At 51.0% G+C, this 64683-nt stretch overlaps 3 protein-coding genes across 3 annotated transcripts; 2 read left to right on the top strand and 1 right to left on the bottom strand.

Annotated features, from left to right (window-relative positions):
- The first annotated feature begins 4309 nt into the window (after positions 1-4309).
- AGRP (agouti related protein homolog (mouse)) lies at positions 4310-5054 on the top strand. Its single transcript, XM_006863613.1, has 3 exons — positions 4310-4436; positions 4592-4677; positions 4872-5054. Exons 1-3 carry the CDS (start codon positions 4310-4312, stop codon positions 5052-5054), a joined length of 396 nt encoding a protein of 131 aa, XP_006863675.1.
- A 745-nt stretch (positions 5055-5799) lies between these two features.
- Positions 5800-43369, top strand: ATP6V0D1 (ATPase, H+ transporting, lysosomal 38kDa, V0 subunit d1). The gene is made up of 8 exons (XM_006863612.1): positions 5800-6025; positions 30018-30189; positions 38148-38326; positions 39684-39763; positions 42507-42584; positions 42704-42880; positions 42995-43072; positions 43164-43369. The coding sequence occupies exons 1-8, from the start codon at positions 5896-5898 to the stop codon at positions 43323-43325; spliced, it is 1056 nt and encodes a 351-aa protein (XP_006863674.1). The 5' UTR covers positions 5800-5895; the 3' UTR covers positions 43326-43369.
- Positions 43370-44671: 1302 nt separating this feature from the next.
- HSD11B2 (hydroxysteroid (11-beta) dehydrogenase 2) lies at positions 44672-50279 on the bottom strand. Its single transcript, XM_006863646.1, has 5 exons — positions 49979-50279; positions 46486-46698; positions 46207-46392; positions 45951-46088; positions 44672-45051 (listed from the first exon to the last, which is right to left on the bottom strand). Exons 1-5 carry the CDS (start codon positions 50241-50243, stop codon positions 44672-44674), a joined length of 1182 nt encoding a protein of 393 aa, XP_006863708.1. The 5' UTR covers positions 50244-50279.
- Positions 50280-64683: the final 14404 nt, after the last annotated feature.

Raw genomic sequence — 64683 nt, 5'->3', positions numbered from 1 at the left:
GGGGGAGAAAAGTGCACAGAACCTTCATTTGCTGATGGGCCACAACTCAAAATGAAGAGAAACAGCTGTAAACATCCATTGAAAATCGGAACATGGAATGCATGTGTGAAGTATGAATCTGGGAAAATTGGAAGAACTTGACTAGAGGAAGATAAAGAAGTTTGATACAGGAAGCAGGTGTAAATTGCTATGATTTGATGAACTTGACCTTTGCTTATGGATGATGTAGTTGCTCAAAATACCAACCAAGAGGGAGGGAGTCTTCACATCAAGGATCAAACCAACCCATTCAATATAATTCAGGTAACTTAGACACTGGCTACCTAAAATGGGGGGGAGGGGCTATAAAGGCACAATGGTTGGCTTACAAGTTTTCAAGAGTGTGCTTAGTTTCAGAGGGATGGGGAGTGGAAGGGGGCATAGAATCCCCACAGAATAGTTTTCATCTTGTCTAGATGGGTCTGGTGAAAGGGGATGGGGGAGGATGGGGGGAGGATTCTTTTGATTCAATAGTAATTGTTATCACAACTAATTGTGATTATCACAACTGTAAAGGTAGAAGATGTATAACAAAAAGTAATCATTCCCACCCCCTCAATACACAGAGTAGACAGGGATGGGCAACTTGAACACTAGCTACCCAAAAAAGGGGGGGGGAGGCTACAAAGGCAAGAAGTCACCGGCTAACAAGTTTTCAAGAGGGAGCCTTAAAAAAAAAAAAAAAGAGAGAGGAGTAATTAATCTTTCATTCCAGGAACAGAGGACCCTAGCTAGGACCATCAAGAGGGAAGAGCATAAGCGCTTGACTGCTAACTGAAAAAAATGGTGATTTGAACCAATACAGCAACTCTGTGTGAGAAGACAGGAAATACATTCCCATAAAGATTGCAGTCTAGGAAATCCTATGGGATAGCTATACTCTGTCCTACAGGCAGAGATGGATTACCATTAAGCAAAGTAAACACATGTTTAGGGCAACAACAAAACAGGGGCACCATTGTCTAAAGTAAATACCCTCCAAGCAGACAGGACAAAAGAAGAGCGAGTACTACAGTAGAAGGAACCGATACCATTTTATAAATTTTGTATAAGACGATAGTATTTTCTTCTTCATTTTGGACCGATTGGGTATAACCTCACATTAATTTCTCTCATGAATCATGTGCCACACCTGTGGCACTATAATCACATGACTCATGATGTAAGTGATCAAAATGTGTCTTCGTATTGAGCATACACTTGCATTTGTCTCACACTCTTTGCGATCTCTCTTGGCCCTGTCATGTATCAGTGTTAGTCTAATGAACTGTGAAGACACAGCATCAAAGGGCAGAAAGTGAGTGTACACGTTTTTAAGTATTATTTCAAGACAGAGATCTGTGAAGGGCCCTGCAACAAATATCATACAACAAATTAATGAAATTACTTCCCATTGTCTCAGAAGGATTATTTCTTCTGACTGTCTCAGGCCTGAAGAATAAAATGACATGCATGTTCCAAATCAAAAAAAAAAAAGAGGGAAGAGCATGAGCGGAGCATGGGATCCTAACCAGAGAAGCAGCAACACCAGAGATGGAGACAGAAGTGATGGCATGGAAAGAGAGTGCAGCTGAGGACTCCAGACTCACGGAAAGAGGGTATGTGCCGGCAGCCAGGAAACAGGCTTGCAAAATGTGCTCTTTGGTTGTTCAGATGAATATATATTTCTGTGTGTTTCGTGTACATTAAAAAAAAAGGGGGGGAACAGGGGGGGAACAGAGGCAAATGCTGTTAAGCGGTGGTGCATAGAGGGGATTGTAATCATTAATGTAAACTCAATGACTCCTAAGCAAACACTCCTCCTTTCCTCCCTCCTACCCACATCTGGTAATCACTGTTTATCTTTGTTTCTATATATTTACTTATTTCAAATAAGTAAAATCATATGGCATTTGTGCCTTTGAAATTCTCTTTTTTCATTCAGCATACTGTTCATCCATATTGTGGCATGTATCAGGACTCCATTTCTCTTATGTCTGAGTAATAGTCCATTGTATTTCATCTATTCATTTGTTGATCGACATTCTGGTTAGTTTGAACCTTTGACTATTGTGAAAATTGCTGCAATGAACATCGGTGTTCAGTTTCTGCTTGTATTCCTGCTTTCAATTTTTGGGGGTATATGCCTAAGATTAGGATTGTTGGGACATATGGTAGTTCTGGACTTAAATTGTTGAGGAACTGCCAAACTGTTTTGACTCCATAGTGTTTTGGTGGTTTGTTTTCTTGACCATCTCCCTCAGAGACATGGAAGGTCCCTGTGAGTGCCTCAGGTCCTGTCTGCCGCAGGCTACGATGCTGATATACCTGTGTGCACACATCCCTGTAAAGACAGTCACTGTCCTGTAGTGAACAAAGACACTGATGCCTAGGTGTGATGATGTCCCACCCTAGAGCTGTCCTTAGTCTGGGTATTAACAGATCCCCAGAATCCCCATGCCCACCTTACCTGGGCACGTTTCCAAAATCTATATGCAGTCGATGTTCCCCATGCCCATCTGTTAAGCCAGAATCTCTAAGGATGGGGCCAGGGCACACGGTATATTTGATATATTACCCTTCCTGAACTCTAAGTGGACCAACCAGGAGGGTTACACACCCGTGTACCTAATATTTGCACCACTCTGAGAAGAGAAAGCTCTCAGTGGGCCACTAAGCTGGGCTACAGTTTTTGAGAGAGGAAGAGAGAAAGGTCAAGGCCGACTGCTAGAGAGGCTTTGATACTTCATCTACTTTGTGACAATGTCACCAAAATAGCCAGTACCATTCTCAGAAGAGGAAAAGGCACTGGCCCCTCTGCTAGATCATTTTGCAGGTTCAGCTCAGGGATCAGGTCCTCAGATTTTCCTTGACTCCCCTGCTTCCTTCTCTGGGGAGCAGAAACTTGTAGGAATGTTAACCTGAGCCAACCATAGGAGAGTCGTTGTCTACCTGAGTCTGAAGCAGACATCAACAACCATCTATGGGAGACACCTGCCTCTGGCCACTGGCCAGAACTCCTCTGATTGTTGGTGCTGACCCCAGGCACATCAAAGGTTTTCCTTTGGTTTCTACTCACTGAAAACCAATGACAGTATTTGGTTTTCATTTGTTGTCAGGAGGACCTCCTCAGGTCTCCTCCTGGTCGGAATGGCCCATGTGAACCTGGACAACCATCCCCAATGACCCTCATCCTCTTGCTACTGCTTGGGTCCAGTTTATACACTGAAGCCTCAAAGCTGATTTAGCTTGCATCCCCTCCGCAGATAGGCTGAACAGATGGGGGCCTGTGTGTCATGCCATCTCCATGAAGAGTCAGGCTTCCCCTAAACCTGGCATGGGCAGAGGCATGACAATACTAGGCGGAAGGAAGGAAGCGGAGATTAGCACTAATGAGGCAGGCGGCCTGAAAGCTTTTTACTCCAAAGCTGTCCGCCCACTCAGAGAACAATGCCAACCTGGAGAACAGTTCGTTCAGTTCCTTGGCTTCCAGGAACCTCAGGTGGAAAGGGGCTGAGGGTGGGGGACAGAAGCAGGGGTAGGGGTCTTGGTGGAGCCTGGAAGGAAAAAGGTGAGGGGAAGTAGAGCCCAAGGTGCAGGCAGGAGGACCTGATTTTGACTAAGTGGGCATTTTTCCCTCACATCCCCCCAAAAAGCCCAGAGTCAGGGTCTGCACCCTCCTCCACCTGGCTCCAGTCACTGTTCCATCTCCCACTTTGATGCCCTTGACCAAGTTCCTGGAAGCAAATGAAACAGAACACAGTGCGTAGGGGCTGAGTGAACATCATAAATTAAGTTAAACCTCTCAGGGCCGCCTGCCTTGTTATTGCTAATAGCTCCAGACTGGCTCACCTCTCTAGGCCCCTGTCCAACAGAAATTTGGGGGTTCTGGGCACCCTATCATGTTCCCAAACTTTGATTGGTTCCTGAAGACCTCATCCCAAATTGGAGATGGGCACTTTGCATGTAGAGCACTCAAAAACTCAGGGCCCAGGGAAAGAAACCCAGTGTCCCCACCCTCTAGGGAGGGCCCCTCACCTCAGCTGTAAGGAACAGTCACGTGTGACCCCTTCATTAGGTCCTGCCATATAAGCTGAGGAGACAGAGTGACTGGAAACTCGAGGGGCAAGGACCCAGCAAGCACAGGTAAGTGCTCGAGTTGGGCAGGAACTCTAGTCTCTAGGGGTGGAGGTGGGGATAGGGATGAGGGGGTGGTTCTTTGGGGTGGGCACTAGATGGGCTCCAAGGATAAGGAGGGACTAAGTGGTGGCTCTCCTTGCTGACCCAGGTCATGCTGATTGCAGTGCTGCTGAGCTGTGCCCTATTGCAGGCATTGCCCATCATGCAGGCGGCCCAGATGGGCCTGCCCACTCTGGAGGGCATCAGGCCTGACCAGGCCCTTTTCCCAGAGTTCCCAGGTCAGTATGGGTAGGCGTGGGCTGGGTGGGGCCTGGACACCTTTGCCCACACACTGTCCCACCCAGTATGAGCCCTCCTTCCCTCTTCACATTCCCAGCTTTAGGAGGTGGGTGACTGTTGGTGGGGAATACTGCCCTCACCTCTTCTATCCCAGGCCTGGGCCTGCAGCCGGCGCTAAAGAATACAGCTGCAGAACAGGCAAAAGAGGACCTGCTGCAGGAGGCTGAAGCTTTGGCAGAGGTAACTGTGTAAGGAAAGGGGTGAGGTGACATGGCAGGCCTTGGGGGTGGTTATCAGGCACCATCCCCACTTCCCATCCCCAGATCCCTCTACTTGTGGCAGGACCCTTCTGCACACTCCACTGCTGTCCAGTATTCCGTCTGGTCCTGCTCTCAAAAGCCAACGCTTACGTTCCTGCTCCCCCATGCCTGCAGGCGCTAGACCCTCAGGGCCGAGAGACTCGCTCCCCTCGTCGTTGCGTGCGGCTGCACGAGTCCTGTCTAGGACACCAGGTGCCCTGCTGCGACCCATGTGCCACCTGCTACTGCCGCTTCTTCAATGCCTTCTGCTACTGCCGCAAACTGGGTACTGCCACGCATCCCTGCAGCCGCACTTAACTGGCTGACGTCAGGGTGGGGGCCAGAAACAGTGGCGGGAATAAAGACTGAGACTAATCCCAACCGAGGCTGTTGCGTTATTTCGAATGTGCCGTCGGAGCGGGTTTGGGGCCCCGTGTTACTGCACTGAGGGTGCTGCCAAGTCAAGAAATCCCACGCACACACCCTTGCCCCAAGGCGTATACTAACCCTTCTTCTGAGTCACACAAGAGCGTTTTTAGGGCTCCTGTTGCTTTGAGGGTCCAGAGAACAGCCGCTCTGGCCCTCCAGAATCTTGTACAAAACACGCAGAGAAAAGCGGCGGACGAGGCATAGGGGCTCTAATTCTCGACTGGCAAATTTAGCAACCAACTCAACGTATAAAACCTGGCAGGCCGACCCATCAGTGGACCTCAGTCCCTCGTGAGGAAAGCGGACTCAAAGATTTCCAGGCTTACTTCCAAGTTTAAGAAGCACCGCCCCCTAGGGGATTAGACATACCAGACCCGCGAAAGCTACAGGGAGGGCCCAATGGCACTCCTGCGGTCATGAACGCCCCCACGCGGCGAGCCTGTGGCAATCCAAGCAGCTCCCTCTCCAGGGCGCAAGAGGCCCGCCTTCCCTTAGTGCGCAGGCGCTAGGGGACTAGTTCCAGACCACGCTTGCGCAATGTTTCCGCAAGAAACCACCCGGAAGCTGGGCACCGCTCAGGGCCCTGCCTCGTTGTGGTCACGTGAGGCGTTTGGCGTCACCTGACGCTCTTGACAGCCCGCTGCGGGCGCCGGGTCAGCTGATCCTGAGTTGCGTTGTGTGCTGGCTGGCTGGCGGGGGGTTCTACGGTCCTGCCGCCCACTCTGCAGCCATGTCGTCCTTCCCCGAGCTTTACTTCAACGTGGATAATGGCTACTTGGAGGGGCTGGTGCGCGGCTTGAAGGCTGGGGTACTCAGTCAAGCGGACTACCTCAACCTGGTGCAGTGCGAGACGCTTGAGGGTGAGCCGCGGGGCTGGCTTGCGGGGCCTTGGAAGGCGGGGATGGAGGTCTGGTCAGGAAGCCGGAAGCGGGAGCTCTCGAAGGGCCCGAAGGGTAGGGGAATCTGGTCTCAGGGCCCTCGCTGAAAATAGCGGGGGCTGATAGGGTGTGCCATGGAAGGAGATCTACCTCCAGCTGCGGCTCCGCGCGGGCCTAAACGCAAACAAGGCCGCAGTGGTCTTCCTCGACTGGGGCCGCCTCTACCCGAGTTGTGCCGGCTGCGTAGAGGGTGTCTGTCGGCCTGATGTGGGGGTATACCCATATAAGCTTCGTCACCCTGATGTAGCCAGAGAGCTATCCCGTGGCATCATTTAGGGAAGCTGAGCAGAAAATGTCTCCCACCGTGCCTGGCATGTACAGGGATCGTTGAGGGGTGGGAATTGCTAATTTACTTTAGAGAGATTCCCCACCCCTCCACCCGGAACTCTGAGTCACTAGCCGGACAATGTCTCCTGACGGCAGTGTTTGGGAAATCAAGAGGTAGCCCTGCAATTCTGGAAGTTCATACATGCGTATTTGACCAATAAATCCAGCTCGCATAGCAAGGGGGGCGGCATTGTCTGTTGGGCTTCTTAGCTCAGTGGTGAGAAACTGAGTTCCCCTTTCTTCTCAGCACATACCATCCCGAAGTAGGGTTGACTCTTCAAGACACAGACGCATCAGATACACTGATTTTCCCCGATTACAGCCTCGGTCTTCTCCCTATACCGGGGTAGTAGTTAAGGGCAGGGCGGCTGGATTGTGAATTGCTATCCTTACCTCATCCCCAAGTGATACCTTTGAGTAAAGGTACTGATAGTCTCGTGTTTGGTAGTTGGGGGCGGGGTTAAAAGCCAGATGATTCACCTTTTGAAGAAAAGTTTCTTGTCAAAAGCTTATTGAAGTTAAAAAGTGATCTCAAAGGGGGGGGAGAACTCCATTATTGCATGTGAACTAAACCAGTAAAGTAAAAATGAATACCTTTAAAATAGAAAACTTAACTGAATTTGAAATATAATAATTGTGCATTTTATCATTTTAAGTCAAATGTGTAACAATAGTTGTTGAGGTTGTCTTTGAGAGTGGAGTGGGGGAAGAAAGAAGAGCACGTGAGGGTGCTGGGTTTAGGATCCTCCTCGCAGCCAGATTGTGCATTTGTTGGCACTTAATTTGGGTTTTGTGCACTGACTGGAGGAGTATTTTTGTTTAAATCTGGAGGTGAGCATCTTGCTCATCAACTAGCCTTTGGTTGGCCTGTTTCTCTTCTTGGCTTTCTTCATGCCCACTGCTACCTGCCCCTCTCTAGTGTTTCCCAGGCATGGAGTTCCCTGTGGGTTCTCCACCATCCTCCATAAACATCCTACAACACTGCTCAGCTAACGGTCCCCTTGTGGGACATCATCTATACCTTTGACCTGGCATTCCTCTCCCTCACACAAGCTATCCCCCTCAGCACTTCATCCTTGTAGTGTGGTGGATTTTAGAGTTGGATAAATCTGAGTTGGAACCCCAGTCTTGCCAATTACTGTATAATTTTAGGAAGATTATCCAACGCCAATGAGTCTTGGGTTCTGCATCTGTTATATTAGGACACCTACCAATCTACCTCATAAGGTCATTGTGAGACGTCACTTAACCCATCACCTAGGACAGAGTAAGAAGTCAGGCATTATTTGTACCCGCTGTTCCCCGAATTTCTCTCTCATTCTCCAGAAACCCAGTGGTTCCCACCTTCAAGGCTCATTCCAAGTGCCATCTCATCCTAGAACCTCTCTGTGGTTATGCCAGGCCAGACTGTTGTCCTCTCCACTCACTTACAGCTCCTGTGGCCTTTATCTATACTGTTTGGGATTCTTGGAACTTCTTATGCCGAGATGCTTAGGACTTATGAGGGCTGTAGAGATAAGCAGAAGAAAGGAGTGACCAGGAGCCTCTACAAAAAGGCCTCTGCTTCTGAAGGCGTTTTCAGAGACCTGGCCTACAGGCCCTTTTGTTTGGTGACCTTGCCACCTCATCTCCAGGAAAAGGAGGATGTGAGAAGGAAAACCTAAAGAAGCCTATAGTCCTCAGTGGGATCTAGTGGTATGTCCTAAGCCTCGGAAACCCTATACAAGGTCACTATGGGTTGGAACCAACTCGACGGCACTTAACAACAAAGCTTCTAATCTTTCTAAGGAGTCCTGGCGTGGCATTGCGGGCTAATGTGCTGGACTGCAGAGTCGGTTTGAACCACAAGGTTGACAGTTCAAGTTCACCAGCCACTCTTCAGAAACCCTATACAGGGTTGCTATGAGTTGGAACTGACTTGACGGCACTTGGCAACAACAACAAAGGCTTCTAAGGAGCATAGTTCAACTGTTGGACAGTTCACAGGTAGCTCAGGGGATTGGTGTAAAGGTGTTTGTCTGCAAGGTAGGGCAGGAGTAGCCCCTCCACTACACTCTAGACTCCACCTCCCATCCCACCCCAGCAGGACACTAACCTCGCTCTTCTGCTAGACCTTGGTCTCTTAGGACCACCCATGTGTCCTTTGTTGTCCATTTTGCCCTGATCATCTCTTTCTGGAGAAAAGGAAAACCTGGAAAGGTCGCTCTTCATTAGTGAACTACGGGGACAGAACTGGGTGTTCACAGGAACTTTTTCAAGCTGTGAGTGTTTCTGGATGCTTTGAGTACCTTCTGGGAGCTGGACCCTGTGTTAGGGACGTATGGGAAAGAAGAGATGGGTCAGAGATGTAAAAAGAGAAATTGTCAGTGTTCTTTTTAATATTTTCATTCTTTCAACATACACTTATGGAGCACCAGTTTTATATCAGGCTTTGTAATTAGGGTCAGGAATGCTTTGTTGAATAATGTGCTCTTGACCCTCACCGTCTTGGGGTTTAAATCAGCAGGGTAGGGGAAGATGTGAATAGATGTGTATGGTATAATGATAAAAGGCTTGGCTCAATGACCCTAGGCTAGGTTTGAAACCCCTCTATCCTGAGTTTCATGATCTGTAGAATGGTAATAATAATAGAACCCAATTTATGGAGTAAAGAGCTCTGGAAGCATAGTGATTACGAATCTGAGTCAGGCTGTGAACCACAAGGTCAGCAGTTCAAAACTACCAGCTGTTATGCGAGAGAAAGATAAGACTTTCTGCTCCCGTAAAGATTTACAGCCTCAGAAACCCTGTACAGGGTCACTGTGAGTCGGAACCAACTCTACAGCACATAATCACCATCACCACCTTAGGGAGTGGTTATGAGAGTTAAATAAAAAGAGAGTCCATGAGTTTGGCACATGGTAAGTGGAAGTCAGTGTGCTGTTGTTGTTATTAAGTAAAATAAATATATCATTATTTATTACGAGTGGTATTTGTGAAAAGGACAGCAGAGAAGTGTTGGGGAATCACAGGGAAGGCTTCTTTAGAGAGCAGGACTGCATAAGAGCTGGGAGAAGAGAATTCCAGGCAGCACGTGAAGGCAGAAATAGTTGGACCGGTTGGAGGAACCGAAAGTAACCTAAGGGATGCGGGAGGTAGGGGATGAGAGTACAAATCTTCTGCGAACCCAGAACGTCAGGTGTAAAGCAAAGTCAGGCTGAGCTCAAGGGTGGAGACCCTTTAGCCCTGGGTATGGGGCAAAGATAACGATGGTTCAGAGCACCTTCTTTCATAGTTGTTAGGTGCCATCGAGTTGGTTCCAACTCACAGCAACCCTGTGTGGAGTCTAGAGTGTAGTGGAGGGGCTACCTCACATCAATCTCCTGAGCTACCTGTGAACTATCCAGTACTTGAACTATGTTCCTTAGAAGTCTTTGTTGTTGCTGCCCCATGGGCTTTTCTAGGCTGTAATCTTTACTAGAGCAGATTGCTGTTATTATTGAGTCGGTTCCGACCCATGGTGACCCTGTACAGGGTTTCCGAGGCTGTAACTCTTTACGGGAGCAGAAAGCCTCATCTTTCTCCCGCGGAACAGCTGGTAGTTTCGAACTACTGACCTTGCGGTTCACAGCCCAATTCGTAACCACTACGCTACCAGAGCTAGCAGAGCAGATTACCAGGTCTTTTTCTCATGGAACCACTGAGTGGTTTCAAACTGCCCACCTTTTGGTTAGTAGCCTATCACTTAATCATTGCACCACCAAGACTCTTTTGGGCCGCCTGCCAAATTTGGGCTAGCTGGATGTGACTGAGTCGGTGTATTTCAGACCATGAGGGACATACAGGTAATGCTACTTTCATCCTCATTTGCTCACTTAAGAAATACTTCCTGAAGGCCTGTAAATGTTTCATTCTGTTTGTACATAGAATTGCTATGAGTCAGAATCAACTAAGTGGTACCCAACAATTGTTTTTCCTTCAAATTGATCATTAGGTCTAAATGTTTGATTAGATTCTGGTTTGGTTTAAAAAAAAACAAAAACTTAATAGATGATGTCATGTGTACTGACATGGGGAAATATGTCACATCTGATGATTTTTCCTTTTGAGACAGAAGGAATCATTAATATGTATTGCCTAGAATCATCTCATTAGGCATTATAAAGATATATTATTCTGTCCTTCTGCAGTGACTAGTTTGAATACTTTCTATGCCAGCAAATATCGAGTAATCGGTTACTTTGTTACTCTAAGATGCCCTTTGTATAGGAAAGGCAGGCTAATGCTTGATTCTTTCCCATTATTTACCAGCTTTCAAAATAATGGGTTGGTTTTCCAAAATCTTCCCAAGATGACTAATTAGGCTTGGTTTTATTTGCTTATTTAGTATCATAATGTACTAATAGAATTTAATTTATTTGTTGTGCTTTAGCTATTGCAGTTATTAACCTGATTGCTGCTCAAATTGTCCTTGGTCAGTGGGAACTTATTCAATTGACTATTCAGTCTTTTTATACAATCATTAGCCTTTGAGAACTTCCTTACTCTTCCTGACCCAAACCTAGAGTTACCATTTCTCCTGGGACACCTGGTGTTTTTTTAATTGGAAAATGATATTTAAAGAGCATCATGTGATGTAGTACATCTTATTGCTACTGGGTTGGTCGTTATTTCAAGGATTTTTCTGTGGGTAAATCTTCTTACTCTAGAACAATAGAAAAGCAAAGATTCGTTGCATCATGAGATGCACCTCAGCTGATGGGTCAGAATGCCAGTTTCCTGATTCCGAATGGAGGCTCTTCCTAACCCTTGGGCCAGTCTGGACATCACCTTCCTGTTGCAAAAAAAAAAAAAGATCTAATTAACATTCTGAAGGAAGAGCACCGAGATCTCAATTTCCATGTGACTAGCCTGGTGTGGTTCTGTAGGATCAGCATTGCACTACCAACCAAGGTCATTAGTTCAAACCCACCCGCTGCTCCTTGGAAACCCTATAAAGGTTCCCTATGGGACACACTCAATGGCACTTAACAGCAACAAGGATTGTATTTCTTAATCATTGAATTAAGACACTGCAGGGACATGTTGAAAAGCTCTCCTGTATGCTATGCTGGCTGTGTTCTACAACAATTTAATCCCTCTTGCCCTTATTCGTTTCTTTTCAAATTGGCCGTGACAACATCTGCTTCTGCATTTCAATATTATTTCACAAGAGACAATCTCATATGGTAAGAAAGGAGTGAGAAACTCCAAACTGGACCTGGCCAATCACCAGTCACATGAAACAGCAGACGCAAATGTTGATGGTGGCTTCTGGGAGTGGCACATCATTCAGCCCATGTGGTGTGGTAGCAGTGTGACTGGAAAAGTAAGCAGACGTATGGGAAGCCATTGTTGTTGTTAGGTGCCGTCAAGTCAGTTCTCACTCATAGGGACCCTGTGCACAACAGAACGAAACACTGCTCAGTCCTACACCAACCTCAAATTCTTGCTACATTTGAGCCCATTTCTACTGCCACTGTGTCAGTCCATCTCATTGGGGGACTTTCTCTTTGTGCCAACCCTCCACTTTACCAAACTTGATATCCTTCTCTAGGGACTAGTTCCCTCACCCTGCCTCCCAGTGTTGTTGTTATTAAGTGCCATAGAGTCGATTCCAACTCACAGCGACCCGGTAAAGGGTTTCTGAGGAGCAGCTGGTGAGTTTGAACCATTGACCTTATGGTTCAAACCAATCCTGTGATCCAGTACATTATCCTGCAGCACCACACCAGGACTCCTGCCCTCCAATAATATGTCCAAAGTATGAGAGATGAAATCTCACCATCCTGACTTCTAATGAGTGTTCTGGATGTACTTCTTCCAACACAGATTTTTTTTGTTCTTCTGGCAGCCCATGGTATTTTTAATATCTTTCTCCAATACCACAATTAAATGCATCAGTTCTACTGTCTTCCTTATTTGTTGTCCAACTTTCATATGCATATGAGGCTATTGAAAATACCATAGCTTGGTCTGGTGCACTTTAGTCCACAAACTGACAGCTTTGCTCTTCACACTTCAAGGAGGTCTTGTGCAGCAGATTTGCTTAATGTAGTACATCTTTTGAATTCGTGACTGCTACTTCCATGAGTCTTGATTGTGGATCCAAGCAAAATGAAGTCTTTGACAACGTGAATCTTTGCTCCATTTCTCATGTTATTTACTGTTATAATTGTGAGGATTTTTGTTTTCTTTACACTGAGGTACAGTCCATACTGATGGCTATAGTCTTTGATCTTCATCAGTAAGTTTTTAAGTTCTCTTTACTTTCAGCAGGCAAGGTCATATCATCTGCATATCACAGGTTGTCAATGAGTTTTCCTCTAATCCTGATGCCGTGTTCTTGTTCTTCTTCATATAGACCAGTTTCTCAGATTATTTGCTGAACATACAGATTGAATAAATATGGTCAAAGGATATAACTCTGATTTTAAAACATTCAGAATTCCCTTGTTCTGTTCTAATAACTGCCACTTGGTCTATGTACAGGTTCCTTATGAGCACGATTGAAGTGTTCTTGAATACCTATTCTTTGTAATGTTATCCATAGTTTGTTATGATCTGCACACAGGAGTCCTGGTGTGGTGCTGTAGGATAATCAGTGGACTTCTAACCACAAGGTTGGCAGTTCAAACCCATCAGCCACTCCTTGGAAACCCTATTCAAGGTCACTATGAGTTGAAACTGATTCAGTGACATTTAACCAACAGAACAGTTGAAAGCCTTTGCTTAGTCAAAAAAGCAGCCATAAACATCTATGTGGTATTCTGTGTTTTCAGAAGATTCATCTGACATCAGCAATGATATCCCTAGTTCCACATCCTCTTTTGAATCTGGCTTGAATTTCTGACAGTTCCCTGTCAATGTTCTGTTGGAACTGTTGTTGTTGTTGTTGTTTTTTAATTATCTTCAGCAAAATTTTACTTGCATGTGATATATGGTATTGCTCAAGGATTTCCACATTTTGTTGGGTCACTTCTCTTTGGAATGGGCACAGATGTGGATCTCTTTCAATTGGTTGACCAAGTAGCTCTCTTCCAAATTTCTTGGCATAAATGAGTGCCTCCAGTGCTACATCAGTTTGTTGAAAGATTTCAATTTGTATTCCCTTAATTACTGGAAGCGTGTTTTTCACCAAAAGCCATAAGCAAAGGGAAAGGAAAAAGAAACCAGAGGCACCATTTTAGACTTTGTCCTGAGGGTAGGAGGGAGAAACTCAAATTATTGGGCCTATAGTTTAGAAAATACCTGCGGTTCGAAACGTAAATTGGAGGTGAGAAGCCACACTGGAGGTGGAAAGAAAGTTTGTAGGTTCTTGAACTAAACCAGGCCAGAGTAGATGGCCTGTCCCCAGACACTGGAAGGGGGCACTGTGGAGAACGGTAGGGAAAGAAATTGATAGGACTTAGGGGTTGGATGAGCAAGCTAAGGAAGAATAAAGAATCAAGGTTGATGTCCTATTTCTGGCTTAGGCACCTGTGTAGGTGTCAGTGTGAAATGATGGTAGTTTATAGGAGAAGGAAACAGTTGGGGAAAGGTTGATAAGATGGGACTCAGCAGCATTGTGGAGCCTGTTTTTGGTGCTTAGGACTGAGGTCTGAGCTGGAGAGAAAGCTTTAGGGCAGAGTGTGACCAAAGAATCCAAAGGAAAGCATAGACTGCATAAAGTAAACCAGAATGGGACCATTCCTCCCAGGAAGGGCTTAACTGAGGAAGTGGGAACAAGGTAATATTACCAAAGGGGCCTAAGCTGTCCCCTGTGAGAGTATCCCTAGTGGAGAGTCTGAAAAGCAAGGGAGTAGTAACTGCCAAATGTGGCCAAGAGACTGAAATGAAGTCAGACAGCTTTCCATTTGGTTTTACCATTCACAGGTCATTGGTGACCTTGATGAGAACAGAGGATGGTGGGGTTATATAAAAATGGCATAGGGACACCCAGACTTACAGATAGTGTCCATTTGACCTAGCCTCGATGGCTTGATAATCAGAACTTGACTAGAGGAAGATTAAAAAAATAAAAAGCAATTTTTGATAAAGGTAATGAGGGTAAATTGCTGCAGTTTGATGAACTTGACCTATACTCATGAATGTAGTAGCCCAAAATACCAACAGCAAGGGAAGGAGTCTTAACATCAAGTATCAATCCTGTCCCCTTTGTATACAGGGTAGATAGGGACGGGCCACTTAGACATTGGCTACCTAAATTGAGGGAGCTATAAAAGCATGCAAGTGGACTGGCTTACAAGTTTTCAAGAGGGAGTTTAGTTTAAGAGTGTGCGGGGGGAGGTAGAGTCCCCACTGAATAGTTTTCATCAATAGTCCCCACTGAATAGACGGATCTGGTGAAAAGAGATGGGGATAAAATTCTTATGATTCAGTAGTGAGTAATTGTTAATGACTAATTGCGAGTGTCACAACTGTAAAGGTAGAAGTTTTGTAACAAAAATAGGGGAGTAGTTAATCTTACAGTCCAGAAACAGACGACCGTAGGACCATCAAGGGAGAAGAGCACAAGCAGAATGCAGGAACCCATCCAGAGAAGCAGTGACACCAGAGATAGAGAGGCAGAGATGGGGACATGGAGAGTGGGAGCAGCTGAGGACTCTAGACTCGTGGAAAGAAAGGTACTGAGTGCTGGCAGCCAGGAGGCAGGCTTGCAGAATGTGCCCTTTGGTTGTTTAAATTATTATATATTCCTGAGTTTTCTGTGTACATCTCCCCACCCCCCCCAAAAAAAGAAAAACGGGAATGGAAGCAAGTATTGTATGATATGATAATGCATGGTTGTTGTTGTTGTTGTTAGGTGCCATCGAGTCGGTACTGACTCATAGTGACCCCATGCACAGTAGAATGAAACAATGTCTGATCCTGGGCCAACCTCACTACCGCTGCCACACTTAAGTCCATCAGTGCTGCCACCTGGCCAATCCATCTTGTTGGGGTCTTCCTCTTTTTCTCTGATCCTCCATCTTACCCAGCATGATATCCTTTTCCAGCGACTGTACCTTCCTGACAACATGTCCAAAGTATGAGAGACGAAGTTTGGCCATCTTGGCCTCTAAGGAGCACTGTGGCTGCACTTCTTCCAAAACAGATCTATTGGTTCTTTTAGCAGTCCATGGCACTTTTAGTATTCTCCTTCAACACCATAATTCAAAGGCATCGATTCTTCTACAAGCTTCCTTATTCACTGTCCAACTTTCACATTCATATGAGGTTATTGAAAATACCATGGCTTGGGTCAGGCTCACCTTAGTCCTCAAGCTGACATCCTTGCTCTTCAACACTTTAAAAAAAGTTCCTGTGCAGCAGATTTGCCTAATGCAATACGTCATCTGATCTCTTGACTGCTGCTTCCCTGAGTGTTGATAGTTGATCCAAGAAGAATGAAATCCTTAACAACTTCAATTGTTTCTCCGTTAATAAGAATGTTGTTTATTGGTCCAGTGGTGAGGATTTTTGTTTTCTTGACATTGAGATGTAATCCATGTGCCTTCGGTATGGATAATGCACAAAGGAGATTGTAATCATTGCAATGAAACGATGGTGTAAAGCCAGTGTTCTCCCATGTAAACTTTCACTCAGTTCAAAATTAAACACACACACACAAATGGCATAGGGGCAGTGTCTGAACTCCTCTGACTTCATAAGGGGGAAGGAGGATCAAGCCCAACATCAACCCAAGGCTGATTCCTATGAGGTAGAGTTCAGACATGCTTCCACTGTCTTTATACCACCAATTACCATCCCTTCCCCTGGCACTCTCTATTTCTCTGCTGAATTTGATAGTTCATTGCAATGGCCACACAGAACTCATGATGATGGAGTTTATTAGGGACGTTAACAGGATCGTAAATGCTCGGGATACAGTTCTTCAGTCAGCACTGCTGCTTTTCACCCATACCCATAGGCATGCCTCTCTCCGGCCCTCAGCCTCTCATGGAGAAGGTTTGGAGCAGGAGATGGGTGGTGGATGTGGAAGTAGTCTGTGTCTAACATGCCAAATCTTAGCATTGGAGGGAAGAGTCCAGCAAGCAGGTGGCTGTGTGTGGGTCTGGTGCTCAGGGGAAGTAGCTTGAAAGATCCCAATCTGGAAGTCATCAGTATGCTGGCTGGCAGCAGTCAGAGCCCACACCCGGCCATCTGTTGGCTTGTGGCCAGGACAAGCCTGCCTTGGAAGCCTGGTCCTGCCCATGAGGTCCTGCCAGGAGGCTGGAGAGCAGCCGTAATGACAGGCCAAGAAGACACAAAGATGGTCTGACAAGGACACCTGGCCTGGAGCCTAGAGCCTAATCTGAAGCAAGAGTAGCAACCAGGGATTCCCCTTGGAGGCCTGCTGCGCCACTGCCTCCAGGGCCTTGGGGTTTGAGGGTTTTTGTATTTAAGGTTTTTTGTTTTATTTTTAACTGGGTGTAATAATTGTTTTTAATTCCCAAAATAAAGTTGGTGGAATGGCAACTTGGTAGCTCCTTTGGAGGACAAACTTTTTCACCATTTGTCAACAGAAAGCGCTGTATATACTCTGGGATTCTGCAGTCCCATCAGTTAGCCCAGGATAGCTGGAGGTGTTCCCGCCAGACTACTAGTATCAGCAGACTAGCTGACCTGCAGAGTATCTACTGATACGAGCATGGGTAAATAAACCACGGCCTGTCCTCACAAAGGCAAACTATCCAAGTACTCCACAGCATAAATTAAATTATCATCAAGACTGATTGAAACATCTGTTGAGAGGTGAAATGAGTCCCTGGGTGGTACAAACCATTAACATACTTGGCTCCTAAACCAAAGGTTGGAGGTTCATGTCCACCTGGAGATGTTTTGAAAGAAAGACCTGACAGTTTGCTTCTGAAAAATCAGTCATTGGAAACCCTATGGAGCGCAGTTGTACTCTGACACACGTGGGGTTGCCATGAGTCAGAATTGATTCCACAGCAACTGATGTTTTTTGTTGTTTTGGTAGGTGAAAAGTTGCAACAAATTATTGTATTAGTAGAAAACCAGATGGTAGGCACATGGAAAAGTGGTTGAAAGCAAGGACTCCAAATTGTCCAAAGTGGTAGCCTCTGGGGAGAGAATTGGAGAGACTGGGAGGGGAAACGTTTCTTCCAAATGTTGGATGTCAGCATTGTAGGGCTGAGCCAAGTCTTAGGAAGCCCCCATGTAGACTTTCTCTTTATACCTGAAGACTTGGGGCCTGTTAGTGATTCTTCCAGGACCCAGGTCAGAGCCTGACTAGTCTCTTGTCATCCAGGCCAGAACCTCAGGGCTTTTACCCAGATATAACACACCTGCATACCATCTGCCCCCCTCCCCGCCTCCATTTCTTGCTTTTTTGTCACTGATTACACCTTACCTTGGTATATACTTTCACCTGGTTATATCTAAGGAGCTGTTTATGATCAAGTCAGTCGCAGGTACTGATAACCCTGTTTCATAAGCCCTGTCCCCAGAGGTCCTGTCAGAACTTGCTTTGGTGAGTAATACCATATGCTTTCTCTTAAATTTATTCTGTCATTTCTTAGGCAGGACTTCTGAGAAAGAACCAGTGCCTGAAATGGTGCCTAAACAGCCATTTGAGGTGGTCTCAGTTAAGCCACATGGTAGTCATCCAGGACCCTTGAAGAATAAAGTTTTCTGGGTGGTCAGGGTTTCTGAAGGCCAGAGAGGAAAAAGCCCCCAACACGTTATTTTCAGCATTTTGCATAGAACCCTTCTAGGATATATTAGGGTCACTTCTTAAAGCAGCCCACACTGCACATAATCGAGCCTCACCTGTGTTAGGACTATGAGTCTTGAAAAGAAATGGCCCAGAGTCACTGTCCCTGAGGGTCCAGGTCTCTCTCCAATAATTTTGTCACTGTCCAGCTCCCAGGCCACCACTCACCCTTCCTGTTGTGGTCAGGGTGCCTGCTATTGCACCCCTGGCCCCTCCTCTCACTGGTAACTATTGTTGTGATTTGGGCTCAGAAGTCAGACACACTCCATCTTGTTGGAAGGATTTACATCAAGAATAAGCAGGGACAAGGTCATGAGGCATATCATCCCATACTCTTGTTGTCATTAATGTGTCAAGCTGATTAGGTGCCGTTGAGTTCATTCTAACTCCTAAGGACTCTGTAGAACTGCTCCACAAGGTTCCCTAGGCTGAAATCATTATGCGAGCAGATTGCTATATCTTTTCTCCCATGGGGCAAAAGCCAGCTGGGCGTTTCAAACACCAGCTTTTCAGTTAACAGGCGAGCACCCCCATTGTACCACCAGGGTTCTATATAGGCAACAAAGCATTTGCCATTTCAATAATCTTCGCATGTATGAGGGAGTCTTCCAAAAGTTTGTCTAAAATGGTATTAAAAGATCATGGACTTTACCTTCAGGAATCTTTTGAACCGCCCTCGTGGTGTTCCATGACATTTACAAATGTTTATGATATTGTTCCAGTGTAGTCTTTTAAAGTCTCCTGAGCCTTGAACTTCTCTGGGTATCCAGGATATTTGTGAGTTCTGTGCAGGGCCAGGCATCAGGTCAACCATAGCTCCCTTTCTGACTGGCGGTGTGACTCTGAGCACGTGACTTAAAGCCTCAAGCTGTAAAATCACAAATTCTCAGGTGGTTAGGATTGAGCGGCACAGCACCCAATCAGAATGATGCTCAACAGACTCGTGAGGTTCAATGAATGAATGATGTCTCTTTCTTAGTGTGCAGCGTGCTGGGCTCTGGTGAATGCATTGGAAAAGCTGGGACGCCTGGCCTGGAGAGATGCACCATACCACAGATTGCCTGCTACTACTAGGCACTTTATTTTAGCCTAGACACAGCACTAGGCAGTAGAGACAGGAGGTGGAGGGAGCTGTCGAGAAGTGGATGAAGGGATTTGGAGACTCAGGGTCTGGCTAAGCTGGAGAATAGGAGTGCAGATTAAGGATTCTCACGCTTCCCTCACACCTCTTCAGCCTTGTCCCTCAGGAAGGCTCTGCCTTCACTGATGCAAGACAGACCAGTCTTCATAACTGGCCTCAGGCCCATCTTTTCTCTGCTTTGGCTTTCCTGGGCTTATGTCCACATCAGGCCTATTTCCTGTCATTCCTGTATGACTCTGTGGGTGTCTGGAGCCCCATTGCCCCAGAAACTGATGGTTGTGGGAGATGCAGATGGGAAGTCTGAGTCAGTGAATAAATTGGATGAAGCCAACCTTTTCCCACCACCAGAGCTGGGCTCTGTCAACCTTGCCATCCTCCCTTTGAACAGAAGGGGGCGAGCCAGGACCACTTCACTGCCAGAGAGCCAGGTGGCAGGAATGTGGCTAGACCAGTGTCTCTACCAAATGCTGCCTCACTGTGCAGCACCTGCCTGTGGCCTTACACTTGGGGCTCTGTCCTAAGCCACCTTCCCCACCCACATCCCAGTTAGCATTTTCAGATAAGGTCTCTGGCTTGGATCTTTCTGTCTGTCCATCTCTTCCTGCCCCACCTCCTGATACCCCAGCTTCCTGGATTAGGAAGGAAAAGGTAAGGGGATTTTTCCTAATAACCTCCACCCTAGTGCCCAGTGCAGGCCACTGCAGCCTTGACCACCAAGCTATCCTTATTTACCTCCTCCTGCTCATGCCAACAGCTCTCAGCGTGGGAGCTCAGCGATGGCAGTGTGCTAGCTGTGAACCCAAGCATCTTGAGCTGCCTTAGGGTCAGGGCTACACTTCCCAGGCACCTGGAAGCACTGCCCATCCCTAGGTAGCCAACTCTCATCCTGCCATCCTGTTCCCTCTGAAAGGTGGAAGATCTTTCCTAGGTGGATGCCTCTTCTTGAGTATTTGGGGAGAGACAGGTACAGGTACAGGTACTTGTATGCCAAGTGACACTGGGAAAGACCCAGACCAGACACCTTGAATTCCATGTAATGCACATAATCATCTTGGGAATGGGGTGATTATCAAGTAGTTGATCACTCTTCTCCACCCTGTACCCCAACTTGGGAGCTTTCTCATTGGCCTCCTTGGCCTCTGCCTCATCCACTCTCTACTGCTTAGTTGCTTTGTTTAAAATCTCCCTGATCCTGGAATGCTGGCCTTTCCTCTCTTTTAGAGACGGGAAAGCCAAGGCCCTAGAGGGCCACTTAGTCACCCAGGCTGCTAGTGCACAGCTTGGGCAGGACTGCAGATGGCCAATCTGGAGCCTGCTCTGCTGTCTGCTGCGTGCAGTTGCTCCCAGGGACCTTGGAATCCAGCTCTAGGAGTTTGGCTGGGCCGCCCCCAGGTACATGTGGGTAGAGGAACAGCCCTGGCTGATGCTGGGCACTGTTTCTGGCCAGTGTTGGCCTGGCACTTGCCTAGGTCTTGTTCTCCTTGACACTCGCAGCATGGTTTTCAGGTCATGACCTCAGCTGAGGCTTTATGCTTGGTTGGCAGATGGGGTTTTCCCTCCAAGGAGTCATCGGTGATATCTTTGCTGCTACAGCTCAGCCTCTCCTGTCTGCTCTCCTGCCACCACCACTCTCTGCTCTGGGAACATCAGTGTCTGAACTGGACAGGCCCCTGGAGATAAAACGATCCAGCCCTCTTATTGTATGAGTACATGGGAATTTGGGTCACAGGTGAGGCCAGGATTTGCTTTGTTGTTGTTAAGTGCCATTAAGTTGGTCCTGACTCATAGCAACTCTGTATAGTGTTTCTGAGGAGCAGCTGGTGGATTTGAACTGCCGACCTTGCATCTCAAACTGACCTTGTAGTCCAGCACATTATACTGCAGCACCACATCAGGACTCAAAAGATTTCCTTATGATCTGTCAAATCACTGTACATTTGTCGATTCTTTCCTTCATTTACTCCTTCAAAATACCCAAACTATGGCTCAGTATGTCCAGCTGCCAACTCAGGAGGGAGTGACCAGGTGAAGGAGGCCCTGTTGCCCCAGGCCTACTCCCTGGCATCTAGCTTGGAGATGAAAGGGTTAGGAGTGGGGAATATGGTGAGCTGCAACCCCTGACCAGGCTAATAGAGCTCTAAGGTGCAGCTCATGGCTTCAGCTTACTGAATCCACCTCTCCCCCCCGCCCCTCCCAAACCTTTCAGCTCCAAGATAGATGATGACAAGTGGCAGACCTGGGGGAACAGAGGGCCTGGCCCACACTCCCATGTCCACCAACACCCATGACTTCCATCATTTAAGTCTAGCCAATCTCTAAAAGGAGCCCTGGTAGCTCAGTGGTTAAGCTTGATTGCTAACAGAAAGTTCAGTGGTTCGAACCCACCAGCTTCTCCCATCAGTGAAAGATGAAACCATCTGTTTCCAGCCTTGGAAACCATCTGGGGCACATCTTCTCTGTCCTGTAGGATCACTTGGTCAGAACTGACTTGGCAGAAATAGGTAAATAGGTTTAGCTTGTTGGGTTTTACTGAGTTTCCCTGAGCAGGTGACAGCCTCTCTTGAGCGGGTAGAGGGGGTGTCCATGACTTTGATCATACACAGTCTGACTTGTCATCACTTTCTCAGCAGACATCCCACCAGACTCCACGATTGGGAGTGGGGAGGTAGCTGAAAAATGAGTCCAGGAGCCGGGGGCTATACAAGACCAATCTGCATGGTTACTGCTCCTGACTCCTTCCTGCTTGGCCCAAGCCCCTGGCTCTGCAGGGCATGAGTGTGGGGTGGGTCATCTCTGCTCCTGGTGCTCTGTCCAGTTTCCGTGTGCTGCAGAGAATGGGACTTCATTCAGAGGCTGGTGGCCTCACAGCCCAAATTAGGCTGGTCCCGTGGGGTCTATGCCCAGGGTCCCAGTCTACACAGACTGAGTCTTTCCATAGCTTTGACCGTACTTCCCTCCTTTGGACCGCTTCTGGGTACTGGGGAGCCTGGGGACTGCTCCAGCCAGGGGCCAGGCTGACCTGCCTTAAGTTTTTTGAGAACCACAGTTTCTCACAGCCCTAGAGCTGCCCTCCCAAGCCATCACCAGCTTTCCTTAGGGCCCCAGAGGTTTGCTCTTGTAGAACAGGAATATAGCCTCTAAGGTGGACAGAATCACTCAAGCAGGGTGGGCCCAGGTAGCCCAGGAGGCCAGCTTCTGAACACAGTTCACTGCCACAGCTGGCCTTCCCTGGGTGGCCTGGCACCTTGCCAGACCAGACCACTTTACCTCTCTCTGGCTCACATCCAGGTAAATGCAGCCCCAACCCCACTCCAGCCTTCAGGTTTTACAGCTATGCTGGCGAGGAGCTTGCTCAAGGTCAAAGTGCAGGGCAGCAGGAGAAAAGGTATTGTCATGCCACCCAGGGTGAGGCTGGGTTACCTGATTTTCAGACTGGGCTGTGGCCGAGGAACACAGGAAAGTTGCTTCTGAAGTCCCTTCGAGCCTTAAAGCCTGGGTGGGGGTGACCTGCGGAGGGGCTGTCCAGGCAGATCTCCGCTCAGTCAGAGGAGAGCTTTTTGGAACTTGCCCTGGGTGCAGCAGTAACTGGTTTTTTGCCCCTCCCTTTGGCACACAGACCATCGCCTGCTTGGCAGCCTCCTGACTGGTGGATGGATTGACTTCCTCATGGGTTGTGAGAGATGCTTTCACTCTTCCAGCGGAGGGTACGAGGTGTTCCTGAGAGCACAGGGGTAATTAAATAGGGCTCTGCTACCACAGTGAGGAAGCGGTGGTAAACCTGGGCAGACATCCTGCTATCTCCCAGGCATAGGGTGTGACCATTTGATCCCTGAGTCTCAGGTTGCTGGTGGGTGATGCCCCAGCCCCTGGGGTCAGCTGGGCCACCTCTGGAGCTCAGCCCTCTCTCCCTTCTGAGAATGCCTCACCTCACTGAAAGGTCTCCAGCATGAAAGGCATTGTGGGTCCAGGAGCCAAGGAAGAACTTGCTGTCTCCTCCCTGTAGGAGCTCTGCCTCGCGCCAGCTGAAACCCAGTAACTTGCATGTGCCCGTGCCAGCAGTTGACTCCAGGTTCTTCCCAAGACTGCTGGCCTGCCAGCCCTGGGGCTTCCCATAGAGCAAGAACTGCCCCTAGCTTCACCACCCCATGCCTACTCCCCTGCTGCCTTGCATCTCAAGGCAGTGGGTAATGCTGATCTTAGTCTCTGCCTCTCTAGGACCCTGGGGCTGCCTTGAGCTCAATATGACCTTGCCAATAGGTGAAGTGAGATGTGGGCTTGGGAACAAAGGCCAGCCCTATTTCTCCTTCCCTGGAGACAGCAGAGCAGGACCCGCGTGTATGCATGTCCACACTGCACAAGAGCTCAAAGCAGCCTCTTTGGCAGAGAAGAGGAATGCCAGCCCAGGGAAAGGGTGGGGACAGAGCAGGGGCATGAGGAACATTCTTTGGAGGACTAGGCAGGAGGGGGGCCGAGGTGCTGGTTGGGCAGCTATGGGTGATCCTTTGGTAGGAGACGTGGCTTGTGGCACACTGTGCTCACTCACTGTCTCTGTTCAAGTCCCGTGGCGTGTGCCCCAGGAGGGCACACGCCACCACCAGGCAACAGATAGGAGTCTTGTATCCAAAAGCTTCCACAAGCTGCTCATGGCCAGCCTGTGGACCAAAATTGGACCCAGGACCCTGTGGCTCAAAAGCTCAGGTTCTCTTAATGTCCCCACTCAGTTGCCTGAAAACTGAGGTCCCAAAATCAGGGATCTGACCACATGGGTCTGCAGAGAAGGACCAGGCTGTGCATGGACCAGCTGGGAGGTGCCAGGTGGCCTTGAATGGACCAGGGGAAAGGGACCACAGATACCCTAGTTGGGGGGAAGTGCCATGGCTTAGATAGGGAATGGCAGATGGTTCATGGAGGGGGAAGGAAGAGCTAGTATCTGGCAGATGAGTTGGAACTCGGGGTTATTCATCTAGCAGTTGTTGCATGAGGTTTGAGGGAGGCCCAGGAGCTAGTGAGGATGTTCAGTATGTGCTGCGGGTCCAGGTAAACCAGGGTTAATAGTGTCCGCATCATGACTCCCACATGGGGAGTTCCAGATGTGGTGCTCTAACCTATTGAAGCTTGCTGGCCCGTGTGCACATCTGCTTTGGAGTCGATACCAAGGTCTTGTTCCCCTAAGCCTAGGGAGGAGGCTCAGGCACAGCATACTTGCCAGGGAGTAGGGCTCCGGCTCTGATCGGACCACTAGCCGGGACATCTGTCCATCTGTCTGAGTTCTTCTGCTCTGAGCCCCTGCAAGTCATGGCCTTGGGGAGCCTCAGCTGATGAGCACTGGGGTATGGAGCCGGACTCGGGAGTAATAGGGCAGACGCCGAGGCTGCCACCTTCGCCAGCAGTGGCAGGATGGGCACACAGGCTCTAGGGAGTGTGTTCGCACATCTGGTTTCATTCAGTGGGCTGCAATTCCTGAAAACCCCTGAGCTCCCCAGGAGAGCGTCGTTGAGTGACCTCTGGAAAAGCAGAAGTGGAGTCTGGGAACATGCTGTCCTCTCACACTGTGCTGAGGCCAGCTGGCCGGTAGTGCCCCTCTCTGGGCCATGAGGCCATGGGTGAGTCTGGAGCGGGGGCCGCCCCGCCTAGCGAGCTGTGCCAGGCCCTGCCTCTATGCCTGCTGGGGCATTGTGGGGCCACCCCCTGACATGGACTTGGACCCTCTTTTCCTGCTTCTTGGGGCCTTTGGGGAAGGGCTACAGAAACTGGGGGTGGGGAGTTTGAGAGTTGGAGAAACCTCTTTGAGCCTTGAAGGGACTAAAAGATGACACCTTTGAGGTTGTCAGGGTCTGGGAACGGTTTTAGAAGGGAGGGACAGAGCTGCCTAACTGCCACCTCATGAAGCCTGGCAGGGGCTGTGGTCTTGCCCCACATTCCATTCTGCAGGAAGTGCTGGTCAGGCTATGGGTTCCCATGCCCCCCGTACTAATAGCCAGACTGGGGTGGTAACTGGGATATGGGGTAGGCAGGGCACAGGGGTAACATGGATGCTAATGGGGCCAGTTTTAGTCTGGCATGGCCTCATGATCTCTGGGAGGAGGAATCAGGACAAATGGCTAATGGGTTACAGCTTGGCTCAGCCACCTTCAGAGAGCTTCACTGGACCCTGCTGGACTTTGACACAACAATGCTGCCCTGTGGAGGAGGGAGGCCAGGGCTCCCACTCTCCAGGTTGGATGTGCATCCTCCCAATCCAGCCCCTCCTTCTGAGCCTGAGGAAGTAGCTCTGTTTTCTGAACTTCACATCTTCTCTTTAGAACAACCCATAGGTTTCCCTGAGGTACTTGCTGGGGCAGAGATAGTCGGGATGCTGCTCTCACCCAAGGATAGTGTTGGTAGACCAGAGTTGAGGTCCATGGCCAGGGCAGAATTCAGCACAGGGCTTCATAGGCTATGGGAAGGAGACAGAAGAGGAGCTAGCTCTGGATGAAGGTGACAGTAGCACACTGGAGTTGGAGGACTTCACTTTGATGACAGTGTGGAAAGTAGACTTGGTAGCAGAGGGCCATGATGTCAGGTTGGAGGCATCTTGGCAGTGAGGCCTGGGCATTGCCAGGAGATGGAGTTGGGGAAGAGACCCAATGGTTCTTGCTGACATTTTGGAAAGCAGAGGAGGTCTGAAAAGGTCCTAGGTGGGGTAGGGTTGCTGGGGAGCAAGCCAAGGCCCTGAGAGGAGACTGGAGACACTGGGAAACTGAATTGGCCCTCTTTCTCTGAGCAGGGGTGAAGTCAGGCTGCAGAGGAAGCTGTGAGGGCAGCAGCATCTTCTTGAACATGAGAAATGTACCTCTGAGGCAGTCTACTATGAGAGATCCCAAGCTGGCCAGGTGTTCTTTGTGCTGGGCCATGGATGGAAAAGGATTGGGGTAGACAGCTGGGCTTGTGGGCAGAGCAGAGTGGTCCCCCAAGTCTGTACTAATTAGAACACCACACCTGCCTCAGCCCAGGCACGTCAGGGGCTCTCGGGCCATCATTGAGGCTTTCAGGCTTGCTGAGCCCAGGGCACAGAGCAGAACTGGCCTGTCTGCCTCCCAGAGCCCCTGCCGTCCTCGACTGCTCCTGGGGGCTGGGCCAGGACTGGGTGGCCAGGTCTCCCACGAAGCTCTCAACAAGTTCCAGGCCTCTCCTCACACAGAACCCACCCCCAGTCGCATCCGTCCCCCTCATCCCTCAGAGAACAGGAAGCTGGGGGTGGGGAGGGAGGGTCCTGCCTGGCCTAGTTCCGGCCTGAGGACTGTCTAGAGGTTTAGGGCTGAGGACACCATTGTTGGCAACCACTGGGCCTGGGCACCACGTTTCTCCAGCAGGGTTAAAGCTTTTCAGAAGCCCTGTGTGGTCCCCTTGTGGGCAAGCCTAAGAATCGACTAGCCTGCCTCCCTCCAAATCTCCTCTTTGGCTGGCAGGCTGTCCCCTCGCCCTGGGTCACAGGGAGATGTAGGGTTTGGCCAGGGAAAGTGGGCTGGAATGGCCCTTTGACATTGTCCCTGGGGCCTTTTAAAAAATGAGTTTTCTGGTAAGGAAGACTGCTCAGGCCTTGGGCAGGATTCTCGGTAGTCTCCCGGGTTTGCTCTGATCCGACATAAAGCCAGCAGAAAACCACCCAGCCGTCAGTGTTCCAGCGGTGCTCGGAGGCGTGGCTGCCCCAGATGCAGTGTCAGCAGAACACAGTAGCACAGGCCCAGGGGGGTTGCTGTGAGTCCCATGCTGAGCCCCAGGCTATAGCAGCGCAACTCACCTTGGGCCCTTGTGCATGTGAGCATGCTCTCAGCTTCTCTAGGAATAACATCTCCAGGTGATGTCAGAAGGGCTTGTTCTGAATTGTGACCACCCAGGGCCTCTGTCAGGCTGTCAGTGGTTGGGGAGGGGGCATGCTTTTGGGTTCTCCCACCTCTCTGCCACCTGCCAACCCTTCTAGGATTAAAGAGAGGTGCCCAAAGCTGTCTGGCAGCTAGTCTGTATCTGAAAGGGCTGTCAAGGGCCAAGGGCTGTGGAAGAATGTGGGTAGAAAGAGAGAAGAGCAAGTTGGGCACGGACAGGATCCACCAGATCCAATCCACATCTGTGCCTGACTGTGGCCTCAAGCTAAGGCCCCTGCTCCCCCTAATTGCTCCTTTCTGAGTTCTGGAATGGATATGGCCCTGAGGATCCTGACTGGGGCTAAGGAGGCAGTAGGCGTGTGTTTCTAGTTGGAGTGGGGTTGGGTTTCCCATATCTTGTTGAGGTGACAGTTCACACCTAACCAGTGCTGGCTATTAGTTGAAGACTCGTTACAGGGCCGTGTATAGCCAGCCTTCCCAGGGAGAACAGCCATGTGAAGCAGAGGCGGAAGAAATTTCACTCCGATGGAGGACTTGTGAGGAGATGGAGTGGGAGGTGACAGTGTGCACTTGCCCGCCTGCTCAGGGAAGCCTCCAGCAGCATGTGCCTGGGATTCAGAAGGGCAGTGGCAGCAGGTTGCAGAGAGAACTGCGGGAGGCCTGACGCATGAATGCTTTGGAGGATTTGGGAGGCTGGATGCAATGTCCTGGAGCATAGTGGGCTCAACTAGCACAAGGGGCCCATGAGGAGGGCTGGGTTTTGATTCAGCACACTGGCCTGGCCTCCAAGGCTGTGAGCTAAAAGCCAACTCCAGGGCCCGAGAGGGGTTCTGGCTGGCTGACTGACTAGGGGATGAACAGGCAGGTTTGGGCTGGCAGCGGTTGCACCAGATGGTCTGACCCAGAGCACCGCATTCCGGCCCTGACTCCCAGCTGCTGTCCACAGTGCAGCTTTGCCCCTAGGGGCTTGGAGCACCTGCTGGGCATCGGCCAGCCTTCTTTTACCCAGGAGTAGCTGGGACTTGGCCTGACTGCAGCGGAGAAGGGTGGGAAGGAGTAGGTAGAACAACAAGCAGCCCTGGGTGAGGACACAGGAGGGCATGCACACTTCTGGGACAAAAAAGTGTCTCCGGGAGGAGCAAGAGGGCTGGTAGCATCCCCCTGTCCTGTCTTGCTGTCGTATTCCATCTCACTTTTGAGAGTGATGAGGGGGCAGCAACTTCTCCTGCTAAATGAAGTCCACTCTGAGTGCCTGGGAGCCACAGGGGATTTCCCCCCCTCCCCCAGAGATGCGTTAGGAGGTGGGCACATCCCTCTTCTCCCTCCCATATACTTTCTTCCATGTCTCATTTAGGACACCTATCTCTCCACTATTCTCTTGTTGGATTACAGGAGGAGAGTTATCACAGGGGTCCTGAAGCCTATAGAGGACTTGTAGACTCTACCCTCTCTTCCCCTCTGGCAGCCCAGGAGAGCATGGCCCTCTGGACTCCAGAGATACATGGGAGGCCTCGATCGGGAGCTCCGGCTTGTGAGAATGACCACAAGTAGAACCCCTCCTGTCATCACCTGGGCAGCAGGAGTCAGCTTTGGCTGCTGGGCTACACACACACTTGCCACGGGTCTGTTCTCAGTCTGTCCTCTGTACTGGCATCACTGCCGAAGTCACCTCCGTCTCAGTCCTGGAGTAAACCTTCCTGCTATGTTCACCAACCCTCCCCCTTCTTCCATTCGCTCTACAGTTAGTTACTTACTGAGCATGAAAACACACCAGACCCTAACTTGTTGTAGACTAGAATACCTTGGTGACCCAAAGTCCCTCCCTGCATGGAGCCTATATGTATCCTGATTCGGTGCTACAAAGAGCAAGGATGCCAGTGATGGGGCTGCAGGCGAGGTCTTTGAAGAGGGGACACGGGAGGGGAGCTGTAGAGGCCCGAGCCCTGAATGTGTCCATGCTTGCTCCTTAGGGAACAGAAGAGAGGCCAGTGTGGCCAGGGCAGCGAGGGAGGGAGAGGGTGGTAGGCGTCAAGTCAGAGAGGTGGAGGTGACCACACAGGCGGCCACTCCGCATGAAACGGGAGTCATCAAGGAGTTGAGGCGGATTGAAAAGACTGCTGTGTAAGGATGAATTCAGGGATGGGAGTGGCCAAGGGCAAAAGTGGGGCGACCACTAGGCTGTTGCCATGATCCCACTTGGTCTCACCTGTCATGCCTGCCCAGAACCACTCTGCTCTGTCCTCTCCTGTCTTCCCTCCCCGTCTCAGTTCTGGAGAGAAACCTCCTGGTTGGCTTGCTGCCTCCTGTCTCTCCTAGAGGAAGCCCAGTTTCCTCCCTCTCCCCACCCGGCTCTCATTCGCTGTCCTGGCCACTCTTCACTCACACCATCCTGCAGACTGTTTCCTTTCTTCTTGTTCCCTTCTCATCCTCTCTGTCCTGTGTCACGGCCCTCTCCACTCTGTGCTCCTCCAGCTTTGGGGGTCTTCAAGAGCTAGAACTCAAGTCTTGGGTTTGGGGTTAGGGCTGTCCTGGAGCATGGCATGCAGAAGGTCCTCAAAGGCTTAAGGTTAGGGTCTCAGCTGGGTTTCCCTGTGTTTGTTCAGCTTTTGCTTGGACCCTGGGTTCAGGGTCTAGGGCTGGCTCATGGCCAGAACTTAGAACTAGCTGTCCTGGGGTATGCTCTGAGCCAAGAACAGGAGGTAGAAGTAGGGCAGAAGGTCAGGTCAGTAGCCAGGCATGATTTTAGGGGAGAGGCTAGGGCATAGAGTCTCAGTAGGGATGGAGACTTGGGACCCTTGGGGAGGCTCGGAGACGCCAGCCTTCACCTCCATTCTTGGGTTTCAGACCTGAAGCTGCACCTGCAGAGTACCGATTATGGCAACTTCCTGGCCAATGAGGCCTCTCCACTCACCGTGTCGGTCATCGACGACCGACTCAAGGAGAAGATGGTAGTGGAGTTCCGCCACATGAGGAACCACGCTTATGAGCCCCTTGCCAGCTTCCTGGACTTCATTACGTGAGTGTGCCCGGGGTTGCGTGCCTCCCTCACTCTGGGAGGAGTAGGCTCAGGCTGGCTGCCTCTGTAGTCCTCCCAGCCTGGGTGATGGGACTGGTCATTCGACAGTCATATGGGGTCACCAGCAGTGTCACTGTTGCTCAGGGATTTGATGGGCAGGCGAAAGTGTCCCTTTCCCAGAGTTTGGGGTGGGGAAACCTGGGAAGATGGGAGCCTTTTTCTTCATTTTCCCTATAGAACTCACACTGAGCACTTCCTGGACCCCACCTCTGGGTCAGGGGCTGGAGAATGGTCATGACTTTGAGGAGCTGGGTTCTTGGGATGGGCCATTCGGGCCTGCTCACCCTCTCTGGATCTGAGACCATTCTCCATCTGCTCAGACCATGGTCTTAGGTCTCAGGGAGATGGGGTACGGTGGGTGGGGGTACCAAATGCCTGGCTGCCTTCCCCAGCTCTGGCCTAAGCCACCCAGAGCCCTGATGGACAGGCCCCCATGCTTCTTTCCATTGGCTCCTCAGCTTCCCCATCATCTTACCTTGTGGCACAGCCCCTGCCTTTGCTCCACTCTGCTCATAGAGAAGCAAGTACAGGCAAGGACCCTGAGGCCACCAGGCAGGGCAGCCGCTAGGTTGGGGCAGCCTCTGTTGGTCATGTGAGTCTGTAGAAATGGAGCTAGAGAGGAGCCCTCTGCAGGAATGACGGGGGCGGGGAACCTGGTGTACAAAGCAATGGCCTTTGGCCAGGTAGCTGCCTCCTACAGGTGATGAGGAGAGATGCTAAGAGGGGCTGGCGGCCAGGAGTGAGTGTGGGGCCTGGGCCGTGGGGAAGCATTTCCAGGCACTCTCTGGATACTGAGTAGTTTTGACCATTCTCTGATTACACTCTCCCCTCTTAGGACCTGGCACACCTACCCCACATATCCCTGAAGGGACAGGGTAGATGCCTGATCTGACCCCCACCCCCAGCAGGGAACAGCTACTTGCTCAAGATCATGAGAGCCGCAACCAGAAGGGTGCCATCCTCAGGCAGGAGGGAACCATCCTAAGGGCTGAGAGAAGCTGCTGAGGCCAAGAAGGGGCCCACTCCTAGCCACAGGCCTCCTGCCTTGGGGCCCTCTCTGCTGACCTGCACTCACCCTTCTGACAGGGTCTGACTAGGGCAGAGGGCACGAAGTGGGGGTGTATCATGTGCTCTTACACTGGGGGCTATTCTGCACACCCCCATCAGTCATCTGATCCCTAGTCTGGTCCTGTTTGTCCTCTGGCCCAAGGTCAGAGCTGAGGACATAACAGGAAGCAGCCTGTTTATTACTGGAGCCCAGCCTTCACCTGCATCTTATTTGCACAAGGCTCCTTTAGTTTCCTGGTGAATGTTCGAGCATTGCCAGCTAGGCTGGCCAGTGGAGGTTGGACCCCACACCAGTGGTCAGAGGTCAGCCATCCTGCTGTCCGCTTGCTTACCTGCCTGTCTCGGTGCCCTCAGAGGCTCAGTCTTAGCCAGGCTGTGAAACTGGAAAGGGTTCTGAGCATGCCTGGGGCTGCGCAGCTGCCAGCTCTTTGCTGGAGGTTGGCTACGAGCACCAAGCGTGCGTGCTTAAAGCAGCCAACCACTGTCCTGTGGCAAGCTATCCAAATCTGCCCCTTCCCCCTCTCTGTCCATTCATGGTGACTGTGGTTCCTAGTCCTCCCGGCCACCTCGGGAAGGGCCACGTGTCAGCTCATCTGAGCCTGTGGATGCTCCTTCTATGACCTCGTCATCTCAAATGTCCAACTCCTCCGCTCTGCACTTCAACCACCCCCACCGATGGCTGCCCAAGGCCGTGTCACCACCTGGAAGCGCTCCACCCCTGAAATCGCTGAGTCAGGACCCCTCTCTACCCACAGCCCACAGGCCCTCCAGCCCACTCTCAGTCCCTTGCGGGACCCGGGATCCGGACTCAGCAGGACACGGAGTCTTGCTTCCTCTCTGCTGCCCCTTTCCTCCCCAGCTGAGGTTCCCTGGTCCATCACTTGAACACTCTTCTGCCAATATCCGCAGCTTTCTTGGCTGCCTGTCTTGTGGTCCCCGCCCGGCTGGCAGCCCCCCAGCCCTGGAGGAATCCCAGCAGCCTCCAGCTTGGAGCCACCCTCCCCCACACCACTCCTGGGAGCAAGGCTGGGGAAGCAGCCGTTGGGTGGCTCATTCTTGCTGCCAGGCATGCCTGCCCAGCTGGCCTCAGCTTGTCACTGCTCAGCTGGCCTCTTGCTGTCCCTACTCAGCAACCTGAAGCCCTCCACAAAGATGGGCAGATCACCTCTCCATCTTAAGCACCATCCCTCCCTCCTCCAGCCTTCTCTCTGGGCAGATGGCCCACCTCCTCCTCCAGAGACAATAGAAGCCAACAGGCCTCTCAACAGCGCATCTGCACCCCCACCCTGTTCCAATGGCAGAGGCGCCTCCTCTTCTCTTAGACCTTCTATCAATGACCTGGGCCCCCTCACTACCACCCTTAGGACCCTGGGTAGCCACTCACTTGAACAAGAGTCTGTGCAGCCACCTTCTCCTCCAGATTCTTCCCATCAGTATCTAAACCAGCTTAAATTTCTCACATCTGTGAAAACCTATCTGGTAGCCCCAAAGTTGTATAGTCACTGTTCTCCTACCTTCCCCTCACCTCTTGAGCCTTCAGTGGGCTTCCAGCAGCCCCATCAGTCTACCACAAAGCCTTGACTGAAGTCCTAATCTTCAAATGGCCAAGGTCTCCAGGAAGTTGTTTGTCCTCTCTAGCAGCCCAGCGTCCCCCTCAGTCTTCCTCTAGCAGTCTCCTTACTCTCATGGTGTCTCTGGTTTAACCGCTACCTCCCTGGCTGTTCCTCCACCACTCCCACCCTACCACCAGGGCACTGGAAGATGCTGAGCAGCTCAGTCCAGGGGTGAAGAGTACTGCAGAAAGCTGTTCATAGGAGCCAGTGCCAGGGGACTTCCCCCAGGCTGGAGACTCCTGACTAGCTGCCTTAAGGAGGTGGCTATTTGGCTGAGAGAAGAATTGGGTCAGTGGGGAGGGGATTTATAGGTTGAGAGAACCATGTACAGAACCGCTGAATCTGTGCTCCCCATAACAGCTTCCAGGTAGGGTTCCCCATCTTAGCAGGAAGAGGTACGCTGGAGCTGTCTGGTGGAATGTAACCAGAGAGGAAAAAATGTGGTCCTCTGGGTGGTGGAAGCATCAGTTGAGGCCCCATCCTGGGGGAGAAGACTTGAGGAAAGAAGCCCTAGACACAGCTGTCCTGGCCACTGCAGCTCCAGGGACCCAGCTGGGCGGGAGGTTGGTAAGCTCACACCATTGAATCGCATTCCTCAGAGAATCTCTCATTTGACTTTGGAGCTGCCCCAGGATAACTGCAGCAGGCGTCCTAGGAGGTGTACTCTGTCACTGAGGTGTGCCAGCCCAAGCTGGTCAAGGTCTCCTCTAACCTTCCACGTGAAACGGAGTACACACTGGTCTTGTCGATCCTGGCCAGCTTTTAACCAGCACACATAGTGCCTTCTCTGGGCCAGGCTTAGTGCCAGAAGGAGATGTGTCGATGCAGTTGGATGGGGTCCCACTGGTGGTGTGGACAGTGCCTATAGAGAGACCTAGGACAGCTGCAACAGATAAGGCTGGGGTCATGGGCGGCTTCAGAGCATTGGAAGGACGCTAGGGTCAGGTGGCACTGGAGAGGGCAGGCCACTTAGAGAGAGGCTGCTCTGATACAGACTGCCACCAGTCATTTCACCTTAAAATGGTCTGGCTCAGTTTAATGGTGATACCATCTGCCATGAAAGAGGAAGAGCAACCCATCAACTGTGAAGCCACACCTACTGGGGAAACACATAGTGGGGTCGGGAAGAAAAATGTGATGGAGACCATTATTGGCAGAGAAAGTACTTAAAGGTGGTGGGCACCAGCACTTGTTTACACTGCCCACAGTGCCGAGCTGGCAGCCAGAGTCATGGCTGGTCTGTCATCTCTCTTTGGGCAGGCTGGGTTCTCTGGCTCCCTTTAGAGTCAGATAGAGGCTCAGGAGACCCCATGTTCCTGCCAGGTCCAGCCATGAACTTGCTGTGCAATTCACGACAGGAGTTTCCATTCGGATTTTTGGTCTCAGTGGGGCAGTTTTGTGATGGCTTCCTATGGCTTCCACAAGTGAAGCTGGAGTTGCTATGAGAGTTAGGAAACCCGAGCCTGGTCTCTGGGGAATCCCAGGTTGCCAGAGCCCAAAAGGCCTTTGACCTTGGATGCGGGAGCCACCCTGCAGGTGACCATCCCCAGTGTGCAGCACCTGTTGGCAGCCCAGCTGCCACTGGCAGAGCCTGGCTTAGGACTCAAGCGAGTGGCCTCAGTGCCACCAGTAGGCACCTGAGAGGAGACTGTATCCCAGGACAGTGGCATGAAATGCCCAGTGGGCCTACCAGCCCACCTGCCATTCTCCTAGGAATTTACCCCAACCTTAAGCCTTGCCAGGCCTCCTGCTCCTGACCCTCCACCCCTCACTGGCCACAACCACTGCTTCTAGGTCTACAGTGGGGCCCTGCTGTGTTGTCTGGGTCCTGAGCTAGACTTTGCTCCTGGTCCTGATGATGGGCACTCTGATTAAGGAAAGCACTTGAGCTCCTTGAAGCCTGGAAGGCTCAGGGCAAATGGGAGAATCCAACTGAACCTCAGGGAGAGGCAGGATTTTTATGAGGTCAGAATCACACTAGCTCTACTGTGAGCTTTAACTCATGATCCTTATTGTGGAGAGGAAGCTGAGCCTTAAGCAATAGTATGCTGAAGCCAAGGCTCATGTTTCTGTTCACTCTCCACCCTGGGCAGGACTCCGCAGAACCCCAGTGTGGTTGATCACAGGTCCTGATGATAGCTTGCACAAATCTCTAGCTGCCTTGTCCTCTCCTGGCCTACCTACCCCATAGCTGAGGGGGTGAGACCTTGGAAGCAAGCCTGATTCACCCATCAGGTGGCGCCAAAGGGCACAGCAGAGAGTTAGGGCCCAACTAGGGGCTCTGCAGGCTTCCTGGAGGAAGTGGCTTCCTAAACTTGTCTTGAGCTTCTGTGGGCCCACTCTTGAGTCTTGAAGGCTCTAGGTGAGAGAGCCTCTGGGCAGAGGAATACAGACTGCCTTACCCCACCCCCACCCCACAAGGACTTTTTGGGCCTGGCGGGCAGCCGGCCATCCACTCCCCAGCTGTCTTCTTCTGGAGGGAGACGCTGACCAGCTGGAACTTTATTCTCCTAGTGAGGCCAAGTGAGGGGAGGAATGGTGGAGTGGCTTTCTGGGGCCAGGGAGGCAGCTGCTAAAGCCAGGCAGGAGGAGGGTTTCCCTGCCTGCTGAAGGCCTTGACCTTGGGGAAAAGGCAGACAGCTGGGCCAGCATCTTTTCTGCCAGGCCTGCCCTGCCCCCTTTGTCTCAGAAAAGAGGATTCTGACCCCCACTGTGCAGGGGAGGAAAGCTGGGCTGTGCCAGGCAGACCCGGCCTCTGTGGGGGGCCACTGTGCAGTGAGCCTTATTGTCTGCCCAGCCTGGACACCGAATTGCCCTAGCCTAGGTTAGAAGCTAGTCTGGAAAGTGGCTTAGGTGGGGCAGTAGTGAGTGGCCTTTTCTTGGTTTGGCATTTCCCTGGGTGCCCCATTGTGGCTTCCAGGGGGTAGGGGGTGGGGGCAGCCTGTTGTCAAGGCTGACAAGTGAATCATTGTTGGCCTGTTAGAAGTCACTAGAGGGATAGCATCTTCCCACAGGTCCCTCCTTCCAGGTCTGGGCCAGGACCCCAAAGGGTGCCAAAGTGCCTCCCTTGGGCCCTGTCCCCCACCCTGCCCACAGCCTAGATAGATACCTTGAGTTGTGGGGCAAAGGTGGCTTCAGAAAGAGACAGCTGGCTATGGAATTCCTCCGAGAAGACAAGGCTGGATGTGGAGTGTGAGCCAGGCCATGGGTACCCCTGGGCATGAAGCCTTTGCACTTTTCTGCCTTAGAGTGTGACATGGCCCCTTTGTGTGCTGAATTTCCATCTGACAGGGGCTGGTGAGGCTGGTGGTTATGAGGTCATGCAGATAACACAGGTCTAAGAAGTATTCAAGGAGCTCATGTGGTCCACCATTAAGCACTTGATTGGTTGTTTAAACCCACCAGCAAGCTTCACAAGGGAAAATATCTGGCAATCGCTTCTGTAAAGATTGTAGTTGTTAAGTGCCTTTGAATCAATTCCGACTTCCATCAACCCTGTATAGGTTTTTGAGGAGCGGCTGGTGAATTTGAACCCACAGACCTTGTTTATCCTAGAGCACCACCCCAAGACTGTAACGATTACAGCCTAGGAAACCCCATGGGGCAGTTCTATCCATTCCTGTGGGGTCACTATGAGTCAGAATAGACTCCATGGCACACATCGACAACAGCCCTGCTGAAGAGCTATGCTAGTGTAAAAGAGCATCCTGAGGCTCAAGAGCGGGTCTCTGGGGTGACTCAGGGAACTTGAGACCAGCCACTGGGAGGCTAGATGGGGGAGAACCTGCAGAGCATGGATCCCTGGGGCAGGTGAGATGCAGGAGGCCTCGGGGCAGGAAGGGTGTTTCCAAGGTGGAAGAAAACTCAGGCTGGGTTTGGAGACCCAGGCCCAGCACTCTGGTGGGCTTGTTCTCCCTGTGGGACTTGTGGGGCAGAAGGCTGGCAGCCTTAAATGAGCCCTGCCTGAGGCCCTCAGTCTGGGAAGGAGGGGCCTGTCCCTTCTCAGTGCACATCCTGTAGCTGACCCAGCCGGATCAGGGTGGAGAGAGGGCAGCTGCCTGGCCCTAAGCCCAGAGGAGCAGAGGTCATCACAGGGCTCTGGCGTTTGGAAGCTAAGGGAGTATGCAGCAGGCGGGAAGAGCATGGGTCAGGCTGGGACTGGGAGTTGTGGGCTCTTCCTTCTACCACCTTCCTAAAGGCCTGGGTGGAAGCTGAGATCTGGGGCCCTGGCTACTATCTCCTTCCTTTCCTTCTGTCTCTCCCAGGGATCTTTCCTGGGCCCCTTCAACAGACCCCCCTCCCTCAAGAGACTGTTTCAGGGCAGGGGACCCTGACCTTGGAGAAGGTTCTCTACTGGCCTCACCCACTTACTCTTGTGCCATGAACTTGTCATTGTGAGAGGCTGAAGAAAGTTAAGGCTGCTGGGGCCCTCTCCTTACCCCAACCCCACCCAGGTGACCACACAGAACTTTCTGTCCCTTCTCCTTTGTCTTGCTGCTTGAAGGCTGAGCCTTGTCCGTTGGAGGCAGCCCAAGCCCTCCCCAGCTCCACAGTCTGCTGCTGCGCTGTCGCCCAGGGCTGGCCTTCTGCAGGGTCTCCTCCAGGTCTTCATGGCTGGTGCTGGCCTGAGGAGAGGGTAGCCATCCACTTAACCTGGGACCACCCTGTCTGCTCTTCCCTATCTAGGAAAACTTCTTCCCACCTTATACTCCTCGGCCTTTCCTCTCCCTCTCATCCTGTCAGCCCCCACCCAGCTGCCAGGGTGACCCTTCCTGGACCGTGACCTACCTTGCTTGCATCCCACGCAGGGATCTCTAGCACCTTGGCCTGAAGTTAGGACTCTTGGCCCAGCCCATAGGACCACCTTTGAGGCCACGCCCGCCGACAGCACAGTGGCTCCTCGGGTGGGCTCAGTTCCTCAAATGCAGCCTTACTCTCTATCCTTTGATCTCTCAGATCGTGGCCCCCTACGGCCACCATGTGCCCTCAATTCCCAATGTCCTGTGGGTAGTTGCTCATAGTCATTCTTTTGTTCTTAACACTGGGGCAGGGGACACCTTGGGCAGGGAGAGAGATGAGACAGTGGTGTTTATCGAAAGCAGCTTTGTTGAGGGGCTGGTGGCCCGTGCAGTGTGGGCAGAGCCATAGTACTGGGCCAGGACTTCTGGACCTCCCCCTGGATCCCTGATGGCCTGTGTTGCTGTGTGCCTCCCTTAGCTACAGCTATATGATTGACAACGTCATCCTGCTCATCACGGGCACGCTGCACCAGCGCTCTATCTCCGAGCTGGTGCCCAAGTGCCACCCTCTAGGCAGCTTCGAGCAGATGGAGGCCGTGAACATCGCACAGACCCCTGCCGAGCTCTACAATGCCATTCTGGTGGATACGCCCCTGGGTGAGCCACTGTACTGGAGGAGGGAAGAGGTGGGGTCTGTCCCTGCTTCCATGTGGAGTTTGCAGACCCTCAGGAGGTGACAGAGCTAAAAAGTGAGGCTCCTTCACTGCTGCCTACTTAGCTCCTTCCCTCAATGTCCCCCTCCCATTCTCCTATGTCCAACTTTGTCTGTTGTTGTTAGTGCCATCGAGTTGGTTCTATGTCACTCATGGTGACCCTGTATACAGTTTCCGAGGAGCGACTGGTGACCTTGAACCACCAGCCTTGCAGTTCAAACCGACCTTGCAGTCCAGAGCATTAACTCACAGCACACACTGGTTTTTTTTCCAAATGTGGAGGGGTCCTGAGCTCATGGAGTGTAGAGAGAAAGGCCTGGTCCCTTGGGGATAGCCTGTGGTCCCAAACTGGGGCCTGTGCAGGGCTGGCTACCCACTAGGCAGGGGAGAGGAGCAGAGAGTTTGATTTGCCTCCACTGGGCAGGCCCCAGAGGCTGGGCCAGGCAGTGCCCAGCAGGATGCAAGCTCTTTTACATAGGAAGGGGCACCAGGAGCTGCTGCTGGACCTTACCAAGGCAGAGCCAGCTCCTGCCTGCTGGGAAGGCTGGGGAAAAGTTGCTCAAGTCTTAGCCAGTATCTTCAGAGCCAGAGCCTTGGACCCCAAGGCACAACTTCCAGGAAGCTACCAGGATTGAACCACGGGGCTCTAGCTGCACTAGGTTCTGGCCTACCTGCTAGCCTGTCTGCCACAGAGTTTATGTGGGGGCTATTTGTGGCTTTAGTTTTTCTGTCTTTAAAGAGGAGACAGGCTAGTCTGTCTGCAGGCCCTCCCGGGGAGTGAAGGTATTCTGTCGTACTCCGGCCTCTACCTTTAGCCTGACAGAGGTCCCCGGGCCACTGGCCTGTGCCCACCAATTCTCAGACTCATCCCTTATTTAAGGAGGGGGAAGCTGGTTGTCCAAGTGTTGGCCCTAGGCCTTCTTGGGGGCTGTAGAGAAGCAAGCATCAGGCCCAAGTCCACAACTGCCCCTCTTGAAGGGAAGGTATCCCAGCCTCTTATGCAAGCCTGTCTTTGGCATGGTCTGAACTTGGGTCTGCCCCAGAGGCGATTAGATCATGCTGTGGCTGGCTGCCTCCTTTATAAATCAATTTTAGGAGCAAGGAAGTAGAAGCAGGCCAGGTCAGTCTGCATGGCTCACAGTGTTGCTTCTGCCACTTCCAAGGCAATAACAGGGTCCATGCCCACTGGTTGGGGGCCTTCCTCCCCGCAAACCTGTACCCAGCCAGATGGGCTTGTGCTAGCGCTCTCCCTTAAGCCAAGGCCACCTGTCCACCCCTTACACCCTCGCCTTTCTGCCCAGCGGCTTTTTTCCAGGACTGCATCTCGGAGCAGGACCTGGATGAGATGAACATCGAGATTATCCGGAACACACTCTACAAGGTATTGCACCCTGCAAGCAGGTGGGGTCATGGCAGAATGGAATTTATATGGGGTGGTGTGACAGGATGCAGCCACACCAGGCTCCTGTCCCGGGGGCTTATCCACTTACTCTTTGGCTTCTGTGATGGGTGCAAGGCTGCATGGAACAGGTTCTCCATCCTATGACGCCGGCGGCATGTACAGATAAGATCAGCAGGAGGGCTGGTGCTCTCAGCCTGGCCTGTCAGAGCTGGCTCCTGGACGACGCTCCCCTGCCCCCAGGAGGGTCACGAGCCACCACCTTCAGGCCCACCCCACCTGGGCTGTTGCTAGCAAAGACAGGCATTGGAGCAAAGGTAGCAGTTTGTTCTTTGGGGGTGGGGAGCCAGCCAGGTGTAGCCAGGTCCCCGTGCCCTTTCAGGTTTCCAGGCCCAGAGCCAGCGCCATTTCCCACCATCCCCACCCCCTACCCGCCTTCTGCTCCCCACCAGGTTGCAGCATAAGTTGGGTCCCCTTGGAGATAAAGGGTGGGCTTGAGATTCCTGGGTTAGCGCTGCCATGATGGCCCAGAGAGCAAGGAAGGGGTCTGGCCAGGCCTAGTCAGGAACATTTGGGACAGACCAAGCTCTGGGCATCATGAGGTACTGAGCCCTGAATGGGCTGCAGCCAGGAGTGTGGATCAACAGTGGCCAGGCCCCAAAGACGCACTGGGGTGGCACTAGCCAAGGGACCTGCTGACTGAACCCTTCAGACATCTATCTGTCTGTCAGATCTTTCCAGTGAGGGTCCTTTCTCATCATGGTTGCAGATAGTTGGTAAGCAGCAGGCGGCGGCAGCCCGGAGTGTAGGGACCTCCCTAGGAGCTAGATAGGCATCATTATCTCCCTTTGCAAAATGAGGAAACTGAGGGCTCAGAGAAGTGGAGTGGGTCTCCTGCGCCACACAGCACATCACTGGCAGCCTGTTTGCAAAGCCAGTGCTCTCTCTTACCCTAACAAGGAGGCAGGTCAGCTCATCAGCCAAGTGTGTGTGGGTGTCCATGTGTGGGTGTGTGTGCGCACGCGCTCCTGGGGCTCCCACCCACCCAGCTGGCCCATTGCCGTGTTCCCTGCCCTGAGACAGAGTGAGGGGTGTGGCTGTCCCCCAACCTCACCTATACCCTCACTCTCACCGAGCCTGACTGGTTCTAGCTAGAATTGCTGGCGAGGGCTGCCTGGGCACCAGTTCATAAACACCAACCCAGCACTTCGGGCCCTGTGCCAGGACCTCCCGCCCATCAGATGATGTCCCAGCCCAGTAGCCACAGATGGGAGATTAGGCAGACCCATAACCAGCCGGCAGGTGGGGACTGTAGGCAGCTGGTACAGCAGCCATGGGCTGGCAGACTCCCGGGACGGCAGTGGGGTAGGGAGGTGACCTTGACACCTAGGCTTCTGGGGTCTTGCCAGTTTCTTCAGCTGCTGTCCTAACCCTAATCCCATCAGACGCCCCAGCTCTGGGTTCAGCCTTTCCAGGATCTGCCTGGCTCAGCTAAGCTAGTGGACTGATGGCAGGGTATGCAGCCCAAGACCTGGTTGGTGACTTCCTCCACAAATAAAGGGACTGCAGACCTGGGGCTCAGGCACAGCCAGCTTGGCTGACCCTGGGGAAAACAATGGCTGGGGGCAGACTCCTCAAGGGACTGGGTGGCACCACTAAGCCATCTCTGCTACCCTGGCTCTCCCATCCTGGGAATCCTCCATGCTGAGACCCATTGTCCCCCATCTAGATTTCCTCTGACCTGAGCTGACCTGGACTCTTGTTTCCCTCAGGCTTTCCCAAAGCCCAGCTTGCCCACTGCTGCTAGCCATGCTAGGCTGGACACATAGACTCCTGGGAGCAGTGTGTGGGCCCAAGTCAGCGTGTGATGGGTAGAAAGGGATATATGTACCTTGAAAGGCAGGCTGCAGCTCAGAATGTTCCCCAAGCCTCCCAGTCCCGCTCCAGCTCATAAGACCTTGACTCTGGCCTTCAGAATCCGACTCCCTGTGACCATGCCGCTAGGAAGTAGAGAGGTCCTGAGAGTGAAGGGTGCTATGCAAAGGGGCTCTCCATCAAGACTGAAAGCCCCATTCCTTGGCACATAGTGGGTGGAAGGAAGGTGTTCGCTGGTTCTGTGTGTGTGAATGCTGGAAGGGCCTGGCTGAACCGCCTTCCCCTTGTGATCAGCAGATACAGTTTGCTTGCACATGAAGTGCTTGTTGCCACCAGCCTGAGTGCCCTGACACACTGATGTCTCATAGGCGGTAACCATCCCTCAGCTTTGACAATTTGGTCCTGCTGTGTGATGCACAGGGAAACGGGCTGGCAGAGGTGCCCACCCATCTTAGGCCATCTGTTGAGCTTCCAAGATTACCTTGCCCTCTCTAAATTGTGGCTGCCATGGGTCTGGCTGAGGAAGAGGTGGTAGATTTGGTAGATGGGAAGCAAACAGAGAGGCAGGGAGAAGACAGGCTTCCTCTGAGCCTGTCCCACTTTGGGGCCAGGGGTGAGGGACACTGTGCCCTGCAGCAGTCATCTATTGCTGCTTGCCTAATTAGCAGTTGGAATGTGGATTTTTCAGGGACTTGACCTGAAGGCTTCCCTGGCCAATCTGTGGATATGATATTCGGACTCACCATGAAAGGGATTGGGAAGGGGCAGAGAAGAGGGAGGGAGAGGCCCCCCTCCCCACCTTCCCCAGAGCCTCCCTGTCTGAGCTGAGCAAGTCCCCTGCTCTGCACAGGCATACCTGGAGTCCTTCTACAAGTTCTGCACCCTTCTGGGCGGTACCACGGCCGATGCCATGTGCCCCATCCTGGAGGTGAGTATGCACCTCCCTGCCTTCCTGTCTCACCGAGTAGCCCTGGTCCAGGGGAAAACCCAGCTGACTGACCACTGCCTCCCTCCTCTCTCCTTGCTGCCTGTGCACTGGCTCCCCAGTTTGAAGCCGACCGCCGCGCCTTCATTATCACCATCAACTCCTTCGGCACAGAGTTATCCAAGGAGGACCGCGCCAAGCTCTTCCCACATTGTGGGCGACTCTACCCTGAGGGCCTGGCCCAGTTGGCCCGAGCTGATGACTATGAGCAGGTTAAGAACGTGGCTGACTATTACCCGGTGAGTGGCCTGACAGGCAGGACGCTGGTGAGCATCTTGCACTATGCCTCCCCACCCCCTCCACACTCAATAGCCCTTGCATGCTCATGCTTGTCACCACTCTCCCTGGGCCAGGAGTACAAGCTGCTCTTCGAGGGAGCAGGTAGCAACCCTGGAGACAAGACCCTGGAGGACCGATTCTTCGAGCACGAGGTGAGTGCAGGCTGCCCGTCACTGGGCCTGCCTTTTCTTGGGGAGGGATTGGTGATCATGACCACTCTGCCACACCTGCTGCCATTCACAGGTGAAGCTGAACAAGCTGGCCTTCCTGAACCAGTTCCACTTCGGGGTCTTCTATGCCTTTGTGAAGCTCAAGGAGCAAGAATGCCGCAACATTGTGTGGATCGCCGAGTGCATCGCCCAGCGCCACCGTGCCAAGATCGATAACTACATCCCCATCTTCTAGACCTGACCCGAGGCTCCCACTGTGCACTGTGTGTGTCTGTGTGCTGTGACAAAGCCCTGAGGGGAAGCAGCTGCCCGGCCTCCCTGGCCTTCTCTGATACTGCTCTTGGGTCTGAAAAGGGGGCTGGGCACCTGCTCCCCATGTCAAGGACGGACCAAACTCTCCAGAGCAAGGAGACCCATTAGCCCTGTGTTTACAGCCATTGACATGTCTGAGAAGCATGTGGTCACTTTCATGTCTCTCCCTAACTTGAGAACTGGGGGCAGTGGGGGCCTCCTCTCCCTCTACAGGTCACCCTCATAGCCCAAGGGAAAGGAGGCTAGAGTGTATGTGCTGGGGGAAAGGAGAAAAGTAGCTCCATGCCCCCCCCCCCTTGTGTTCCCTCCCTGAGATAATAAAGTTGTACTCTCTGAGTCCATCTGTCTGTTGTCTCCTTTGGGCTCTAATGCTTCTCTCAGACTCCCAGCTTCCCCCCCACCTTACTCCACTCTTACTGAGCCTACCCTTACCTGAGCCTAATTCCCTCTCTGAGCTAGCAGCCCCAGGCTGGCCTTCTCTCCTAGTAGCCCAGGTCCCATGGGGCTGGGGGGACCTGGTGGGTACCCCCTGCCTCTACTGGAGGCTCAGATGGAGAGACAGGCCTGTGGAGCTGGGTCTTGGCCTGCAGGGCCCCAGGCTTCCTTCCCTGTTTGCTTCATTGAGCCCCACAACTTTGGGATCAGGGTCATTATCCCCATTTCATTAGAGGAAACCCAAACGTATGGATATATGATTTGCTCAAGGGGGAAGGCAGCCACCCATTCCAAACACAGCATCGTCCCCATTCTAGAAGAAATAAAAACATGTCTTTATTGAAAAAGTAACAATCTAGCAAGTAGAATATACAGCCTCCTTGTGGCTTGGGGGCTGGAGATGGGTGGTTAGGGGCTGATTCTTGAGCCAGTCAAGAGGCAGCTGGGATTTACCCTTTGAATCTCGGCACTGAGGCACTGGTGCTGAGAAACAGTCCTGAGAGGGTCCCCAACCCACCCAGTCTCTTCTTAGTTTGCAGAGGCACTATCTGTGGGGTCCTGTCAAAGACCACAGCTAAGTCTTGCACTACACCACCCCATCCAGTATGCACGGGAATGTGGTACCCAGGAAGGTTGGTTTGGGCTCAGGAAGCAGTGGAGAGGTCTGGCAACTCCCTGGTCAACCTAAGCCTCACTGGGCCTAGAGCAGGGCACCCAGCAGCAGATGGGGCCTGACTCTCTCAGTCAGGCTTTAGGACCTATGTAGGGGCTCACAATGCCCAGGGAAGGGACTAGGGGTGCCTGGAGCCTCCTATGGTGGAGCGGTGTGCCTGCTCACTGGGCCTCCCCTGGGGAATGGCCTGGGGTAGGGCCAGGTTGGTCTGGCTGCAGTGCACGTGGCAGACAGGGACTGATGAAGAACAACTGTAAGAAGCGGCGCCGCAGGCCCTCTGGCAGGTAGTAATGAATAAAGTACATGAGGCTGACACCGCGACCCGGGTAATAGCGGCGCTGAGGCTGGGCGGCCAGCAGCGCATCGGTGATGGCATCTACAACTGGGCTGAGGTCAGGGAGCGCCTGGCGGAGCGAATGTACGAACTGCCGGTGCAAGTGCTCGATGTAGTCCTTGCCGTAGGCCTGCAGCAGGTCTCTGGGCAGGTTGGCCAGCAGCAGCTGTTTGCTCATCTCCCAGCGACCCACATTCAGCACGGACTCTGGAGTAGGGGGTGACAGGGTCAGGCCACGCCCATTCTTACAGTCTGATTCCGCTCACAGATACGACCAGGCCCACCCTTTATTTAAGGAGCTCTGGTAGCATAGTGGTTTTGAATCGGGCTGTGAACCGCAAGGTCAGCAGTTCGAAACTACCAGCTGTTCCGTGGGAGACAGATAAGGCTTTCTGCTCCTGTAAAGATTTACAGCCTCGGAAATCCTGTACAGGCTCACTATGAGTCGGAACCGACTCAACGGCACATGACAACAACAACAGCCCTTTATTTACAGTCTTCTTGTTAGGTACCCCCAGTTGGTTCCAACTAACTAATCGTGACCCTGTGGCGTCCTGGTGTGGCGCCTCGGGTTAATGCGCTGGACTGCAAGGTCGGTTTGGACCTCAAGGTGGGCGGTTCAATCTCACCAGCCGCTCCTTGAAAACCCAATACAGGGTCGCTACGGGTGGGAACCAACTTGACTTAACAATGTACAACAGAACGAAACAGTGTCTGTGCCATGCTCCACAATCACGGTTATGTCTGAGCCCACTGTCGCAGTCACTTTGTCAATCCGTCTTGTTGAGGGTCTTCTTTTTCGTCGGCTTCCCCTTTTGCACATACTTTACCAAACATGATGTTCTTTTCCAGGGATTAATCCCAAAGTTAAAAAACAATAGAAACCCATTGTCAACAGGTCCATTCTGACTCATAGCGACCCTACATAAAGTTTCAGAGAGTGTAAATATTAACTGGAACAGACAGACAAATATTTCTTCTGGAGAGCAGCTGGTAAATTTGAACTGCCAGCCTTGCGGTCAGCAACCCAATGCTTATCCCACAGTACCACCACTAAAGCCACTACTACCCACCCACCCTCCGTCTGCCCCAGCCCCAGACCTTACCTGTCTTGAAGCAACCGGGCTGGACTACGCTGACCTTGATCCCCCAGGGCAGGAGCTCACAGCTGAATGTGTCCATGAGCAGCACTACGGCTGCCTTGGAGGTCCCATAGGCCCCCAAGCACTGGTATGGCATGTCTCCTAGGGATGGATTGTGGACCAGAGTCACAGCTCAGTCTCTGGCAAGGGGCCTCCACCCAGGTCTCCCCAGCTCCATCCCACAGTTCCTGTTCCTCTCCAAGTGGGGGAGGAAACTCACCAGCCGGACTGCCCACGGTCACAATGCGACCCCTGGATTGACGCAGCAGCGGCAGGAGGCCCTTGGTGAGCTCAAGCGCACCGAAGAAGTTGACCTCCATGCAACTGCGGAACGTGTCCACTGGTGACAACTCCACATCAGCCACAACGGCATTGTAGCCCGCATTGTTCACCAGGCCCCACAGGCCTGAGAGAACAGAGTAGGGAGTAGCAAGTCAGCCCAAGAGTGACCCTCCAATCCCTGCCCCCATCTCACACCCACCTAGTGATGCCCACTGACCCGAGCTGGAAGTGTGAGTCTTGGTGAACTCCAGAACTCGGCTAATGTCCGCTGGCTTGGTCAGGTCCATCTGTAGGAGCTTTAGGCGAGGGGAACAGCAGGCACGCAGCTCGAGGGCACCGGGACTATCCAAGTCCAGCACAGTGGCTAGTACCGTGAAGCCCATGGTGTCCAATTGCTTGGCTGTCTCCTTGCCAAAGCCAGAGTCACAACCTGACCGGGATAGAACAGTCAGTCAGCACCTACTGTGGTCCAAACCAGCCAGTGACAACCCAGAGTCGCCAGGATCATCAGAGTCAGAAGATCTAGGCCCCTGGGCACCCAGCCCAGGAGCAGTGGGCAGCCCGCCTTCCTGAGACCCATCTCTGGCAGGCTATGCCCTCTGGCTAAGCATCTCTAGCACCAAGTCCTTCACAGCAACTCCTTCACATCTCCCTGATTCCCACAGCATGATGTATGAACCTACTTTACAATGAGAAAACTGAGACTCAGCAATGTTAACCTGCTTCTTGAAGTCACTTAGCTAGGGAAAAGCAAGGTCAGGACTCCATGTTCCTTGATGCCAGGGCACAGCGTCCATGCACAGTATTGCTACGCAATTTCCCTTCATTCCTCACTGTGCACATTTCTCCTTCCTGCGCCTGGACGCTGATGCACCCCTTCTCTAGTCCTGTCTCATCTTACCCCGCTGGATACACTCTCTACCTAGGAGCCAGAAGGACTTTCCCAAAAACGACACTATCACTCTGCTGCTTAAAACTCTTCCTAGGTTCTCCACAGGCCTCAGGAAGAAGCTCAAGCCCTTAGCTTTTCAGGTCCTAGACACCCTGATCCCCACTCCCTTCCCAGTCTCAACACCCCCTGCTATTGTTCCAGAGTCCAGGCAAGCTGGAGGCCCACCCCCACCTCATCCTTGACCCCTTGGAATTCCAATCCATGACAACAGGGGGCCTTCTGTGAGCCCTAGATCACTTGCCTCTAGGAAAGGGACCATGATGGATGGAGAAAAGAACCAGCATTTGAATCCCTTCCTACACCCATCAAGTGTGACCTGAGGTCAGTTACCATGCTTGAAGTCTTCATTTCCTGTCTTGGGTGAGTAGCGAGAGGAACCAGCAGGCAGAGCCATTGTGGGGGTCAGTAGTGAGTGATACCTGATAAGCGCCTGCTTCCTTGCTTGCTCTCTTTCTGATCCTGGCTCTGTGGGCGGCCAGCAAGGGGAGGGGGAAAGCCAGTGGGGGAGGAGGCCCTCTGAGTCTGTCCCGGGTGGTCCTACTGAGCAGAAGCAGAAAAAGCACTCTGCTTCCCCTCTCCTGGACAGCTCAGCACCCCTCCCTATCTCAGGCCCGCCCCCTCTGCAGAGGGCAAGAACAAAGCTGGGCAGGGGGCTGCAAGCTGGCTTTGGGCTGAGGGTCCTTCCCAGGCCAGACTGGCTGGGGAAGAAGAGTGAGCATGTGTATACCCACTTGCCTCAACTTCCTTCCAGGGAAGCCAAGGCCTCTAAGGGGAAACTGAGGCCTCCCAGACCAGACACAGTCAACCTGTACCTTGCACTTTCTTGCTCACCTATACACACTCATATACCAGTACATACCTCCAACCTGCTGGACATTCACACACAGGATCACGCTCTCCAGACAGAAGTCCATGTGCGCGCGCACACACACACACGTAGTCACTCGCCCCAAGTCCTTACCCCAGGGCTGAGCCCTGAAGAACTACATAGACTTGGCTAAACATTCTCTGGGAGGGATGGGCACTATCTCTGGGGAGGTGGGGCAGCGTCTGGTCACCTGCTTGTCCTGCAGCCAGGTAGCGAGAGACAACCCCAGAGTTTTTGGCATTAGGAAGTTTGGAGGATCACTCTGCCTGCTTGCCCCCACACCACCACCTCTAGACTCTGTGACCACAGATGGGGGAATCCAAGTCACAAAACATATCTTCTCCCTCACCTCACTCAGAGGCTCTCAGCACAAAAACCTGAGGGGAGGTTTCAGTAAAGACTGCTCAGCTGGGTAGGTCCCTAGTACCTGCAGATGGCCTGGGCCATGTTGAAAAGGCTGCCCTGTCCCTGGGGACAGAGCTCACAACTTAGTCCCTGCTTCAGACTAGTAGACTCACTGCTTTCTTCAAATCCCAGAAACCAGGGTTCCCCAAGGCTACATGGCACACCTGGAGTTTGGGTCCATAAAACCAGGATCCCCATGACTTCACGTTGCACATTGAATTTAGGTATCTTACATCTAACCTGGGACTTGCCTCCATTTCTCTCCTCTTAGCTGAAGCCCAAAGTCCTCGTGGGCCCTGTGGGCCTCAGCATAGTCTGGCTTCTTCCCTGGCATTCAAGGGTCCTTCCCAGCAAACAACCTCACATTCCATCACACTTCCATAGCCAGGCTGGTTACTGAGCCACACTCATTCTGGCTTCAAGCCTTTGTCCCACAGCCTTGCTTTGATCTAAACTGCTTTTTCCACTCCACCTATCTCCACTCATCCTGAGGGCTCTGTTCAAGGATCTCCTCTGGGAAGTTCTCCCAGTCCTATCTCCAAGCCAATCATGCAGGGTCCCTATTGGACTGGGGTCTCAGAGAAGTGGGTGTAGGAGCTGCCTCCAGTCTAGGTCCAGTGAAAGGGCACAGCCCAGAGCACCTGTCTAAAGCCCTCAGGTTGGAAGAGAGTCTAGCCTGCTCCTCCCCGCAGGCATTGGAGCCAGTGCCCCCTTTTGGAAAGCCCCTGGTCCTTCTCCCCCTCCCCACTTCCGGCTGGGTCTCCAATCCCCTTCCCCTTCTCTCAATCTGTTGACAGATTTATTCCCCACTCCAGACAAAGGGAGTTCAGCCAGGCAGCCCGAAGCACCTGAGTCCAGCTCTCCAAGACCTCCTTCCTGGTCATTGAAGACCAGGAGAGAGGGTGAAGGGGTGCTAGGTGCAGGCTTTGGACCACTTCCTCAGTAGCTTAAAGAAGGGGCATAGAAGGACCTGAGAGACAGCTGAATGCCCAATTGTCCCCTCATGGTGACCACAAACTTTCCTGTACTTCAGGGATCAAGTGGAGAGGTATCCCAGCTCCCCATCTAAGCTTCTTCCTCAGGAGGAAAGGAGATGGGACCTTTCATGTGTAGTCATCAGGCAGAGTTCAACGGATGATGCATCTCAAATCCTCTGAAGCCCCTCACAGCATTCACTGCTTTTTGCCCCTAAAAATGCTCTCTTCGGGAGGTACACAGCACAAATCCCCAAGCTCCAGGAAGTCAGTCACCAATTACCTCAGAGCACCTGCCCGTTCCCTGCCTCACTTTCCCTCCAACACCCCCCTCATCGGCAGGTAGTAACTAGCCTTAGGGAGGTGCCAAATGCTTCCTTCTTGGCTCACTCCCTGCACCCGGGAAGGGGACTCTCCCACGCGTGCGCTGGGGAAGCCTGCAGAACCGTGCCCAGGGGAGCCCTCCGGGTACCGCCCTCCAGCCTGGCGTCCTCAAGCTTCGCGCACTCACCGGTGATGAGCACCGCGCGAGTGGCCACTGGCAGGCGCGGCGGGCGCGCCAGGCGGGACAATGCAATCCAGCCGGCGGCGGTCAGCACTGCGAGTGCGGCCAGCGGAGGCAGCAGGCGCTGGCACAGCCAGTCGAGCACCGCCAGCAGAGCCAGCGCCGCCAGCAGCGGGCGGCCCAGACGCAGGTCTGCGCGAAGCAGCTGCAGCAGCGCGCGGGCAGCCACCAGCAGCCAGGCACCACCCGACGACCAAGGCCAGCGCTCCATGGCGGCCGGGCAGGGATAGACTGGACCGGGGTGGGGACCGGGCTGGGTCTAGGGGCACGGAGCCCAGAAGCGGGGTGCAGCAGAGATTCGGCTTTGAGCAGGAGGGATACTCGCTTTCTCTGCTGGCCCTCTGGCCCGAGCATATAAATAGCCCCGGGGGCGGGGCGAGGGTGGGGCGGGGCGGGGCGGGACTCGCCTCCTCTACTCCCCGCGCACCCCAGGCTGGGCAGGTGCCCCCCCCACCCCGCCCCCGCAGCCGGATCCGCTTTCGAAGAAGCCGGAACAAAGTCACAAAGTTGCTGCGCTAGTAGGCGCCGCCTCGCCGCGGATCGCGCTGGAGAAGGTGCTGATCGCTCTGAGTCTGCTAGCCCTGCACCCTGGTCACCCCTTCACCCACACACGCGCTTTGCGTCGCTCCGAGGTGAGCACACCCAGTTCACACTTGCTGGAGACACCTGAACACACGCACAGACTCTTTGCTGGCTCCCCACTCTGACAGCACTGCGGGGCCGCGGGGGCCTGCCGGCACTCTAGAAAACCAACCCGCCTTCACTCCGCCACACTTTCAAGCCTTGTGCGGCCACTGCTCCCTAACAAACACGCGCGGACATGTGCTCACACCTAGGCTGCCGGACACAAAGCTGGCCTGGGACCAGGGTTGGAGGGGTCATCTGGGTTCCTGAGATTCTCTGCCCCGCCTTTCACCTCTCCACTGGGGCCCAACCCTGAGGATACACCACCCCCAATTCCTACTGCCACACAGTGTCTGTGGTGGGGTGAGTGGGTGGGGAGTCAGAAGAAGCGTCTAGACCTCCTGTTTCCTCTGGCCCTGGGCACTCCAGACCTATGAGGACACCTGGGGAGTCAATGAAGGCCATCCCCCAGGAGCTCCTGGTGTCCTGCTCTTGTGACTCCCCAGGGGATAAAGTGAGTGGACATGTCCCTGCCTATGTATTCAAATGTCTATGTTTGTGGGTGGCCTAAAGGCCCCCCACCCTGCCCACCCCCAGTCTGGCACCCTGTGCCTGGCATCCATGCCAGGGCTCTTCCAGGCACTGGCTGCCAGGCACTATGTTGAGGGGAGTAGATGCAGCCCATGGCAGAGGGGCTCCCTGCTGCTTCCTGTGAGTTTCTAGATCTTGCCCAGGGCCTCATTCCTGCCCAAGAGGTCCCAAGAGGTCATGGGCTCCTAGTCACTCCTCCCAGCCCAGTTCTGGTGCTCATGCTGTCTCGGGTGCCCAGACTCTGCCAGAGCAACGTGGTAGTATTCTACAAGGCTTCTCCAATAAGGCTTGTACAGCAAGGCTTCTCCAAAGCCTTCTCTGCCATCCACTCTGGTGGGTCAGGGGGGATTTCAGGGAGAGGCTAGGAGCCTGACCCATTCAAGCAAAGGTTCTGGGTGGAGGACCTATCACTCACCCAGGGCCACCCCTAGGCCTCCACCTATCCCTTCACCGGTAAATTTACCCTGGCCCCAGGTAGCAGAACTTGCATGGGGAAAATCTGTGTGCCTCACTTCGGGTACATGGCCTTGTGGGCCTGTGAGTGTGTCCAAGGGGGCCATGACTTGTTTATGCAATTACAATTGTATTTCTCCCTGTGTAATAACTTTCTCTGTATGTGTATGTATATATGAACATCATTTATGTGTCCTGTATGTGTTTTCCATGACTTTTTTGCTCTCTGTCTGCTTCACCTGTGTCTGGAAATACAGGGACTCCCTTTCCAAAACCCACTACCTCCTTTTGCCCTAAATCTGTATCCCAGGCTCATTGATTCCTTGGCCTGGCTTCCTGCTTTGAGTAGTACAGCCCGAAGTGTTCAGACCCCCCACCTCTAGCCATCCCACCTAGAGTCTGGCTGTTGCTTTGCCAGCCTCAGTCCATCAAGGGTTCCCCTTGGGGCTGGGAGAGAGGGATGAAAGGTGGGGGCTAGGACAGCCTTCAGGGCCAAGGCCACACAGATAGTACCAGCTCTTGCCAAAGCAGGAGTCAAAGAGCAGTGTGGTGGAGAAAGGCAAACAAGGTGATCATAGAGATTGAGAAGCAGGGCCCAGAATTGTCTTGTGAAGAATCCTGGAGAAGAGAGACCTGCTGAGGTGGGTGTAGGGCTTGCCATTGGCTTTGAAGCATATGATGACTTAGGAGTGAGAGTAGGGGTCACTTACAGCTCAGCTTCTGGGGCACTGTGCCATCTTAGGCAGAATCATTAGCCTTGTGGGCTTTAGATGTTGGTTGCTGCTATTGTTGTTAAAGTGTCATTGAGTCGGTTCTGACCCATAGCGATCTTGTATAGGGTTTCTGAGGAGTGACTGGTGAGCTTGAACCACTGACTTTGCAGTTTAAACCAACCTTGCAGTATAGCGCATTAACCCACAACATCACACCAGGACTCCTTGGATATTGGTAGGACTAGACAATCTTCCATGTTTTTATATAAACTGCTTCACCCCATCCCAAGGAGACCCAGCCTCCTCCTTGCTCCAGCCCCTTATGGCCTCCTGGAACTGATGACCCCTGAGCCCTCACCAGGTGGAAACCCTTTGAAAATAGAAGGTGGTTCTGGCAGTCACACTGGGGAGGGGCTGGCCCAGCCCTGTCTGAGTACTGGTGCCAGGTAGCGCCTACCTAAAGGCAGAGAACCAGTGTCTGCCAAAACCAGAAGTCTGGGCTGGCAGGGGGCCTCCAGGGGAGAGAAGGTAAGAAGGGAGAGGGCAGGTGCCCCCGCAGATAAGACAGGACCTGGCAGGGGCAGAAGAATGAAGGGCAACCAGAAGGGGAGGAGCAGAGGCCCTGAGCCACCCCTGCCCTTAAGCTCTCAGTCACCCTTAGTTCTTTGCACCCAACTTTGGTCAAAAACCTAATCATAGGGTTAACAGCATCCTTAGCATGCCCCAGGCTTTGGAGGTCCACAGGTCACTGGTTTACTCCGAGTCCAGTAGCTCACTGGCACCATCTGCTGGCCTTTTGGAGAGGGCGCAGTTCTGAAGGAGGATTAAGACCATGTGAATGCTGAATTTGGGCAAGAGGGGAAAGTCTGGGGATGGCAAGGGGCGATGGGGAAGAAAGGTTAGGGCACCAAGTGACAGTCTCTAAAGCATCTATGACTCTGTCTCCTTACTACACTGGGGTTCTTGGAGCCAAGCATTCCCTTATCACCTCCTCTGCCCTCTGTGATCCAGATCAGATACAGCAGAATTCTGAGGGGCCCTACATTACACCCTGCTTACCTTGACACCTCCACCACCCTTCCAGTTTATATAAAAATGTGGCAGATTGTCTAGTCCTACCAATATCCAAGGAGTCTTGGTGTGGCATTGTGGGTTAATGCCCCATCTCCCCCTTCTCAAAGACAGCAAACTTTTATGGAGCCCCCTACTGAACGCCAGGTTCTGTGCTGGGCACTGTGGATGTCGTAACTAACCATAGACCCCTGTCCAGTAGCACACACATGGGCTCTGGCCTCCTCCATTGATGACCACAATACAGACCAATTTTCTCTTCAGTCCTTCCTCAAGCATTGTTCTTCTGCTCTCTCTCTCTATTCTTAGTCATGTTTTTTTCAGTGCTGGTCATAAACACCATCTCCACCCCTCCACTCCAGCCCAACTTTAGCACGCACTCCTGCCGACTCCAAAGATCACCATGAAGGACATCTTAGTGGGTTTCCTCAAAGCCACTCCTTGCTGCTTCAAATCCTTTCTCCCATAGGCTCCTGTGAAGCCATCCACGGCTGGATTTCTTCCTACCTCTCAGGCTCACTGGAGCCTCCTTTGAGAGCTCCTCTTCCATGTGGGTCAACCTCTGACCATGGACGACTCCTACTCAGCCTGCCCCTCCTCCCCACTATGAGCTCATCTTCCTACTCACATGCTGGTAGCTCCCACGCTCAGACTCTAGCCAAGTCCTTGCTCTGGACTATGTGTCTAGCTGCCCCTGGACATCTCCCTGGGACACCCATAGGCCCCTCACACTCAGCATGTCCAAAACTGGCCTCATCATCTTCCCTAGTCCTGGCAACTTCACCACCACAGCCTTTACCTTCACCCAGTGCACAGGCCACCAAACCCCTTGCTCTAGCCTAAGGCCTGGGCTGGGTACAGAGACTTCATAGTAGCCTTTTATGGTGTTGTTGTTGGATGACATCGTGTCAATTCCAGCTCATAATGACCAACTCATAATGACCTCATGGAACGGAGTAGAATAGCCCTAGGCTGTGAACCTAGGCTGTGAACCCTTTATAGGAGCAGATCTTTTCTCACATGGAGTCACTGGTGAGTTCAAACTACTGACTTTTCAGTTAGCAGCCAGGGCTTCTTATAACCTTTTATATTAGGACTTCCGGCGTGGTGCTGTAGGATCAGCACTGGACTGCAAACCACAAGGTTGGTGGTTCGAACCCACCAGTGGCTCCTCAGAAAGCCTATGCAGGGTTGCTATGAGTTGAAACCAACTCAACAGCAACATAGTAGGCATTATAATCATCATTTTGCCATCAAGGAAATTAAGAATTATAGGGGTTAAGAAAATTACTCAAGATTATAAATTCAGGTCCACTTGCACTTGAATCTTTGATTAGCCTCAGTTTTCAAATGTAGATGCACCTGAGCCCAAAGCCTGGGCTCCAGAGAGCTGTGTTAATTCAGGGCTGTGTTTGCTACATGGGGTCTCTTAGACCTTATTCTGAAAGCAAATGTCTTGAACCTTGGAATGGTCTTGAGCAAATGACACCCCTCTCCTGGTTGACAAAAACTGTTTTGCGGAAGGGGTTAAGAGTGGAGGCCATGGGGTCCTGTGGCTGCATTCAGCTGAGGGACAGAAGCAGAGGTCTGTTCCAGACAAAAAGACTGTGGACCCCATGAACTTTGCAAGGGCTAAGCCTGGAGGCAGCTGGATACCCGTGGACTCCAGCTTATCACTCAAGTAGCTTGGGAGTCCTGGAGGTCATTGATGTGGAACCCCAACCCACCCCACCTCCAAAAAAAAACCCAGGCCCTTAAGTTACTAAAGTTACTGAGGAGAGGGAAGAGTACGATGCAGGAAGCCAGGAACAATCACTTGCCTTTTCAGACTGTGTCTGGCACCCTCCTCTGGACTGCTCTTTGCTGTCTCCAGGATGGAAGGCAGATGTTTGGAGATTCGGGCCATTGAGTTTGGGAAATACTAAGAGAATGTGCTCTGTGGGGTTTTCTAGACCAGCCCCAGGGAAAAGGCAAGCCCCAGCTGAGAGCACTTGGGGAGGGGTGAGCTCGGCTGACTCTGGTTACCGGGCCTTCATGGAGCCTGCAGTGCAACTCTAAGTTATTAATAATCCTCAGTCACATATACTAGGGGTATGATGTGTACTAAGTCTTGTGCTCAGCTTCCTTGTATTTGATTTCCTTTACTATCTATCCTCCCATCATCCTAATGAAGCAGTTACTGCCACTATTCTCTTCCTGTTGTTTGTTGTTGTTGAGTGCCATTGAGTCAGTTCCAACTTATAGCAACCCTGTATAAGGTTTCCAAGGACCGGCTGGTGAGCTTGAACCGCCAAGGTGGTTCAAACCGATCTAGTGTTTTTTCCACAGCGCCACACCAGGATTTCATTCTCTTCCTACACAGAGAGGTCAGGGACATGTCCTGTTGTCTAGAACCTATGTCATTAAAGACCAGGCCACATGCCCCCTGTAGCCTTCAAGCCTTGAAGGTTGGCATTATACAGTGGGCAGTCACCAGGGAGAAGACTATCAATCTTTTGCTATTTGCTTCTGGGTCAGAAACATGTCTCCCAATGGCAGAATTAAGGCAACTTGATTGTTAAAACTAATTCCAAAACTTGCTTCCTTAGAGCTTCCATCAACCCCGATTCAGGCCTTTTTTTGGCAGAACAACTGCAAAAGATACAAAAATTAGTTGCTGTTGGACGGCTGGTGTAATTTATTTGCATATACATAATTCAGCCCCACCTCTGGTGGCTAATACCCGCCCCCTGGGGAAGCTTCAGCTGTTTTCTGATTGCTGGTGGGGAGGCCTGTGTGTTGTTTTTTTTAAATAAACTGAAACCAGATGGAGGGGGGTTTTGTTCACAGCCTTGCCTACAATTTTCTCCAGCAAATTCCTTGAAAAGCCAACGGCCTATAAGCAGTGCTTAGTCTCCTCGGAGGTCCCTCACCGCCGGTATGCAAATAGCCATGTTGGGTTGGTACTCTAAAAGTGAAAACAAAAGGAGGAGAAAAAGAACATCTTGGCCCAAGGCCTTTCCAGAATGTGGGGTCATCTCCTTGGTGGAGCCCCAATTTTAGGCCTGCACTTACATTTTGTGTTCTTACTGCACCCTCCTGACCCCTTGTGTTAGAGGTTGGGCTGGGGTTATCTCATTTTGGGATTTACTTAGGTTCACCTGGACCACGTGATTGATGAACTTAGATTCTAGGCCCCCACATACACCTCATTCACGGAACTTAACCACCAGCATGAGACCCTCACTGTTAGAACCAATTGATTTTTGTTGTCAGTAGAAGAGGTTAAACCCCAGAAAAAGGCCCAAACCTGCTTCTGTTCTGGCAAGACCATACGCTTAAGGTGGTTATTAAAATATTTTTAACCCCCAGCAAGACCCGAGACCTGATCCAGAGCTTTGCAATGCCCCTCAAGCACCTCATTTAGCAATTTCTTGTTCAGACAAAGGACACAAGCACACCCACTGTTCATAGTTTACCATTTTTCTTTGAAACGTGAATTGGGTATTGTCAGAGCAGCATATGACCCAGTCCCCAGGCACTGAGGACACTTCTTTCTCAACTCTGACCTTCATTCCTCAAAACACTTTTCTTTTGGATTCCAGGCTTTTTTCAGTTAATTGTGTCAGGTTACATAAGGTTTTGAGATATGAGCAACACTCAAAGGAAATTCCGCTGGGAGCAAGCCCTAGAGGTTCCAGCACATAATTTGCTTTAAAGTATTCTAGGAAAAATTCAGGTGTCTCGGCCCTGCACATTTCTGAAATAAAAGAAGTCAGAACAGCCAGCCACTTTGCATGTATGCACCATTCCCCATAGAAATGAGCAAGCAAAAGATAGATTTCATGTTGGCTGGAAATACCCCTCCCCAGGGAACTTGCTCGGGCGGCTGGAGGTCAGTGCACGGCTTTCACCAGGCTGTCCTGGAAACATTGCCAGTCCAGGATAACTTCATTTTTTTTCTTTCTTGCATCTTAGGTAACACATGTGGTAAATACAAGCCTTCAGTTTTCCAAGAAACATAAAATAAAACCCAAAAATTATTGGCAGAGAAGTTGAAAACTCATTTGGTTCCTAGCACTCTGAGCACATTTTCTACACGCCAGGGTTTTTATTTCATTTGCCTCCAAGGGATGGCCCTCCAGCCTCTCTGTTGTATAAGGTGTTGTTTCCAAACACCTTGTCCCCAACTCGAGACACAGAGTAAGTTTTATCTAGGTTTGAGAGAGTTCTGGCGGGTGACATCATGTTCCAGGCTGTGCTGGTTAACAGTCAACAGTAGGAAAGCAGCCAGTCTGCTCACCAAGGAAGCTGAAAGAATATTCTAAATACCAAACTATACTTCTTTCTGAAAGTACACAGTGGCTATAAAAACCACTTAACAAGGAAAAGTAATGGGGGAAAATGTCTTGAAGGTAGCAAAAAAAAAAACCCAAACAGCTTTACAAGAGGTATGGAAAAAATAGATTTACGATGTTAAATGGGTGGTAATATAAGAAAGTGCATGTTTACAACAAATATAATTGTGTGTCATTTTTTACATTACAAAAGACTTCACCAGAGAATACCTATAAGTAGTAAGATCCTTTCATTGATTCATTCACAAGCATTATTGCTTACTTATTATAGTGTAAGAGTCTTGGTGTAGCGCTGTTGGTTAATGCGAGGGACTGCAAAGTCGATGTTGAACCACAAGGTCGGCGGTTCAAGCTCACCAGCTGCTCCTCAGAAACACTATACAGAGTTGCTATGACTCGATAGCACTTAACAACAACAACATACTGTAGGCTCGATGCTGGGAAACCAATGTGAACATGACAAATATGCCTCCCTTTTATGGTCCCAATGGCTGGTTGGAGATATAGCCCTTATTCAGATCATTAAGGAACCAAAGAGCCACTGACAGAAGAGACAGCCTCTGCTATTGGAACTGACTCGATGGCATGCAACAAGGGTCTTAGGAAGGAGTGATGTGCCAGGTAGTGTGAGAAGCAAGTGCAAAGGTTTAATAAACGAGGGAACCCAGGTCCTTTGAGGAAAGAAAGGGAGGCCAGTGAGGCTTCAGAGGTCAGTTGGAGCCTCACAGTAGGTGGGCCTGGGGTGCGTATCTTAGAAACCAAGGGGAGGTTTTGATTCAGTTCCATGGTGTGTCGCAATACTTCCCCCTGGGGAGCAGAGAGAGTCATTGAGGGTTGTAAGCAGAAGTAAAATAAGCTGCTTGGCATTTTTAAAAGACAGTCACAAGCTGTGAGGAGAATGTATTGATGAGGAAGGGAAGGACTGGGAGCCCCCAGTGGAAGCAGAGAGACCAGTCAAGAGGCTGCTGTGCTCACCATGGGGACAAGCCAAGTGGATGGGCTGACTCAGGACCTGGAGAAGAGGGTAATGTGACCCAGACTCAGTGGACGGACACAGAGAACAAGAGTTATGGATGATCTCCTCCCAGCCAGGCTAATTTAGTAACTGTCATTTCATTCCATTAGCTAATGAAATGAACAGCATTATTTCCCTGCAGAAATAAGATCTAGATTATAGGTTCCAATGACTACTACCCATTAAGCACTCTCTGTGTGTAGTTCAGGTATAGAATCCTTCTCACCTTCCATACAAGAGATCTAAGTTCTATTCCTGGCCATTGTATCTCATGTACAACTACTACTTGTTTGGCAGTGGAGGGTTACATATTGCTATGAAGCTAAACAGGCTTCAGTGGAGCTTCCAGACTAAAACAGACTAGGAAGAAACCAACCAATGAAGAAAACCTTAAGGAGTTTAACAGTCCAATCCACAACTGATGACGAGAAAGAACATTTCTTACTGTTGTACATGAGTGGGGGGTTCGACTTGCTAGCAACTGATAATAACATGTGCTTTATTATCGGGTCACCATTTCTAGTTGCATTACACCCCTATGCAGTAGCTATTGTTCCCCGTATTTCTCATAGGAACAAATTGAGACTCCAATGTTAAGAAATTTGTTCAAGGTGACCTGATGATGGGAAGAACTGCGAGTCAAATGCATAACCCCCGACCAGCATTGGAACAGGTGGCAAGTCCCAGGAAACCCAGGTATTGACTCTGATTAAGGAAGTGCTGCTAGTTCAGGCCCAGGGCCAGATGAGTCAGTTTTGCCCACCCGGGAGTCTCTGGCAGTTCCAAGGAGTCCTGTAAGCCAGCTATGAATCTTGTCTCATGCACGTGTGTAAACCCTTCGAAGCACAGCTGAGTTCTTTTCTCCCCAGGCCTGGGTTGTTCCAACCTGGGCCAGCCTGCCTTGCAGGTCAGGGACAGCAGCAACTCTTGGCAGGAGCAAGGTCTGTCCGAGTGGCTAACTTCTGTTCCAGAAAACTGTCTCATGTTTTTATAGAAATTGGCTAGGGGTGGAGACCACAGGGAGAGGAACCAGAAGAGTTCTCTTTAAGCAAAGGGAACCCTGTAGGGGGAAAGTCTGGGGTGGTGTGCTGGTTTCAGGAGCTGCAGGGTCTTCACAGAAGGCAAGAGGATGACCAGAAGCTGGCTGCGAAGGACCTTAGAATCCATGCTTTGGGGCTTCAATTTATTCTAAAGGCAAAAGAGATCTTAAACAGAAAGCTCGTGAGGTTGTGCTTTCACATTAGAAACGTCTCTCTTTTATCCCCTTGCCCGGGAGCAGGTGATGTGTAGCCTTCCTCACTTGGTAATGCCCAAGGCTGTGTCCCATTCTGGACTGACTATCACAGAATCTAGAAGAAGGTGACCACACTGTGCCTTTAAAAAGCAATTCGGCGTAGGTCTTCTCAGAGAGGCTGCCTGGGAGTCATTCAGACAGGTATCAAGGGAATCTGAGCTGTGACTTACAGTTGTGCAAAAGCAACAACTTTAGTTATATGAGGGTGAGTCAAAAAGTATTATTGCTACTAGGTTTTCAGTTCATACATGCATGGGTGTATTCTAAACAAAATATGTTAAAACATGTCTCTGTGATCAGTGGATGATGGCAGACAAGTTTTCTCAGTAATCCACTTGTCTTAGTCTTACTAAGGTGGCTTCAAAAAGAAAAGGTTCAATCAGAACACTGGTTTCCCTTGCAGGATGTGCCCTTTGGTTGTTTAAATTATTATATATTCCTGAGTGTTTTTGTATACATCCCCCTCCACCACTAAAAAAAAAAAAAAGGGGGGGGGTTGGGGAAGAAAATCTAAAAAAAGACAAAAAAGAGAAATAAAAAAAAAAAAAAAAAAAAAAAAAAAAAAAATACCAGCGAGAATGGAAGCAAATACTGTTGAATGATGATGCATGGAGGAGATTGTAATCATTGCAATGAAATAATGGTGTAAAGCTGATGTTCTCCCATGTAAACTATCTCTCAGTTCACACACAAAAAACACTGCCTTCCAAGGAGATCTTCTGGGCCAGTTAAATTCTAGTCAAAGAGTTGAGCTCAGAAGGTTATGGCAACTGTTTTTGGGAACTCCAAAGGGGTAATCTTGATTGATATTCTCAAAGGACACAGGACTTATTATGAAATTGTTTGAAGAAAATTGAAAACTGCATTAGTGAGAAAAAGGCTAGGAGAGTTACACTGAGGAATATTTTTTCCGTTATGACAATGCACCTGCTCATTCTTCGAGGGTAGTAAGGGCTGTCCTAGGAGAATTTTGTTGGGAAATCTTGCCCCATCCACGCTTCAATCCTGATTCTATCTCTTCAGAATTGTTTTTGTTCCCCAAACTCAAAGAACATTTCAAAGGAACATGATAGGCACCCTTTGAGGCTATCAAAACTGCCATTTTGACCATGATGTAAATTGAAGAGAGCAGAATTCTTTGGGAAAGTGTTGTTGTTAAGTGCTGTCAAGTTGGCTCCAACACATAGCAAGCCTACACACAACACAACACTACCTGGCCCCTGAGCCATCCTCACAATTGCTACATTTGAGCCCATTACTGTAGCCATCTTATTGGGGGTCTTACTCTTTCTCTCTGACTTTTTTTTTTTTTTTTTTGTTTTTATTGTGAATTGAGTGAAAGTTTACAGGGCAGATCATCAGTTTTACATTCAACAAGTCATACACCTTGTTTCATTACAATGATTATACTCCCCTCCATTTACCATCAGTTAACAGTGTTTCTCTCTATTCATTTTAGCTTTTAAAAATAATAATAATAATAATAACACTCAGGCATATATATAATAATTTATACCACCAAAGGGCACACTCTGCAAGCCTGCCTCCTGGCCGCCAGCTCTTAGTCCCTTTCTTCCCATGAATCTAGAGTCCTCCATGGCCCCATCTCTGCCTTCACCTCTGGTGTCGCTGCTTCTCTGGATAAGGGCCTGTATTCCGCTTGTGCTCTTCTCCCTTGATGGTCCTAGGGTCCTCTGTTTCTGGACTGTATCGCTGACTTTTTACTTTACCAAGTATGTTGTCCTTTTCCAGGGCCTGGGCCTTCCTAATAACATACCCAAAGAACATGAGACAAAGTCTCACCATTTTGGTTTCTAAGGAGCATCAGGTTGTACTTATTCCAAGACAGATTTGTTCTTCTGACAGTCCGTGGTACTTTCAATATTCTTCGCCAACACCACAATTCAAATACATCAGTTCTTCTTGAAAGTTTTCTTTACTTTCACATGCATATGAGGCAGTTGAAAATACCATCCATGGCTTGGGGTCAAGAGTACCTTAGTCCTCAAAGTGACATCTTTGTTCTTTAATGTTTTAAAGAGGTCTTTTGTAGCAGATTTGCCCAATGCAATACATCAAAAAAATTTTTTTTTCATTTTTCAACTTTCTATGTAGTGTCCGGTGTGGCGCTGTGGGTTAATGCGCTGGACTGCAAAGTTGGTTTGATCCACGATTCAAGCTGACCAGCCACTCCTCAGAAACCCTATATGGCCACGATTCAAGCTGACCAGCCACTCCTCAGAAACCCTATATGGCAGTTAACAACAACAAGAAGATTGTGAATTGTGTGAAGGTTTAAAAAACAGATTATCAGTTTTACATTCAATGAAACATATACTTTGTTTCCTCTCAATAAATGCAATCTCCTCAATGTAAAATCACTTATCCCACTTCCTCCCTGTGGGTCTTGTTTCCATTCCTCTGTTTCTCAACCCTTCTGAACTTAGTCCTTGGGTAAATGCTACCCTTTTGTTCTTTAAAGGTTGGCCGTTCTATGGTATACATATCTCACTAATGTTGTTCTCCCTATATATCTATCTGGAGTCCTGGTGTGGAACTGTGGGTTAATGTGCTGGACTACAATGTTGGTTTGAACTGCACGGTTGCGGTTCAAGCTTACCAGCTACTCCTTGGAAACCCTATTCATCGTAACTGACTTGAAGGCAGTTAACAACAACAATAACATTATACCTATCTGTTGCTTGGCTGGACGGGAGAAAGATGAGGCTTTCTGCTCCCATAAAGATTTACAGCCTCGGAAACCCTGTACAGGGTCGCTATGAGTCGGAACCGACTCCACGACACATCACCACCACCACCACCATTGCTTGGCTGGAACTGAGCTGTGAGAATGAATTCAGTTCTAGACCTAAGGGTGACCAACAGCCAGAGTCTCAGGCTTCTACCCAGTCTTTATCTGACCAGTGAGCCTGGTCTTTTTTTTTTTTTTTTTTTATGATTTTTTTGAGTTTTGTTCCACATTTTCTCCTACTGTATATGTTGTTGTTGGAGTCCTGGTGTGGTGCAGTGGGTTAAGGCGCCAGACTACAAAGCCGTTTGAACTGCAAGGTCGGCAGTTCAAGCTCACCAGCTGCTCCTTGGAAACCCTATACAGGGTTGCTATGGGTCGGAATCGACTTGACTGCACTTGCTAACAACATATGTTGTTGTTAAGTGCCATTGAGTTGGTTCCGACTGATAGCGACCCTGTATAGGGTTTCCAAGGAGCGACTGCTGAATTTGAACTGCTGACTTTATGGTTCAAACCAACTCTGCAGTCCAGTGCTTTCTTCCACAGCGCCACACCAGGACTTCATTCTACATCAGACCTTCTAATGTGATCTCTTTCAGAGAAATTGATAGTGGTAGCCAAACCATCATCCAACTTCTTGACTGATGCTTCCATGGGCATTTATTGTGGATCCTAGTGAGATGAAATACTTCACAACTTCAGTCTTTCCTCTGATGTCATGATGTTGCTTTTTAGTCCAGTTGTGAGGATTTTTATTTGCTTTACATTGAGTTGTAATCCATACTGTAGATTATATTCTTTGATCATCATCAGTAAATGCTTTAAGTCATCGTAGTTTTTAGCAAAGTAGGTTGGGTCATCTGTACATTGCAAGTTGTTAATGATCCTTCTTCTACTCCTGATGCCATGTTCTTCTTGATATAATCTAGCTTCCTGGATTATTTGCTCAACATACAGAGTGAATAAATCTGGTGGATACATCTGGTGACGCACACTTTTCCTGATTTTAAACCACACAGTATCTATTCAAACAACTGCCTGTTGTTCTGTGTACAGGTTCTGCATGAGCACAATGAGGTCATCTGGAATTCCCATTTTCACAAGGTTATCCATATTTCATTATGATCCACACAGTTGAATGCCTTTACGTAGTCAATAATGCACAAGTAAACATATTTCTGGTGTTCTCTGCTTTTAGCCACAATTCACCTGACATCAGCAATGATATCTATCCCTCGTTCCACAGCCTCTTCTGAATCCAGCCTGAATTTCTGGCAGCTCCCTGTCAATGTATTGCTGCAATTTTGAAATTATCTTCAGCAAAATTTTACTGGCATGTGACATTAATGATATTATTTGATAATTTCTGAATTCTATAGGGTTATCTTTCTTTGGAATGGGCACACATATAAACGTCTTCCAGTTGGTAAGCAAGTGACGTAGATTGAATTGTGTCCCCCAAAATATGTGTCAGATTGACTGAGTCGTGATTCTCAGTGGCTTGGCAGTTATGTAATGATGAAATATGGCCATTATGTGATGGTTCCCTATGATGTGATAAATCAATAAAAGGATTAAGGGTGGGCTGCAATATCCTTAATCCCATCACAGCCCTCATCTAATGTAATGAAGTTTCCCAGGGGTGTGGTCGACAACACCTTTTATCTTACAGAAGTCAGAGAGAAGTTAGCAGAGAATGAGGGACTTACTATCACCAACAACAAAGGGCCAGGAGTTGAATGGATCCTTTGGACCTGGAGTCCCTGCACTGTGAAGCACCTAGAAACAGGGAAAGATTAAT

The sequence above is a fragment of the Chrysochloris asiatica genome, unplaced genomic scaffold (assembly GCF_000296735.1).
Source record: "Chrysochloris asiatica unplaced genomic scaffold, ChrAsi1.0 scaffold00055, whole genome shotgun sequence".
In the NCBI taxonomy this organism is placed as follows: Eukaryota; Metazoa; Chordata; class Mammalia; order Afrosoricida; family Chrysochloridae; genus Chrysochloris; species Chrysochloris asiatica.
Note: the sequence above shows the minus strand (reverse complement) of the source record. Positions and strands in the feature narration are given on the sequence as shown.

Coding starts and splice junctions, on each gene's coding strand:
- ATP6V0D1 (XM_006863612.1), top strand. CDS start 5,896: ATGTCGTCCTTCCCCGAGCTTTACTTCAACGTGGATAATGGCTACTTG. Junction 38,327..39,683: donor TCTGGTGGATACGCCCCTGG/GTGAGCCACTGT, acceptor CTTTCTGCCCAG/CGGCTTTTTTCCAGGACTGC. Junction 42,585..42,703: donor CCATGTGCCCCATCCTGGAG/GTGAGTATGCAC, acceptor CTGGCTCCCCAG/TTTGAAGCCGACCGCCGCGC.
- HSD11B2 (XM_006863646.1), bottom strand. CDS start 50,243: ATGGAGCGCTGGCCTTGGTCGTCGGGTGGTGCCTGGCTGCTGGTGGCT. Junction 46,089..46,206: donor GACCGTGGGCAGTCCGGCTG/GTGAGTTTCCTC, acceptor ATCCATCCCTAG/GAGACATGCCATACCAGTGC. Junction 45,052..45,950: donor GCCCGGTTGCTTCAAGACAG/GTAAGGTCTGGG, acceptor CCCCTACTCCAG/AGTCCGTGCTGAATGTGGGT.
- AGRP (XM_006863613.1), top strand. CDS start 4,310: ATGCTGATTGCAGTGCTGCTGAGCTGTGCCCTATTGCAGGCATTGCCC. Junction 4,437..4,591: donor CCTTTTCCCAGAGTTCCCAG/GTCAGTATGGGT, acceptor CTTCTATCCCAG/GCCTGGGCCTGCAGCCGGCG. Junction 4,678..4,871: donor AGGCTGAAGCTTTGGCAGAG/GTAACTGTGTAA, acceptor CCATGCCTGCAG/GCGCTAGACCCTCAGGGCCG.